We start from the raw sequence: 72,089 nt of genomic DNA on the forward strand, positions 1-72,089 counted from the left end.
CCAATGGAAAATAAAAATAAATGCTACTTCACATAATCTTTCTTTACACTTTACAATTCTTAAATCTGGGTCATGTATTCTTAGCAATATTTTTTTCCTTAACTTTTTTTAATTACTTTATCTGCTTTAAACATCAGACATTGTACTTAGCTTACTCCTTTCTTTCAAAAGTGGGGGTGTATTTCTTTCATTACAGCAGATATTTGCAAAATTTTGATGTGATATATCATAGCATTTTCAGCTCTGGATCACTTTGAGTACATTTACTGAAATAATTTCAACTTATGTTTGGTCCCAGTCTATTCTGGAACTGCCCCAATACACACGTCTAAGTTTTCCCTATGCAAATTATCTTGTGATTCTAGTAGGTATGAATAACTCAGAATATCTATTGTATATGTTTCTTTTTTGGCTTACACTTCCTAAATAAGTTATACTTTGTGCAGTCTCATCAACATTATTTGCAAAGTTAGTTCAGTGATATACTAAAACTTCTTAAGTAAACTCTGCCACATTTTACAATATGCCTTCATCACTACAGATATCATGGAAATGTACTCATAGAACAGGCTGCATTCTTCCTGGTGAAAGACAGCTTGTCAAATGGGAAAAAAAGTTGGTACAGCTGATCAAAAATCAGCTGATTGAAAGTACCAGCTTTTTTTTCTGTTCGAGATTGCATTACATTGGGGATCAGGGATTTTGCCCTTTCCCTCGTAATGTGATTTTGGAGATGGCATATATAATTAGCAGATGGTGTGGGTTTATATTAGATCATCGAAGTATTAATACTTCGAATGGTCTAATATCGACCTGAAAACAATGAACCCTGAAAATAGCGAAGCTGCAGATAACCAAATTTTTTCTGTGGCTTCGCTATTTTCAGCACTGTGGTGGAAAGTTACTGGTTGGGATCAGGTAAGTGTGCGATTGTGTGGACGTTAAGTTTTGGGGCAGGGTATGTGAGTTAGGGTTAGGGTAGGGGTGAGGTGAGTGTGCAATAGTGGCAAACTTTATGGTTAGGGCAGGGTATGTGAGTTAGGGTTAGGGCGTGGGTGAGGTGAGTGTGCGATAGTGTTAGACTTTAAGGTTAGGGCAGGGTATGTGAGTTAGGGTTAGGGCACAGGTGAGGTGAGTGTGCGATAGTGATGGACCTTAGGATTAGGGTTTGGGTTAAGGATAATGGATAGATTGGAAGGGTGGCCTAATGGTTAAGGTGTCTGCCTTACAAACACAAGGTGCAGGGTTTGAGCCTCACAAGGGATAATTGGCTAAGCTTAAAATGGCTCATAAGGGCAGTTAGCTTAGTAAGAATCTATGAATGAATGAATAGATAGTACTGTATGCACAGTTAGATGTAGGATTTTAAGTGTATGTGTGTGGATTGCTGTTTTTTTTGGTGTGCTTGTGTTGTGTGTGTGTTTCTCGGAACAGTGAATTTTTTCCCAGGGAAAAAAATTTGCTGTTCTGAGCTTTCGATGTTTTTAGATTTCATGGTTAGAAGTTCAAGGTTGTTGTATTCGATGATGTGCTCTTTCATTGAACTGATATAGACCCGATGGTGTGGGGGTACAGAGAAGGCTTACTCCTCTGCAAAAACAATGTTTTTTGTTTTCTTTATTTTTTTCAGCCACTATAGACCAATTGTGGTTGATCAGTTGCTATTTGATGTTTTACATTTTCAGTTTACTGACTTATATCCCATGGAACTTTTCATATCCATACACTAGGGGAAGCAACTGTTTTTTCCATTTGTGCATATCTTCTCTGGCATTCCATAAAGGTATTTGACCCTACAGTCAGTTGGTTTACCTTTCTTTGCAGAATGCTTGACATCTGTTTGTAGTGTAGTTGACTTGTTCATGTCAAGATATTTCAGTGCCTGTACTAAATACCACACATCACTTATTAATTTTTAAATCTTTTTTTAGATTTAAATCTCATTTTCTGGCAAATACAGGTGTTTATCACATTGATCACTGCTGCATTAGACTTAGTTGTATGGATTATATCCTGCTAAGGATATAACAGCCAGCCAGCTTCCAAGGTTTCAGGGTACCTTTCATGCACCCAGACTGTCAGGCAGCTTATGCTGAACTGACTAAAATAGATGTCTGGGAACCAAGTCTTTCAGAACTTTACTGACCCCATTGAATATGCTTCTCTAAGGCTTTTGAGGATTGACAGTCGGGTCTTTATCACATCGTCGAATCTCACATCAGCTAATTTTGAACAACTATTAAATGAAGCCACTAATCCTCAAACTAACTTTTAAGCGAAATGTTTCCATGGGCACATCGATGGTAGGCCACCATCTCAAATTTGCCCTTTTCCATACTTTATTGCAATCTCAGCATTGGTATATTTAGTTAGGGAGTGTGTGGTGGGTGTAGACCCCCACCTACCTTGGTGTTACATTTTATGGTTTTGTTCACAGTTGCTAGGGTGGACTACCATCGGTTTGCTTTAGGAAACATTTTGCTTAAAAGTTAGTTCAATGATTAGTGGCTTCACTGAATAGCTGTGCGATGAAGAGCCATTCACTAATGTGAGATTCGGCAGTGTGATAAAGTCCCTTGACAGTTCGCTTGGTGCAGTTCTTTTGCTGGACAGATAAGTTTCCTTTGGTGAAAAACTTTCCATTTTCTGAATATTGTTTGTGCTTTATCACTTTCCTCTTCAGGAACTTTATTTTACAGCTCTGAGTTTTGTGTTTTAATGGACTATTTATTTATTTATTTTATCTTATTTACTTACATTTGATAACTGGGTAAGTGTCTGGCTGGGCTGGTAGCCCATTTTCAGGGGAGACCCAGGGAGAAAAGCTCCAAAACAAGAAGTATACAGTTTACATTTACATATAATAATATTACAATAAACTCAAGCTTCCAAGCAATTAGCAAAATTTAGACAGTGGTAACACAATCAACTAGTAGTAAATTGGTAATGGAAGAGTTCTGTAATTGTATGCATGTTGGATGGAGTTATACACAAGTTACTTTACAGTAGAATTAATTTAGAGTAAACATAAGTCTGATGGACTGAAATAGCAGGCATTTTTTAGTGGTGGACCCTGTTTCTGAGGCATGCAGAATTAAGTAGGAAGTTAGTTAGGGTTGAAGCAGGGACAGAGCCAGTGCTTGGACAGATGTTCCCTGAGGCTTTGTTGAAATTTGTAGGTTATATCTTGACTGAGACTGTGCTGAGATGACAGGCTCCAGGACATGGATATTTTGTTGGAGTACAGTGAGTCTCTGAAACTGTTTAGGGATTTGATAACTTTTAGCAGGGGGTTGTCAGACGATTGAAGGTCTCTGGTGTTATTGTTAGCTTGAACCAGGTCTTTTAGGTCAGGACAATTATCTGGTTTGGTTAGTATGGTACGGGTGATAGTGAGTTGGTTAAACTGAAGAAGATTGGGTAGCTCCAGCCAGCTGAGTTTTTGTAGAGCTAGGCAGTGATGGTCCCTATAGGGAATGTCTGCTGCAAATTTGGCTATTTTATTATAGCATGACTCAAGGAGATTTAGATCACTCTTGCGTAAATTAGTGAAGATCTGTGAGGAGTAAAGGAGGGTGGAGAGTGTTGTGAGATTGTGTTGTACTTATGATACTGCACACTGAACTGACATTACACAATAATACTACACATCAATCTGACAGGGCATAATGGTATTGCACAATAATACTGCCCATCGGCAGCACACAGTGGCATTACATGCTAACAGTGAACAACAGCAGATCACAATGATACCACCTACTGAAACTGTACACTGACAGTCAGCATTAATATTGCAGAATAATACTGCACACTCTCTCTGCACACTAACAGTCTACTCTGTTACTGCACAATTGCAACAAATACAAACTGACACTGCACAATAATATTGCTCATGAAAAATGTACAATGATATTGCACATTGTTGTACGCTGTCATATGCAATACTGAGTGATGAACAATGCATAATAAAACTGAACATTAACACTGCACAATGGTTCATGAATCTGCCCTTTAAAGCTGTTGAGTGGTCATAGCAGTAAATAATATCAGTGTGAACACCAAAGGAATCTTAGATTACTAATGGAAAGTGGCATATTTAAAATGGTCTAAATATTATGTTTTTCTCACTATATGAAACACAAGCTCATAACATTAATAGTATTGGTCTGGATTCAACTTTTTTGATACAAATCTTAGGACTTCAAATCTAGAACTGCCTAGTATCTTTGCAGAAGGCATTCTGAATGGGTGATCTTACAATCAGAGGGACTGAAAATTACTGCTGCCTGCACAAGAAACCTGATAGCAACATTAATCAGCTAGAAGAAGACATTTCCATTCGGAGTATTAGAAGATAACATATTAAAATCTTGCAAAAAACACTTGTGTTGCTTCAGTTTACCACAAACTTGCAACACTGGCAAGTACAAATAGTTTGGGGTCCAGTGAAACTCCTGCTTATGAACTGTGCCAACCTCATTATGCAGTGTCAGGATACATCATCAGTGGGCATAGACAGTAAGCACTATTAGTGCACTGAGTCAGTCTGCAGTATAAATGTCCACTGTCCTTGTGCATTACCACTGTGCAGTGTTAATGTTCAGTTTTATTATGCATTGTTCATCACTCAATATTGCATTACTAACATGGGCGACCGTTGCTCTACACCAATGCTCAACTCCTCCCTGGTTAGATCCAATCACAAACTAAATCACCTTGGAAATCCACATCCCTCCCTCCTCCCTCGCAAAGGTAACCACCATGAAAAATTTCTCCAACGCTAACTTTGGGATCCTAAAAACAGAGGTGGCCAACTTCATGGCACCCATGCAAATGGACAATAGTTGCATGACTGCCGAATCATACACCAGTGCAGTGTACAAACACTTACACAAATGCATGGATCTCGCCACACCCAATATAACTAAGATGATCTCCTCCAAAAAAAGGAAGCCAATCTGATGGTCCTCTGCCATAAACAAACTCTACAACAGAAGGAGGAAACTGATATGGAATAAGGTGAAGTCCCAAGACTGGAAAAACTCCCTTAGCCCCAACAAAAAGTTGAGATCCCTCATCAAATCCTCTAAAGCTAGCTATGAAAACAGAATTGCAGCATATAGTAAAGACAACCACAAGGCCTTCTATAGTTATGTAAAGAATCTCCACGGAATACCCAGATTTGCTCTGAGCTACAGCACAATTGTACCTCCTATACCGAGTCAACAGATATTGCCAATATACTGGCCAACAGATTCAGTGCCAACTTTACCCCTCTCTCCCCCCTCCTCAGAAGGACCAATCACAATACCAGTAGATTGCCAGGCACCCAGTATTACTGCTGCACAGGTTAAAACAGCACTGTCCAAGGCCAAGAATACAGCTTTTATGGGACATGACAATATCTCTGGCTGTGTTCTACATGAACTACAGAGTGAATCACAGCCTCACCTCAGGCTTTGTCCCTACCGAATAGCGCACTGCTACAGTCATCCCTCTCCACAAAGGAGGAGCAACTACAGACCCTGGAAACTATTGCCCCATTAGCCTGATGAGTCTGATATCCAAAGCTATGGAACACATCATCATGGACCTAATAAACAAGGATATAGGGAATCTCCAAACTCTGGATCCCACACAGTTTGGTTTTGGAAAGGTAGATCATGCCTGCTCAACTTGGTCAACTTCTTTGAGTTAGTCACCAGAGCTGTGGATGAATGCAAGGTTATTCATACAGCCTACCTTGATCTGGCCAAGGCCTTTGATACCATTCCCCACTCAGGAATCATAGAAAACTCACTAAGCTAGGCATCAACCCCATATCACTAGGTGGGTTGCAAACTGGCTCACAGATAGAACCCACAGTGTGAAAGTAACTGACTCCAAGTCAGACTGCCAACCAGTCATGAGTAGTGTCCCACAGGGTTCAGTCCTGGGTCATCCCTTGCTTGGTATCTACATCACCAAAGTCCAGGCCAACACAAAGGGACTCTGGCTGAAAAAGTTCACAGATGATTGCATGTTGGGAGCTATTTTTAACTCCCCAAGTGATGTTAACATCCTACAGAAAGGCCTCACTGAGATGAACGACTGGTGTCAGAACCATGGCCTTAAGCTCAATGCCAAAAAATGTGTCATCATCCCCCTTGGGAAAACCCAGTTCCCATGAATTACCACATGGATGGTAGTCCACTGAACACAGAAGGCATTATAAGAGATCTGGGAACACAGGTTGACAGCAACCTCTCTTTTGTCCACCACATTGCCACTGTGGTCAGAAAGTCCTTCTATGAGGCACATTTCATTACTAAAGGTTTTGCATCCAGGAAGAAAGAGGTCATTGTCTCCCTCTACTCTTCCCTCATTAGGCCAATCATCGAGTATGATGCCCCATTTGGCATGCACCTCACTAGACACCTGCAACAACTGGAGACGCCACAAAAGTACCTCACAAAGAAGATCCTAGGCCTTAAACACTTGTCCTATATAGACAGACTAAAAAAACTCCAACTATTCTCTGTCTCATATCGCCTACTTAGAAGCAATCTCTGCTTGACTTACAAAGCCATGTCTGACCCAGCTCTGTTAGAAATGCTACATCTAAAGAAATCCCAATCCCTCTACACAACACACTCCAGAGACCTCAACCTCAACCTCATTACCACAATCAAGAGATTGCCCATGCTATGGAATAGACTTCCCATGCATGTCAAGCAGAGCACCTCACTGACCCTCTTCAAGACAAATCTTGATGAGTGGATGGGGAAATAGAAAATTCACCCCAGGGATCACTCCAGTGGCTCTACTTGATAGAAGCACTGGGAACTAAGGTCAGGTGGCACAATGCCAAGGTAATCCTATGGGCTAGGCTTGTAAAAGCTCCAGGGCCATTAGCCTAGTACACACCTATGAACCTATGAACCTATGAATCTATGAACTCCTACACTTCACACTAATTGCCTGTGAGTGCTGTGCAATGGCAAGCTTGCGGTTTGCTATCTATTAAACAGGTCTACATACTGCGCCCACCTTCAAAACAAAGATAAGTGGCAAAAACCATTAATGAAGGCATACATAGGTGAAATACCTGCTAATGAAGAAATTCATCATGTTGGAGTGAATGTATAAAATGCATGTCTACACACCATGCTCTATCGTGGACTTAATTCCAATACTCTTTGGAATGAATCCATGAACACACACTTAGGCTTTAATATGAGGTGCTACTGCTGCTGCCAGATCTCAGCCTATAAGGGGAAGGGTCTTTAGACCTCATTTGACTTATTATGGACTTCATGATATAGATGTTGTACAGCACTATAGGGTGGACAGGGATACATTGGAGGAAATATGCGACCTCTACCACCCATACCCGAGGCCCTGGGAAAATTGTGGAGATCCCATCTCAGTGGAAACCATGGTATGTATAGTATTATGGTTACTAGCTACCGACACTTTTCAAAGACCCACATGTGATATATTATGGATATCACTGGCCTCAGCCTCTATAATATTATGCCAGTTTCTAAATGCAATGCTACAACATGTAAGGGATTATATCTGGTTTCCATGAACCGCAGAGGAGAAAGCTACAACCATCCAAAGTCTCTATGCTATAACATACTTCCCTGAGGTTCTAGAGGCATAGACTGCAAATACTTCAAAATAAAAGACTCACTCAGTGAACAGGAAAAGAGGTACCATCAACAGGAAAGGATACCACTGTATCAACTACGAGGTGGTCTGTAATGCCCAAGTGATTATATACAATTTGTGTTCAGGTAACAATGGTAGTTTGCACATACAGCATACCTTTGACCAGTATGTATTGTTTCCTAGGAGTGACTTTCCACAAGATCATCTAACAGAGGATGTGGGTTATGCACTGGAACCTTGGTTCATGACACCTATGAGAAATACACACAACCGCAATAAGCAAGGATACAGAGATGATGATGTTCAAACCAGGAATATTGTTTAGTGTATATTTGACTTGCTGAAATCAAGATGATATATTGCTTCTGGTAGTGCCTTGCAGTACAACATAGCCACCTCAGACAAAGTCCTCACAGTCTGTGCCAGATTGCACAATATGTCAAGAAACAGCTGCAACAAGGTCAAGGACAACAGTTCCCAGCACCACAAGCATGGCCTGCAGACACAGGTGAGGAGTCTGAGGAAGAACCAGCTGCTGCAAATGATCCTGCCAGGCTGAGACATGCACAATATGTCATTTCCCTGGTTGAGAGGCAGGGGATAGTGTACCCCACTCAATGTGTAAGTGAAAACCTAAGTAGCTAAGCACATACAAACAGTAACTGTGAAGGATTTCACAAATAGCAACCTTTACTTATTCATGTAATAATTATATTCTGTGAGCATCAGACAGAGTAAATCCCAGAAGATACAACTTGTAGCAGATACATTAACAAAGGTAAGTAATGAGCCTGTAACGAAGAGATAAAAATGATTACCATTATCTGACAGCATTGTATATCAGTAAGAGAAAACATGGCTAAAATGTACGACAATATCAGCAGTAACGTGAGTGATATATGCCAAAAGTATCGATCTGCCCTCTGCCAGGAGTTGCAGTATATTTATATATACATGTAATATATAAGTATAACCCTACTCCTAAAAATAAATAAATAAATAAACAATGACAAACCTGGTAAGGATAAAGAAAACGTGTCACCTCTTAACAGGTGGCAGCATTAGCAAGGGATCAGGTGTAGGAAATGAAACTGTTAACATTTGGGATAAGCTTCATTGATGTCAGGTATATTCAACAGGGTGAACACAGTTGGTCTAAAATGTAGCATTCACATTGTTAATAATTATATAAAGACATTGTCACATGCTCACATCTTCAAAGAAATGTTGCTTTAAAGACATGTAACTGATGACACTTCACCTAAAATCTCTTGTAATTTCTTTGCCAACACGAATGGACAAACTTCAGACATCACACGGTGTTATCTGAAATATAAGCCATCAAAAGTGTTTAAAAAATTATTTGTAAAGAAACATAATATAACTTGACAAGATTTGTATGTTAAGTCCAAAAAATAATGCAATTGTAGCTGTCAAATAACAGTATCTCAGATGATTCGTAATTCAAAGCATTCTTCCCACTATGATACAAGTGCATTAGCACCAAGTTTGGCTTATGTAGTGCTGATTAACATATCTGGACACTGTGAATGTGCAAATCAAATGTCAACTTATTATCGTTAATGAATCACACAATCTGCCCAAAGTGCTGGACAGATAAACATGGTGCAATCACCTAAATGATGAGGGGCACACATCCTAGTAGTACAAGAATGAGTATTGAGAAGTAGGGCTTCCTAAGGGCTTGCAAGTGTGACTGTGTATCAGTAGTGCATGAATAATTGATTAACACTAATACTACTTTGATGCACACTTACAGAGGGTATGTTGGTGAGAATAAACTTACTAAAGAAATGTGAAATTACCTTGACTTACATAGAAGGAGGAGTCAGATTATAAGCAGTAGCCCAGGTCATGAGAATGGCCCCTCCAGTGATGGGGGAACAAACTAGCTAATCCAGGTCAATATTAAGACTACATTCTTTGTTGCTGGTATAAAATTACTCCCTTAACTACACAGAGATCATCAAAGTTATTAAGGACAACTGGTCAATCATCTGTCAACAGATCCTTTGGACACATGTTTCCGAATATGCCCAGGATCACTCTCATTAGAGGGAAAAGTGTCAGGGACATTTTGGAAAACACAGCACCACCCGCTGCCACTACTGGAGGGATGTTTGCATGCAGCACACTCCCCTGCCACTATTGTAAATACATGAGTGGAAAGGACATCTTCTACTGCCCCAACAACTGGAAGAGCTACAGGTCTAGTGATTGAGGAAATTGCAACTCAGAGGGGTTGTGTACAGAGCTGAGTGCACTCAATGCAGAGTCTTCTATGTCGAGAAAATGATCAACCAACTCAAGACTAGGATTGCCAAACACCTGCATGACATTTTGTACCTCCAATACACCAACCCCCTAACAGTCCAAGGCAAAAGTCACAATGGCCACAACCACTTTGTGTTCCAGATCCTTGACCAAGTACTGAAGATACCTCTAAATGGGAGCCACAATGACATTTTGGAAAAAAATGGAACTGATCTGGCAACTAAGGCTCCAAGCCATAGATGGACCAGGGTTTAACATCACCAAATTCATAATCCCTGTTCTAAATTTGAGGACTCTGGAAATTTGGTTAGATGCCGACTATTTTGGCACAAGCGGACAGGCTAATTGGTTATAGTCACTTTTACAATTTATTGGAGTCTGGGGAGCCCACAAGACTGCCAGGAATGAAGACAGAACCACATTCAGTCTGTGACTTTTTGATATCAGGACTCCAGATTCCATTTTTGGGTCACAGGTGATGCTGTTGTTCATGACAAAGCTTTCCTCTTTTGTCTTTTCCCAGTTAGGGGTCACCATAGCAGATCACCTTATCTGCTCATGATTAGCAGTAGAGTTTTTACGGTATTGAGTTGCCAGCCTGGTGCCCAGCCTTCCACAGAAGGCACACACACACACACACACGCACTCATGCCTAGGGTCAATTTAGAGTGTCAAATCCACCTACAGCATGTCTTTGGGTGTAAATGGAGTGAGTTTGGAAAAAGAGCAAAAGTAATGCAGGGTGTGAATCCAGTTGACAGATAATTTTAATGAGGGGGGTCAGAATAAGTATTGTCACATGATGTTTTTAGGAATTAAACATAAAGTATAACTGTCAAGTACAAATATTGAATTTGCTATACAATTATGAGCAATGATTGCTACATCAATCAAATATAATCTGTGCAACTTATGTTAATCATAGCAATGATGGCTGTTAATTTAAAGTACACTTGCATAAGTATAATCTCCATATTATTTATTTAAAATTAGCATAAGTCGTCAGATATAATAAAGCGTGTTGGAAGTATGTTATGTAAAGTATGTATAGCACCTTCCCCAACATGTATTACTCAGGTCATGCAGCTCCATGCATATGAGATATATTTACAGACAAATATATGTCCTTTTACATAGCACTCCAGTATCATGACAAGTGAAAGTCACAGACATATAGGCATGTCTTAATTAGATCTCCACTCGCGTTAAAGTTTTGTATAACTCAACTTACAATTTAAAAAAAGCAAGTTCCTGTGGCATTGAGAATTAATTTGCAAAATTTAGCATTATAGCTTTCTTTTTTTCTCATTGGTTTGATTCCCAGGTGGTATAAGTCAAAGTTTGTATTGTGTATGTCCCACCAATCCATTATGTCCTAATGCATAACATTTTACCTCCAAACAATGATTATAACCAATATCATAAAACATTTCATTATTTACAGTGGAACATGTGTACATAGGGTGAGAATTACATGTGGACAAGTCTCACTGCCATATTTCACGCCTTGATTGTTTTTTGAGGGAGTCAGTGCCAATGTCTCTGCTAAGCCATTTTGTGCTTTCATTCGTGCAAATACAGTAGGCAAGGCTGTGCATCATTGTGCACAAGATGGTACATACAAGGACTGAATTGGCAAGGACTGAATTGGGTGCCAGTTTATACACATAGTTCTAGATGTTCTTCAAAGGACATGGCAGGCCAAGGAGAGCATGGTGCTCAATTCAGAGCAAAAAAGTGGTGTGAAGAGGAGCCCAGCATCTTTCTGCTACTCCCCATCAAGCTCTACAGCTGTAGACTTCTGCAGGGGAGCAATGCCAGGTCTTAGTACAAGGCTGAGGCTTGGAATGGCTTGACCAATGCAAATGGCATTCTTCACACTGGGGAATGATGTCATCACCACTACAATGACATGAAGAGGTGGAGACCGGACCTCCTAAGCTGGTGGGTGGATAAATTTAAGACTGCAAATACCCCTGAGTTGTGTAAATATAGTTATCCATCACCAATCGATAATATGGCATGGATTTGTCAGACAACTCATGTTATTCATCATCCTTCTCTTTTTTTGTCTTTCTGTTCTATACAGCTGCTGAAGTGATTTTCCAGAACAGTGAAGCACATCAGGGTAGATTATCTCACCTCAGAGAGGCACGCGGTATGTATGCACTAGGTATAAATGTTTTCAGGACATCAGTCCGTATGAGCTTGAATATGCACACCTATCCTTTATACCAAGCATACATACCTGCAGCCATTGCTAGTGATGATTGCATTAGGCAATGAGTAAATCAGTAGAGCTGTATGTAGGTTCTATTCCCAGCAGCAGAAATTAGCTTTTATTACATGATAGCATATATAAATTATTTACTGCAGTATTAAATCACACTCCACAGAAGGGCTAGCTACCCAGTGGTGTAAACATTGGCGCTAGATGATTATTAATGGTGAAGTGACACCCAGATCCCGTGTGCAAAAATGGGAAAAAGGGGTTGTGTTTGGATGGATTAAATGACACTAAACATTCTATTTTTGTAGATGGATTTATTAACTTGGAAAGCATATCCAATATGCCACAGTTAAATAACTCTTTCCATATTATTTACAATAACACTGAGAGTGATTTATCTTATTACACATTAATGCTTGCATTATATTTGCTTATACATTGAAATAACAATGTGACATGACATTGATGCTATGTGTATTCACCACCAAACCTCTGTTTCTCTCTCTCTCTCTCTCTCTCTCTTTTTTTTTTTTTGTGGAGCATTGCTGCTACAACACTAGTGACCATTATCACAGGGAGCTAGACCAACCACCATACCTCCACAGGTTGCCCAGCTTATATGGGTCACAACCTGTCAAAATTGCCTCCACAGGTCCTGCACTACCTGCTCCAACTGAATAAGGTAGTTCTTCCCCGGATGCTAGTGTGGGGGGTACCCACCAGGAGTAGTGCTGGAGGAACGAATTGTGTCACACATCAAGAAATGACAGGGTCGGGGAGGACATCATGGAGAGTGGGACCTTGGTACGAGAATCAGCAGTGTACAAGAGATCCTGCACTGAACTGCAAAATCAATGCACATCCAGCACTGATCCAGGGATCTGTGACAGGAGACAGTGATGATAGTTCTGAGGGTTTGAACTAGATTCTCATTGTGCTCATGCTGGACATGGATGCACCTCTGATGTCCCCTACCTATTCTGGATCATGATGCTCCCCAACCATTTGTGTCTATCACCCTCCATGTCTGCCTTGTATGAGATGTATGTCTGCATCTGCTACCTGGCATACCTTAGCTACCTAACATTCTTATTCCTAAGCACCTTCCACAACAGTACTTGTCTATGCCTCAGATCTACAGTACCTCTCCACTTTGCCTTACAACTGACAATTGGGAAATTCAGGATAAATATGGCTAGGCTTGTGAGGACTCCAGGACCATTATTCTGGTAACCTCCAATGGACCAATGAACCTATTTGCCTGCTTGATACACTTGACTTGGTCCAACTGGCCATACACAATTATTCTATTGTTGTGACTCACCCTGATGTGGTGACTATCCAAATTCATCAAATTCTGTTTATAAGTCTACATTTATGTTACAAAACAGAGGATAGCTGTGGTGCTCTCCCACCACCATCCTGCATATACCTCTATTTTTCCCTCTATCTTACCATCTGCTTGCCCCCCCTCCATTTTAACCGCTCTCCTATTAATTCTTTTTTCACACATTCAAAGAGAATTACACACAATACACATAGGCAGAAATGTCCCCCCAAAAGCCTTCAAGTATTGCCTTCATCATTAGCATGGCCCTTGGCATCATGCACCAGTGCTGACTGACAGTAAATTACGTTTCACATTCTATGGAAAAAACTGTTGATTTTTTTTTTGCCTTTGACCAAGACTAGTCTGTTTAACTTCAGGCAGTTGTGTTCAGTCTTGCTGTGCTATAGAACTACATACCAAAGACACTATTATGAAATATTTACGGAAACATTTATTAGGCTGCTGGTTGTAATGTGCACGTTATGGAATGTTACAGTTGTCATTACTGCGATGAAGCCAGATGCCTGCATTCTCCATTGCTTCAGTCTTTTTTCTTTTCCTATCTGGTATATATTCATATTTATAGACTGTTTTTGCATAGTATCAATGGCCTGAATCAAGAAAGATGTCAAAGTATTATTTATTTTTTATATTACTATTGTGTGTATAAATGTTGGCTACATGTGTTATTAACCCAACATTATCCTGTTTATGTCTTAATCATCAATCAATAATTTCATCCCCCTGTTTGCTCCTTATTAGAAAAACTTTATTATACATTGAAGGACATATTATTTATGATGACAAACCTTAGAGTAACACACCATAAAGATGGCCAGTAATGGCAGAAAAACATAACTTTTTCTATGTATCTGTGTCTGTCTCCCAATCTCACTCACTTACTTCCCCCTCTTCTGTCATCTCACTGTTTGTCCTCACATAATACCTGGTACCGAGCAGCAATCATAAGTCAAGGTAAATTAAAATCCATTGTGTTATGGCAAAAATTGGTGAGGTTTTGCCTTCAGCTGTATTGGTATGCTGCCCCTAGCAGTATGGTGAATGGCCTCGCTGCACTATGAAAAGACAGGCTGACAGTACTCTGGGGAGACACTTATTATCATATGTTAAACAGGCCGCAGAGCTGAATGTACATCATATGGCATGTTTCACTTGTAACTACTGTTAAGAAGTATGTTGCATACAAACTTTATTGCCTCATAGTGTTTACATAGTCCATGATTCTACCAGCATTAACAGGCTTGGTTCTTGTATGTTTCATAATCTCTCCCCAAATGCTCATACCTCCCCAGAAATGAGTGCAAGGCATCTGGTGCAATCAAAGCTTTATGTGTTAACAAACATAGTACACATCTGCAAAATGTTACTGCTAGGTGCGCATCGGGTGATAGGATGAATTTAGTGGCATTTCCATGCATTTTCTAAAGTCTATTAATTATGATACCTACATTTCTGTTCTCTGGTAGTGACTATATTACTCAGTGATGTCAAACAAATGCGTACAATTGCATAAAAAGAACTACAACATTCCTCAAATACATGAACAGTCACCAGATATGAGGGCTGTCTAAGAATACACCTGTATCATCCATATAATGAATGCTTTTACTACAATTATCATGACAAAAGTGCAAATCATGACACATAAAACATTACCATAACATATGCCCATTCTGAATTTGATCAGAATCAAAACTGTTTCTGTGTCTGTACTGTTTATTTGTGTGAAGGTTGGAATGGAGCAACGCAGACTACTGTTAATTCCCATTCTTAGTTCAAAACCTCAAAAATGTCATTATGCATTACATCAGTTACACAAATGAGCTTGTCAGTGGTGCATTCCATGAAGCAATTTTGAAAAAAAAATAAGAATGTAATGTGATTGCTTGTATTTCTTCTATATGTTGCAATGGACTGTTGTACTCAAGATATGTGGAATTAACTATGATGTTGGCTAAACACTTTTATTAAGTAAAGTTATATCTGCACCCTAAAATATTTAGAGTTGCAAATAATGTACAATGGTGTGAGACCTTTTGCACAGACGTCCTCAGTGCTATTACTTGTGTGGTGGTACTAAGCAGTGCATTTTCATATTTTTTACCTGTTTGTATTTCCACTACACACTGTCCAAGAATGACAAAATATTGAAAATATTGAAAATGACACAACAAATGGCTACTGCTTGCATGCAATCATCCTGACCTGAACACCCGGGATACTTTGTTGGCAATCCACTGTTTCACAGCTGTAATTGTCACCAATACACCATACTGTGAAACAGCTACGTATCACTCTTACTAGTGCAGTGCACATGAATGACAGGAGTGATAAGTCATCTGAGCCGTCTGTAATTACTTGTGAGTAACACATTAAAGTTACTTTTGCTTGTCAAAACACATGCTTTTTCACCCAAACCTGCAATGCACGTTAACTTCTCTGCAACATACTGATGTGGCGATCTTTACAAATATGCATTATTACACATTTAAAGTGCGACTACTCCTGTGGTGCTTGCAGTTGATACAGTATACTTTAGATTGGGTAATTAGATAATTAAGTATTTGAATGTAGCAGTGACTATCATGAGTGTGAGTATGTGTGTGTGTGTGTGTGTGTGTGTGTGTGTGCGTGTGCGTGTGCATGTGTGTGTGTGTGTGTGTGTGTGTGTGTGTGTGTGTGTGTGTGTGTGTGTGTGTGCGTGTATGTGTGTCTATGTGTCTGTAGTTCTAGGTAAGACTGGAATCACCCATGCATCTGATATGTACACTTCCACTCAGGAGAAACACTTAAACTGGGAGATATCCCCACCATCACTTTCTTCAACTTTTATCACAAACAGTCTTCTCTGCAACACACTGATGAGGTCATACTTTCAAATGTGCACTCTCTCACACATACATTAAGACGTCTCCTGTGGCACTTGCCATGGACTGTGTACTCTACACTGTGTACTTGGATAGGTGAGTTGTTCAAATCCAGCATTGGTTAAATGCTGTGAATGTGTTTCTGTAATTTCATATATAACTGACTCCATCCTATTGACATATTTACTCTGGAAGAGGGTTCCCAAGCAATTATTTTTCTTTTTTAGGCAAAACACATTTTGTGCAACACACTGATAAGGTAATGCCTTCAAAACTGCACTTTCTCAGTGTTGTAATCAGGCTTCACTTGTGGCACTTGCTGTTTATACTAGATTGTGGAACTAGATAGGTAAGAGGTTTGAATCCAGCAGCGAGTGACTGCTGTGACTGTGTGTGTCTTCCTTGTGCTAGGTAGAAGTTGCTTCACCTACAAATATGATGTGTATCTTTACAATGGTAGTAGGTTCTTCCACCACTTTCATTTTCTTTTAGCATACATCTCACCCTATGAATGCAATGGTGATGTCATCCATTTAAATATGCACTGTCAAACTTGTAAACAAATATATCATGTGGTGCTCGTGATTCACGCAATGTGCTCTAGCATGTGATCTTACTCAGGTAGTCAGTTTGAACTCAGACATTACTCTCTAGACTCAGTTGTATCACTGTGTGTGTGTGTGTGTGTGTGTGTGTGTGTGTGTGTGTGTGTGTGTGTGTGTGTGTGTGTGTGTGTGTGTGTGTGTGTGTGTGTGTGTGTGTGTGTGTGTGTGTGTATGTACATTCAGGTAATAATGGTGACATCCACATATCTGATGTGTACATGTACAGTATAGCTGTACATTTTAGCACAGACAACTGCTTTGTTAAACACTGCTGAGGTCATTTGTTGAAATGTGCTTTATCTCAGCCTAGTAGTAAGCCTTCTTCTGTGTGGTGAGGAAATAATACAATGTTCTGTATCTTTTTGCCTTATTAAGCCATGAGTTAAATTCACGCTTATCTACTCATTGTGGGTGATGTACTTCTACAGAAACGGGGATGACTGCATTATGGAACATGTGCATTTGGGTACACTTACCATCATGCAATATTCTGTGACAAAGAGACAGATCACACCACTCTTCCAACCAGTTTAAAGGCACACATATGTCTTGTAGCAATAACATGATGTAATGCTTTTAAATGTACGCTATCTCACTAATATAGTGTGACTTCTCTGTAACATTTTCAGTCTGCACAATATCACTAGCTGTATCTCTAATTATAGTTGATGTTTGTAACAGTTTTTAGTTGATTTTCTAAATATTCAGAGATCAATTCAGTAACTCACCATCTTGCTGAGACTATGATATGTAATATGTATATGAATGAGAAGATTAATATCTACATGTGTCATCTTCTAAGATATCAATTATATATGGTGCCACCAAAATACATAAATCTTTGGTTAACCCACCCATGTGACCCACAGTATCAGCAAGAGGGTGGGTTACTAAATCTATCTCTAAATATTTAGAAAATCAATTAAAAGAGGTGTTACAAATGTCAACAACTATAATTAAGCATACAGGTGATTTTTTTTTCAACAATTGTACATATGGTCGAATGAACACAATATTATCAACTGTTATTTTGTTACTCTTGAAGCAGATTCATTGTTTGCTTGGATCCCAGATGAAATAGGTATCATAGACATGATGAATTATTTACTACAAAAAACATCTTTTAATAATTTACAAATTAATATATGTACATTGCTGGACATAATATTAATAAATATCTGTCCTATTTCAGAATAATTATTATAAAAAACAAAACAAAAGGCATGGCTATGGGTACTCCGGTAGCCAATACTTGCACTAATATTGTTATGAATGCATGGGAGGATGACTTTGTGCTATCAGAACATCACAATATATATAGTCATCATATATTGTTCTACAAAAGATTTGTGGATGACTTGTTTCTAATATGGGAAGGCTCATTAGCCACCCTAGATGCGTTTATTACATATATACATACTACAGCTAATTTTTTGTCATTTAAGAAAACTATACATTTTTCTGAAATAAATATTTTAGATATAAGAATAATTAAAAATACAACAGGACAAATAGAGAAAAGTCTGTATAAAAAGATGTCAAAAGAAACACTTATTTGCATTGTACTAGTTTGCACCTCCTTTCATGTTTAATAATATAGTGAGAATCAAATGACACATAGCAAAATTAAATACAGTAGATTTTAATATGAATTTGCAGATGGATGATATGATTAATGATTTTACTAAAAAAGGTTATGATAGACAACTGAGAGAATGAAGTAAAGAGTAATAAATAAATATGAATCTGAAGCAAAACCAATTTTTTTTCAGAGATAAAACATGTTCAGCAAACAAAGGGTGCCACTAAGAGAGATTGTAGATATATATTGATATATGGTAGAATACTTCACAGGTCAAATATCTAATTAAAAAAATATTGACCCATAGTACAACAATTAGATATAATAAGAAATGAGCAGTTATGTTTTGGATATAAAAAATGTGAAACACTAAGGAATAAATACACTATAAAGAACAAGAACAATTAAAAATATGAAAGTAATAAGCATGGGGCTTACATGTGCACTAAATGTATAAAGTTATAACACATCCTATTAATGAAAAAGAAATCTTTATATTACATGCATATGGAATGCGTGATGCTAAGAACATTGTTTATATAGCAAAATGCCAGGAATGTGAATGTTTTTATATGAAAAGACAAATTGTAAATTAAAAGAATGCATAGGGGATCATTTAGCAGATATAAAAAGATGTATAGAAACAAATGCATTATATAAACATATTAAGGATACTAAAACTGCACATTCCTTTAGATGTTTTATACTACAAGTAATATATGAAAACGTAAAAGAAAGTGATATAAAGAACTTAACTGAGGAAGAAGAAAATACATGGATTATAAGATTCAGGATATAAATATCTCCAGGCTTAAATAAAATGTTTACCATTAAGCCTATACTAAAGGAATTGCATAATCAAGTTTAATAGGCAATTATTTCATTTTAATTAATATTAATTGAATTAGATATGTTAATTCTTATATCTTGATTCTATAGCATTTAATGATGGATGTATTTGAATGAAGTTATTTGTCTGATAAAGCTTTAAAGTGAAAGTGTTTAACTTGTGGTCTTTTGTATTAAAACTGAAGTTTTTAATATTTATCTGTTGTTCTTGGTTCTGGATTACCCCCTTTGTTCACTCTTGCTATATGCTACATTGGTATTACATAGGCCTTACTAATGTTTTAACAAGGCTCACTTCAGGGCAAAGTATCAGTTACAACATGATGGTATACTGCATTCAGATATTTACTTTGATGCACTTATTTATGTCAACATGCATGTTGTGGCTCTTGCACCATCAAGGACACACACCATATCACTGATTGCAGTACCACAAATTCATCATACTCAAATAATTGTACTGTGTGTGCCTGACATTTGCTACATTTCCCCAGTAGCTGAAGTATTAACACCATAGTGCTGGCGTGTAATTTTATTTTGCCAAATCTTGCCTGGCCTACCTATCCATTTGTGTTATATACATAAATACATCCAATGCATATTGATATACATAATAGATAATGACATTTAGACATTTGGCAGGAGACTGACTAGACTTGAGTTGTACCTTGATTTATGGGCATGCTTGCATGTCACATGACCACAAGCCTAATTTTGCATATATGTATGTCACATCTGACATAGTTAGACCACTGTTAGTATATATATATCAGATCATTATTCTGTTTATATCCTGGTCGGTGTGAGACATCTGTGCATGTGTTCTGTCCTTCTGTATTTTGCTACTTAGAGCACATGCATGAATATTCACAAACTTTCTACCATTCACAACATGCATGTTGCGCCAAAAAAAATTTTTTATCACTTATTACTATTAATGGGATGATTGCATAGGTGTCTGTGATTATTCTCAATTATTTCCACATTGTCCCAGGTGTGTACACTGCCATAGTAACATCAGTATTGTTTCCTTCATACATATAAGGCAATGAAAGCCTTACAATTCTTTAACCTTAAACCTGCATGCATGCTATAACATCAATCATGTAGATATAATGTATTACCTTTGATTAACCCCACAGTATACATTACAATGGTAGAATGCTTCCATGTACCTGCCACACTAGTGTAGTTAGGCATTATTAATATAATCATATGAGTACCACAATTTACTGAGCATGCCTCAGGAAATATATACTCGAAACTCTGCAGTTGGGTTTTATAATAGTATAAAATAATTTCTATTTTACATTGTTATACAACTCATGCTTGGCTAATACGATTTTAACTTTACAATAACCTTTCTATGTTAGAAGTGATAACAAAGTGACAATAAAATATCCCTTTCTGAAATGTATAGGGCAACAGTTGTAGAGTTCATTTATCATTGTACATGATAGGTGGGGACTACAGCAAGCCATTGGTTACAACATATACGTTTCTGGATACACATTTGAGATGCAATAACTGCAATGTTTGCAATATCACCTAATGTATCTATTTCCATGCTATTTATTAATCTTAAGTCTGCACTTTAAATAAAAAATAAATAAAATTTACCACATTTACTCCCGTTTGTTACTCTGTAGCTGTGCCCCTCTCACATCCTTTGTTAACATTTTCTATTTCTTTATGTGTCCCTAAGTGAACAGGATTACTTGAATAAACACAATTATATTTAATTATTGTTGTTTGTACACTAGTCTAATTATATCTATCTATACTTTCCTCTTTACTCTCCCCTGCTTTTTAATTATGTTAGTCAAGGTACCCTTGCCTTGTATTGTACTGTCTGCACATGCTTGCTTACTGGAGTTGCACACAGATACAACCTGTTGTTTATATTGTTTGCTCGAGCATCAGTGCACCTGTTTGTGGTTGCTAACAGGTATTCTGACCATGAACATGTGCTGCTGAACGTGTTGGCTTACTTAGCAGCTTGAGTATTCAGTGAGCACCACTGCTCAACATGCTAACATGAACAGAGCATGTAGGCTTAGAGCAATGTGCTCATGCATGTTAATGAATCCCCAGGTAAGACTTTACTCTTACAATATAGTGTCATTTGTATACCCATTTCAGTCAGGCTATCTTGTGAATACTGTTTTATTCATTTGATTGCACAACCTGAGAAATTTATGTTAACCTTTTTAACTTGTTATATTTGTTGATTACAGATTACATTGGAGTCTTCGCTAAGAGGTAAGGGAGATGAAGACTCAATTAGGAGAGTGTCCTTAGGCAAATAGTGCAATAAGTGAAAGAAATAAAACACAAGTTCCTCAAATTTGTTAATGAGAGTAGAGCACCGATCCCATTGGACATACTTCAGTCTCAGGCCAGGGTAAACACAACAGATATATAACATTAAACACAGAGTGAATGACAATGTATAATATATACATATATTATATACAGCATAAATATCAAAATTGGCATGCTGAAAGAGACATAATGAAAGTACAGCCAGATCAAGGTATGCAAGGGAAGAAAGGTAGGAAGAAATCAATTAAGTTATATTTTCCTAAAATCTTGAAATGTGCTTTTATTTTGGATCAGAAATAGGGCAAGAGGAGATTGCCAGAGTTTGGGACCAAAGACTGAGAAAGCCTCGTCTGTGCAGGGGTTTTATTGGAGAGGACCTGAGTAGTTATGATTTCTAAGGCTGAATGTTGGTACATCTTTGAATAGTCTGTAGGCTAGTTGGTGGGTCTCTTTCTTGATGAGTTTAAATAGTTGTGAGACAAGTAGAAGGTCAGCACATTGTTTCACAGGTAACTAGTAACCGGTTAGTTTTTTGAATTATTTTGCAGCGGTGTTAATTTCCTGGCGAGAGAGCAATGAATCTGCATGTTACATTTAAGAAAAATTGTATGGTGGATGCATTTATTTTAGAGACTACAGCAATTAGAGGGAGACCATATTCTAGCTGAGCCAGAAAGATATATTTAGCTACAGCATTTTTATAGGGTCTGGATAGAAAAGTGAAGATCCTATTAACCCAGAATTGGACATAGTTGATTTTTTGTCTGTGAAGTCTAGGTGGAGTTTGAAATTTACAAAGGGGTCCAACCAACCAGCCAGCTATTTGAATGGAGTGACATTCTCAATAGCATTACATAGATAAGGATTTTTAGTGGTCTGTAGATAAAAGTGAGCTTTTGTCTAGCACCAAAAAAAAATGGTTTTGCTTTAGAGGAATTAAGCAGTAATCACTGATCCATTGAATAAGGGCATGAAAATCAGCCTGAAGTTTGAGTTCAGAAGGAACAGAGTGGTTAGGGTGGAACAGGACAATGTCATCAGCATAAAGCAGGACAGGAAGATGGGATTACTTAAAAGGAACTTTGTTAATATAGATAGAAGGAAGGAGGAGTGCCACAATATATCCTGGGGGGCACCTTTCTGTAGAGGGACTGAAGAAGAGGTTGATGAGCTAAAATTCACTGAGAATAGCAGTGAGTCATCACTAATGTCTATTTCAGTGAGATGGTCTAGGAGAAGTGAGTGATCAACAAGATCAAAGGCTCTGGTGAAGGCAATAAAAATGGTTCTAGTAATGAGGCTTTTGTTTATTCCAAGAAGAATGATGTCACTGAATGTCCAGATGGCTGTGAATGTACTGCAGTCAGACAAAAAAATTCACTCTGCTTTACAGAGAAGGTGGTATTGGTTCATGTACTGAGTAAGTTGCTAGTAAAGAATTTTTTCCAGAATCTTTCTTGGTGTAGGGAGTATAGAAATAGGCCTAAAGTCTGATAGATTATAGGGATTGCATTTTTTAGGGAAAGGTTTTGCAATGGCAATCTTCCAGAAATTAGAATATTAAGTGTAATACATAAGTTACAGATGTGTTTCATTGTTACATTGGGAATATGATGTCTCTACAGAGATACATAAACCATGGCTGAAGGTTGTCTGTACTAGGGTGCTATGCAGTTTAATCTGCTTGAGTGGTGGCCGGGTCTTGGATGTGATAGCTTTGAAGCAGAATGCAGGAATGTATGGAGGGAAGGTGGGGGTGGTAGTAGCAGTTTGGAAACAGCTAGAGAAAGGGATGGGGAGGTTGCTGAAATGAGAAATGGAATCAGAGACAAAAAGATGAAAGGATGTGGAGGTCATGGAGGGAAGTCTATTCTGTCCTGTAGGTTCATTTCTTTCCAGATATTTTTAGATGCATTTATTAGTGATGTTTGCTTTGATTTAATCGGGTGATATTTATGAGAGTGTATTTCTTGCTTGGCAAGGTTGTGTAGTTGGGTGTAGCATTGTCTGTTTATGGTAGTAGGACGTGTTTTCCAAGAATTCCTTACCTTGTCTCTGAGAAGAGCTTTAACCAGTTACTAGTTTTTGGTTTGTACAGTTTTTGGATTACTGTGAAGAAGGAATTTTGCAAACTAGTCAGTACAGAGGTGAGTAGTTTTGCAGCAGTGTTATGGTCAGATGTATTCAGAACTGGTGACCAGTCCATTAAGTCCAAGGTGGATTTACATTTGTTAAAGTTAGTCTGTGATCTGTTGCAGAAAGATATGAACTTTGCAGGCATATTTACATATGGGTGATGGCTATGAAAACCAATAGGACAGTAGTGACTGAAAAATAGTGGGTGAATCGTGATGTTTGAGATAAGAGAAGGTTTGTTAGTTAATATAAGATCTACCAGAGAGTGGCAAGATGTGTTTAGGGTGGGTCTAGTATTTTAAGATATGAGCTGGGTGAGGACTGATTGTATCTGAGGTGTATTCAGATCACTAGAAAAAGGACTGTAGAGGTTGAGACTGAAGTATCCAACTGTTATGAGATTTTTTTACATTATTTGTGGTGGAAATTATTTCTTTTAGTAGGTTACTTAGTTTAGGGGTGAAGAGAGAGGCGGTAAGTATGCTACAGAGAGATGTAGTACTGTATTCCTGGGGGAAAGAATGGATACAAGTAGTCATTTAGAAGAATTATTTGAATTAGTGTTTCTTTGAGCAAGTAATTGGATTTTTAATTGCGCTTTGAACAGAAGGAAAATTCCATCTCCTTGTCTTGTGCCTGATCTGGGGACATAAAATAGATGTAACCAGGAACAAATGGTGTTAGAAAGGATAGTTAGCCTTAACCCATGATTCAGTGACAGCAACTAAATCAGGCTTATATAATGAAATGAATGCATTAATCTGGTCAGTTGTGTTTCTCGGAGCTGGATCCAGGTTAGCTGCTCTGTGACCTTGAAGAAGTAGTACAAGTAAGACAGGTGAAAGTGTTTAGAGATGTATGTGCAGGTGTAGCAGCAGATATACATGTGTGTGTGCAGGTGTAGCAGCAGATATACATGTGTGTGCATGTGTAGCAGCTGATGTATGTGTGTGTGCAGGTATAGCAGCAGATTTAAATGTGTGTGCAGGTGTAGCAGCAGATATACATGTATGTGCAAGTGCAGCATCAGACATACATGGGTGTGCAGGTGTAACAGCAGATATACATGTGTGTGCAGGTGTAGCAGCAGATATACATGTGTGTGCAGGTGTAGAAACAGATATACATGTGTGCAGGTGTAGCAGCAGATATACATTTGTGTGCAGGTGTAGCTGCAGATATACATGTGTGTGCAGGTGCAGCAGCAGATATACATGTGTGCAGGGGTAGCAGCAGATATACATGTGTGTGCAGGTGTAGCAGCAGATATACATGTGTGTGCAGGTGTAGAAACAGATATACATGTGTGCAGGTGTAGCAGCAGATATACATTTTTGTGCATGTGTAGCAGCAGATATACATGTGTGTGCAGATGTAGCAGCAGATATACATGTGTGCAGGGGTAGCAGCAGATATACATGTGTGTGCAGGTGTAGCAGCAGATATACATGTGTGTGCAGGTGTAGCAGCAGATATACGTGTGCAGGGGTAGCAGCAGATATACATGGGCATGCCGGTGTAGCAGCAGATATACATTTGTGTGCAGGTGTAGCAGCAGATATACATGTGTGGCAGGTGTAGCAGCAGATATACATGTGTGCAGGTGTAGCAGCAGATATACATGTGTGTGCAGGTGTAGCAGCAGATATACATGTGCGTGCAGGTATAGCAGCAGATATACATGTGTGCAGGTGTAACAGCAGATATGCATGTGTGGAGGTGTAGCAGCAGATATACATGTGTGTGTGCAAGTGTAGCAGCAGATATACATGTATGTGTAGGTATAGCAGCAGATATATATTTACATTAATACTGATCTTAATCCACTCACTTCTGAACTGGATTCCCAAAAGTCATTTAGCAGCTCATGGACATACTGTTTTAGAGTCTTAATATCTAGCTGCTTAAACATATATGAGGGTATTTTAATGGCAAAGACAATTGTGCAGCCTGATTTATTGTTTCTCGTGTAAGTGAGCACAAGTGACAAAGTTTACCAGCTTTCAATTCTGTTTTTGATTTTTCACAATTCACCCATCACAGACTGAACACAGGAACCGTAGTATAGCATACCAACTTCTTCACATGGGAAATACTAGAAGTATATGTGGCATTTTAAATAAATAAAATTGCCTTACTTGAAAATGAAGTATTTTGTCACTTGATCCTTACATTTAGTTATCATTCGTTCCTTTGAAGCTTTTGCTGGTGCGGTTTTCTCAGCAGGACCTTTAGATGGGCCCTAGTTTACAGAAGTCTCACACCAGGTGCCACCTACATTAGTCTCGTGCTTGTTTATTCAAATCTGTCATTGACCCAAACCATCCTCATATAATCCTAATATTCCTAGTTTTCTGTGGGACTGCCTTGAAGTTCTGATTATTTCCCCAAAGTGTAGTATTTCAGAGCAAATTTGTACTTTACTTTTCCAGCAGTTTTTAAATTGAATTTACTCAGATTTATTTATACAGTAAATTAATTGCTCTGTATATCAAATATTCTTGGTTAATTTGTTTTTGCTCTTTTACAGGTGCCATCTGCATGTGAGTATATGCTGTTCAAATATTTGAATAATTGCATCTGTGAAAAGTGGAAATGATGGAATTCCATCTGAATTACTTAAACTTATGCAAAATGATACTGTTACAGTGCTCCTTGGAGTCTAGATACCGCATTTGGAAAATGCAACAATGGCTATTAGATTAGAAAAAGTCAAATTATATTCCAGTCCCAAGAAAAGACAAGCAATTGGACTTGTTTAGCATTCTGGCAAGGGATAGCTCAAGATTCTGTAAACTAGAATCCAGCAGAATATGGACCGAGAACTGGTGGATGTACAAGTTGATCTAAGATGGGTAGAGGCAGCAGAGATTACATTGCCAATACTCACTGTATAATGGAGAAAGCTAAGGAGTTCTGGAAGAATAATTACTACTTCTGACTTACTGGCTGTTGCAAAGCTGTTGATTTTTTAAAGTGTAAAAAATTTTGACAACTGCTTAGAGAAATGAGGATACTGGGATACCACGTTTGCCACCTGAGGAGTGTGTGTGCAGAACATGAAGCAAGTTAGAAATGAACACGGAATAACTAACTTATTCAAGACTAGGAATGGAGTTCAACAAAGCTGTATATTTTAACCCTTCTTATTCAGTTTATATACTGAGTGGATTATCTGAAATGCTGGGTTAAAGGAATCATACGCAGGAAATAAAACTTGGGGATATGATTCTAGAGAGCGAAGGTGTCAATTGCCAACAAAGGTCCATGTAGTTAAAGTTAGGGTTCTCTCAGTAGTAACATATGGCTGTGAGAGCTGGACTATAAGTGAGGCTATGCACTAGAAAACTGATGCTTTCAAACTCTGGTGTAGGAGAAAACTTTTGATCTTTCCATGTACTGTAAGCAGATTAAATTCATCAGTACCTATTGAAATAAATACAGACTGTTCCCTGAGAAACTCAGATACTTTGATGTTACATAGTACAATGATAGGATTCTTTAGAGAAGACACTGATGCTGGTAAAGATCAAAATAATAAAGGGAGGTAGCAGCGGGTAGTGTAGATAGGCAACATTACTAAGGAAATAAATGTGAATTTACTAGAACTTAAAGAAACAGTTCCTGGAGTACTAAAGTCCTTGAGGGCACAAGGAGCTGATTTTGACTAAAGAACTAAACAACAAGATCATTGCATGGAAGGTGACTGCCATCCCAATATAGTGCAAGTACAGTAAATTTCAGCAGCCACATATGATTTCTAAATATATGCTGCCATAGTGGAGCTGTACTCAGCATTGTTATATCTCAATGTTTGGCCTTCTAGTTCAGCATCCAGCTGAGTTGCCTGTTTTGTGGAATATGTGCCCTCTCAGTGCCCATGTAGGTTTCTGCTAGTGCTTTATTTTGTTCCCTATCCCAAAACCATGTTCTCATTTTATATGTGACCTGGCTACCCTCAAAACTGTGTGCTGGCACATGTAAGAGTGTGTGTGTGTGTGTGTGTGTGTGTGTGTGTGTGTGTGTGTGTGTGTGTGTGTGTGTGCGTGTGTGTGTGTGTGTGTGTGTGTGTGTGTGTGTGTGTGTGTGTGTGTGTGTGTGTGTGTGTGTGTGTGTGTGTGTGTGTGTGTGTGTGTGTGTGTGTGTGTGTGTGTTGGGGTGGTGAATGTGTATCTTTCCATCCAGCATGAAACGGACATGTTAGTTATCTAAGCATAGATCTCCTTACAAGGAGATCATTCAAAAGATCTGATCCTAAGCATGCGTTTCCTATCCTGCTAGTTGCTATAACCCCAGCAATGTAATGGACATAAGTTCAAGGAAAAAGGCCTGTTCCCGTTATTTCTCAAGTGACAGGCTTATTACAGCTGTGAAGTTGCAACTTCTACTACTGGGGTCTGCTTGACTACTGTTTACGAAGGCGTTTCCACAGTACTGAAAATTTTCCTGCTCATTTAAAACTCGTCAAACTGGAGGAGTTCTAACTTTTACTACATAAACAAAAATTAAAACATATAGAAAAACAGTTATAATTTTCAATCTAAAAATGTATTTCTATGGTTTCCCACAGTCTGTGTAATGTTTACTTGTGATGTGGGTGTAGCAATATGTTTTAAACTGTTTTCTCCTCTCATAACTCATATGAATTATACTAACACAAGGCAGCTTGAAATACATGGTGTGTAGTAATGACATACCTTGAGTTGGTTATTTATGAATGAGATGACCAATGCTAAATATGAAATGTAAATATCTCCTTACTGTCATTGCCCTTAACAAAATGCATAAACAAGCCACAGTTTTGGCAGTATGAAATGTGGAAGTACAGCTCACAGCAGGGTGCCAGAGCATATGCAAACTACTATACAGTGCTAGTACATTTGAGAAAGGTTATGCTAAATACTCCTAGAGAACATGATGGAATGGGTTCACTGTGATAATAGCATAATATATAGGTCACTAGTAGCCTGTTTGTTAGTATATTACCTCTAAAGGTGAGGTCCTGTGTCCCTGTGCCTCTGTGTGTCAGAAGAACTGAAGAATAGAGAGAGAGAGAGAGAGAGAGAGTGTGAGAGAGAGAGACTGATAAATATGTCATAATATAGTGCTAGCCATAGCAGATATGCAGAATACCATTTGCATGTGATTTGATTCATTGCAGTCACTTCATTACCATTTAAATGCACAAACAGGCTTGTAGTTACCCCTCCTTTCTCTTCACCCCATCTTATCATAATAAAATTCACTCATATCAGTGCACAGAGGATGTACACCTTCCAGTCTACCTACTTTGGACTTGCTATACATGCCCAATATATCATAAAACAAACTAATTATGTTGTGTGTTTGGTAAGAGTTCGCCAAGTGTACTTTTTTTAAGATACGATTACTGACAACAGAGAAAAGCCAGTCAGAGAACAGCCGATACAATCTTTAACCTTGCACAGCATGACTTGTGGAAAACAGAGGCTCTGGGAGGTAGGGAAGAACAGTAAAATATAATAGATATGCACGTCTAAGGGTAGCCGATTATGTACTCTGGACCTGTGGAACCAGGACATATAGACAGAGGGATGTTCCCCTACTTCTCTCTCATTATGGCTGAAAACAATTGTATTCTTCCATATTTTTTTATGTCTAATTTTTCCCTTTGCTGTCTCCCAGCTTCAGATGAATATTTCCCTACTCTGCATTTAGGCTCATAGGTTCATAGCTAAATACTAGGTTAATGACCACCAGGGCCTTTATAAGCTGAGTCATGCAATCCAACCCAATTGTGTCTCTATCATGAGCATTTATTAGGAGATGGGATGTTAGGAAGTTTCTAGAGGTTATTGGGGCGGTATGCTAGTTTAGGCATTGCTGTCTGCTTCTGTCCATCAGAAACTTGGGGGCCAGACCCAGGGTGAATTTCACATTTTCCAAACATTGGTTATTTTACAGTATATTTCTGTCTTCAAAGTGAACTAGTCTCTTCAGGATGCTCTCTCATTTCTATTGATTTCTAACTCTAAAATGCATAAATATCTTTAGACACAACATTTTTGATTCTTTGTAAATTACAGTGTGTGGTCTTAACTAAACAATTCCATATATACATACTGTGAAGATCAGACAAGAAGGTGGCATTGCTATGGTACTAAGAGATGCACTTTGCTTTCACAATAAATCATATCATACTGTGCAGTTGTTAACAGTCTAACACAAAGTGGGGTAATCACACATTGTTGCTGCATGCATTTATTAACTGCATGATATGAAAAGGGCAGGTGAGTCACTATTATGCACATTTGTTAATTGTGTGGTGTAAAAGTGGAGTAGTTATACACAACTGTGATCATTATTTAACTTATGATACAAAGTGTGATAGGTGACAATTCACACACCACTTAATGCATTCTGTAACTGTGCAATATAAAGTAGGACATGTCACATGCCACTGTGAGAATTAGTTAACTGCATGATATGAAATGGGGCAGGTTGCACATGGCTGCATACACACGTTAAATGTGTAATATGAAAGGGCAGGTTTCACATTAATGCATGCATTAGTTATAAACACACACAATTGGTTGCATTACTAATGGTGTGATATGAGGTGGAGTAGATTACACATCACTGGATGAATTACTTAACGGTGTGATATGAAGCTTGGGGGGGTCTAATGTGTGCATTTGTTAACTGATATGAAGTGGGGCAGGTCACACACCACAGTGCACATTATGTAACATTGCACTATTAAGTGGGGCATGTGTGAATTAGCAAACTGTGTGATATGAAACAGGGAGGTCACACAGGAATGCATGCATATATTAATGTAATATGAAGGGGAAGGTTTCAGACTACTATGTACATTAACTGTAAACAAACATTACTATTTTCATTATACAGCAGTGTGATATGAAGTGGATCACGTCACACACCATTAAGTGAATTCCTTAATGGTGGAATATGCAGTGAGAAAGGTCACATTTGTTAGTTGTGTAATACAAAGTGGGACAGGTCACACTGAATGCATTATGTACCTGTGTGATATGAAGTAGGACACATCACATACTACTGAGTGAATTTGCTTACTGTGTGATATGAAATTGGACAGGTCACACACACCACTGTGTACATTAGTTAGTGTAATAAGTGGAGTGGATCTCATGGCACTGCACATTTTTTTAACAATGGGTTATGAAGTGGGGCAGGCCCCAACTCACTGAGTACATTATGTGACTGTGTGATATTAAGTAGGGCAGATGACGCAGCACTGAATGCATTTATTAACTGTGTGCTATACAGTAGAGCAGGGTGCTCAGCACTGAGCACTTAACTGTGTGATATGAGCTGAGGCAGGTCACATACTATTAGGTGCATTATTTAAATGTTTGATATAAAGTAAGGCAAGTCACACATTATTCAATGCATTATTTATTTGTGTGATATGAAATGGGGCAGGTCACATACTACTAACTATATTAATTAACTGTGTGATATGAAGTAGGTCAGATCATATACTACTAAGTGTATTATTTAATTGTGTGATATGAAATGGGGTAGGTCATATACTACTAATTATATTAATTAACTGTGTGATATGAAGTGGGTCAGATCATATAATACTAAGTGTATTATTTAACTGAGTGATATGAAGTAGGGCAGGTCATATCCTACTCAGTATATTATTTAACTTTGTGATATGAAGTGAGGCAGGTAACATACTACTCAATGGATTAATTAACTGCTTGATATGAAGTAGGGCTGGTCACACATTACATTGCTCTATGTATTTTTAACTGCGTGATATGAGGCAGGGCAGGTCACATCCTACTCAGTACATTATTTAACTATGCGATATGCTGGGGTTTTTTGCGCTCTGCAACTATTTGGAATATTATCTAGCAGTGGCATCAAGGTGAGAAAGTGTTTTATACTTCTATACATTGTAGCATTATCAATTTTAAGATTGTAGGGTTTATTTTTTATATTTATTTGTATAGTCAAACATCATGTGCATTATTTAGCTTTGTAATATAAAGTGGTCACACAGATCACTGAGAATGTTATATAACTGTGCGATATGAAGTGGGGTAGGTCACACACTGGTCAGTGCTTTATTTTACTGTGTGATATGAAAGGGAGCAGGAAACACACATGACTGAGTATGTTACATAACTGTGTGATGCGAAGTGGGAAAGGTCATACTTCACCATGAAGATTAGTAAACACTGTAATATGATAGGATAGGTCATGCACCACTGTGGGTTTGAAAGATGGGTTGTTCTGTGAATTATAACATCCAGAATTTCTGACTGCATTGATAAACTTTTCTAGAAAATGAAAACAATGAACATTTTAGGTGGCTTATTCAGGAATGCAGGTGCAGAACCTGACCTCATTATCAAAACATTTGCTTAGTACTGGCCACATTCAGGACTGTACATTTTTTCTGTGTGGTTACATTGTTTGCATACTCATAAGGAACATTATTTTGGAAAGAAATCATGAATTTTTTGCGATGCCAGAACTATATGCACAGCTGCATCTATATACAGGAAGCTACTACTAGGAGAAGGTACATAGCAAATTCATTCCTTGTTGTTTTCATACAGATTTGTGCTACTGTATGGATACTTCCTGAATGATGCTGAGACTTGCTTGAGCCTTCCACAGGGAGTTCTGCTAGCATTACAATCTATGCAGCACAGTGGTCCTCCTGGTCTGCAAGTATGTCAGAGATGGCAGAAGTTCAAGAAAAACAGAACTACCAGTGTTTAATGACACAGCGGAGACATTCCCTTTCTATGCCTGTCCCAAAGCTTCAAATAGTATTCTAGGGAGGCAGGCATTTTGGAATTATACGGTTAAATGTAAACAAATATGTTATTGTATTACATACCACACACCCCTCTTGTCCTAATATCCTGCTTTTCACACTATAGGATCACCAACCAAAATCATGTTAGGCAGCTTTATGAAAAATATTTCTGCTTGAGTTCCTGTCTTAAATGGTATGGTCATTATAAACTATCAGAAATTTGTGCAATATAATCTTCTTTATGCTGTTACATTTGATCTGATTGTCATATTTAAATGTCTGGAAAAATGAGACGAAGAGCTTTCCTTTAGGTGTGTGGTATTTATTCTAAGAGGCTGATTTAGAAAGACTCCTCTCATTAATAGGAACAGCAAGTGTCTTCAAGGGGAATACTGGAGCACATAGTGCTGTACACATCTGTAGGCTAGTGGCTATCTGCACCCTAGAATACCCAACTGTTGTTTTGTGAGAGTTTGTACTTAGCTGAGGACAATAAATAGATGATTTTCCACAGAAAACGGCATGCATATGTATGTGTGGTGTATATGTATATTAAATAGATTTATATATATATATATATATATATATATATATATATATATATATATATATTTATATATATATGTGTATATATATATATATATATATATATATATATATATATATATATATATATATATATATATATATATATATATATTTGTGTGTGTGTCTGCTGCCCCAGAAGTTTACTAGGCTATAACAAGAGCAACAGTTTAGCACTGTTTCACATTTATGGCCTTATCAGTGCAAAGATAAAAACATAATTAGGGCAGATTTTATAACAGGAAAAAAAATTGTGAACAAACATTTGAGTCACAAAAGCTCTATAAATAAGAACTGATGGAATACATGAATAAAGAACAAGAAATACTAATATGAAAAATATATGTACCTAGAGAAAACACAAATCAATCAATCATTCAATAAATAAATAAATGACATGGGGCACTACATATTAATGTGTCATTAAGAGTTGGGGGTAAAGATCACCCAAGTTAATTTATCCACATCTTTTCTTTTTATCTAAATCAACATCATCATCATCAACCTTACTTTTTCCATTTTTCCATGGGATTGGGGTGTTGTGTCAACTGTCGCCATCTCTCTCTCGATTCAATGCCACTCCCCTACCTTCTTCGATAAAAATGCCTGACCTGTCTAAGTCTTCTCTCACATAGTCCATCTCTTTGCTGGACACTTTCATTTCCTTTTACCTTCTTTCTGTCTGTCCCAATACTTGTTCTTAGGTTCATAGGTTCATATGTGTGTACTAGCTAATGACCCTGGAGCCTTTACAAGCCTAGCCCATAGGATTAATCTGGCATCCTACCACCCGACCTTAGTTCCCAGTGCCTCTGTCAAGTAAAGCCACTGGAGTGATCCCCAGGGTGAATTTTCTATTTCCCATCCACTTATCAAGATTGCTCTTGAAGAGGGCCAGTGAGGTTCTTGGTTTGACATGTATGGGAAGTCTATTCCATAGCATGGCCAGTCTTTGGGTTATGAATCTGTCTCTCCAGCACATTCTGTTGATTTTGGTAATGAGGTTGAGGTCTCTGGAGTGTGTGGTGCGGTGGGATTGGGATTCCTTTAGATGTAGCATTTCTAAAAGAGCTGGGTCAGACATGACTTTGTAAGTCAAGCAGAGATCGCCTCTAAGTAGGGGACATGAGACACAGAATAGTTGGAGTTTTTTGAGTCTGTCCATATAGGACAAATGTTTAAGGCCTAGGATGCTCTTTGTGAGGTACTTTTGCAACCTCTCTAGTTGTTGCAAGTGTCTAGTGGGGTACATGCTAAATGTAGAGCAAACCAAACCAAATCCTATGCAAGGGGGAATGCACGGTCCAAACCAAATATCAGATCCACCAAATAGACCAGCAAGGCAGAACGGAGTTCAATTCCATTTATTTATTTGTACCATAACAGACTAGTTTCGGCAAAAATGCCTTCTTCAGTGTAGGACAAGAAATTCTTGCAAAACTCTTAGTAATGAGATGTGCCACATAGAAGGATTTTCTGACCACAGTGGCAATGTGGTGGTCAAAAGAGAGGTTGCTGTCAACCTGTGTTCTCAGGTCTCTTATAATGCCTTCTGTGTTCAGTGGACTACCATCGATGTGGTAATTCATGGGAACTGATTCTTTTCCCAAAGGGGATGACAACGCATTTTTTGGCATTGAGCTTAAGGCCATGGTTGTGACACCAGTTGTTGGTCTCAGTGAGGCCTTTCTGTAGGATGTTAACATCACTTGGGGAGTTAATAATGGCTCCCAGCTTACAATCGTCTGAGAACTTTGCAGTCAGAGTCCCTTTGTGTTGGCCTGGGCTTCTGAGAAGTAGATACCATACAGGAGAGGACACAGGACTGATCCCTGTGGGATTCCACTCATGACTCATTGGCAGTCTGACTTGGATCCATGCATTTGTGTACGTGTTCGTACAGTGTATTGGTGTATGATTCAGTGTATGATTCGGCAGTCATGCAACTATTCTCTATTCTCTATTTGCATGGGTGCTGTGAAGTTAGCCACCTCTGTTTTTAGGAGCCCAAAGTTAGCTTTGGAGAAGTTTTTCATGCTGGTTACCTTTGCAGGGGGGATGGGGGTGGGGGTGGGTGGGAGACATGTAGATTTCCAAGGTGATTAGCTTGTGGTTGGATCTAGCAAGGGAGGAGTTGACTATTTGTGTAGAGCAACGGTCGCCCATGTTAGTAATGACCAGGTCTAGGATGTTGCAACCTCTAGTTGGGGGTAAGAACGAGCTGGTCTAGGGCATTGGAATTAATGAATTCCAGGAAACGTTGGGCAAGTGTATTGGTACATGAGTAGGTTTCCCAGTTAATGGAGGGGTAGTTGAAGGCACCCAGTATAAGAGTGTTAGGATGGACCCTAATATTCTCCAGGGTGCTTAGGAATGTAGAGTGTGAGTCTTCGGACATGGTTGGGGACCTATAACAGGCTATGTCTTATCCAATGTTAGCCCACCTGAAGTATCTCTGATGCACTATGTTGGGCTACCAGACTGGAGGTGTGTGCATCCTTTTTGAATATGGAAACACCACCACCTTTGGAGCTTCAGTCCATGTTCTGGGGCCAAAAGGTGTGGAATGAGTTATAGCCTGATAGTGCAGGGGTGCTTTCTGCTGCCTTGAACCAGGTCTCTGTTACAGAAAAAATGTCGATGTTCTCCATTTTAAGGAGTGCTTTGAGTGAGTGCATTTTGAGATTTAGACTTCTGGAATTGTCTTCTTTCCTGTACATGTGCCTGAACCACCTTAACTCATTATATCCGAGTGATGTCTCCAGGTGCATCTGCAGTTAACTCCTACTGACTCCTCTAGGTGTCAAATATTGCTTGTTCATATTTGTATCAATAATTCCAAATCCATGCTATGTACAAGGTTTTAAATGATTTCATCTTAATACTTACACAATAGCAAACTCATCTGCCTTAATATTTGACCTCTGTCTATTGCAGGTAAATAGATATTAACTGTTGTTTTTATGATATTAATTTATATAGATATAATTTCACATTTTTCTAAGTATCTCAGCAACCAAGTAACTCAGACAGAACTCCGTAGCCTCATATGTAAGCTTTCAACTAGATGAATAAACTGTTGCTGACAGTATGTGTGTAACTTGAGTGGTTGATGAGATATTGTAAGTTGTTTACAAAATAATACAAATTTAATAGTTACTGTGTTTCTGTGACCTATAAAATTTGGTTTAAGATCTAGAACCTAAAGAATGCTACCACTATTTTTATAGTTTGTGCTGAAGGGTTTGCCATGTATACTTCTTTCATAACCCCTATGGTACCAGAGATATGAACATTTGTTTGAATTGTGAGGACAACATTTGATTCTGTCAAAAGGCTTAGTCTTCACCCATTGGAAGTTACAGAACAAACTTCCTGAGCTCCATTGGAGTAAATGCGTTAATCTGTTGTCTTTCACCTTTGCTGCAATTGGAGCTACTTGGACTTCTACACTGATGTCCTTATTTCTTCATCTGTCCCACAGTGTGAAACCTACCACCCATCTCAGGCACTTTATCTCCACCACCTCTAGCTTCCTCAACTGCTCTACCTTTACTGATAAGGTTTCTGTCCTTATTTTTCAGATTCTTTAGTGTTCTTCTGTCACACATTATCCCTGACACTCTGTGCAAGTTGGCTGCAGCCCCTTTGACTTTAGCGTTGACATCCTCATTCAAACGTCCCTTTTCCTCAACTACCCTCTCTTAGATGTTTGAGAGATCAGATCATCAGTCTGTCACCCAACCCCTCCCCAGCCGTAAGTAGGCTGAAAAACTTATCAAAAGCTGACTACACCCTCCTAAGGGAGGGTATCAGCAGCTTTACACCACCGCTCCCCTCAGAGGATGCAGGCAACTATGACGAGCAGTATGCCAGTGCAGCATACAAGAACCTGTACAGCTGCATGGACTCAGCCATACCCAACAGAACTAAAACCTGCACTTCAAGGAAATATAAACCTGTCTGGTGGACATCCTCTATCAACAGCCTTTACAACAAAAGGAAGAAACTGTTGTCCAAGGCCAAAAAGGAACAAATTCCATATCGGAAAATCTCACTCCTGTGCCTCAACAAGCAAATTAGATCACTAGTGAAAAACTCCAAAACCAATTATGAGTTGAAACTAGCCTCCGAAACAAAGGGAAATCACAAGTCCTTCTTCAGTTACGTTAGGAACCTCCATGGCAAAGCCCAAGTTTGTTCCGAATCAGTACTTAATGGTACCACTTACACTGATCCAGCTGACTTAGCCAACCTGCTAGCTGATAGGTTCAGAGCAAACTTCACCCCCAAAGGCCCAGTCAACATCCCCGATACTTGTCCCACACCTCACATCTCCATAGATTAAGTGTTAAAGGCCCTATCCAAGGCAAAGAACATAGCTTCCATGGGACCTGATAATATTCCAGGCTGTATTCTGCACCATCTCCAGCAAGAACTAGCTTCGCCATTGAGCACCTTATTCAACCACAGCCTAATTACAGGCTTCATTCCAGCAGCATCGAGAACCATCCCCTTGCACAAAGGTGGTGACACTAGTGACCTGGTAAACTATTGCTCCATTAACTTGACAAGCCTGATCTGTAAAGCCATGGAGCATATTATTATGGATCTCATAAACAAGGACATAGGCATTCTTCCAACACTCGACCCCACCCAATTCAAATTCTTCAGGGGCAGATCTTGCCTATTGAACTTAGTTGACTTCTTTGAGACTGTCACCAAGCCCCTATGTGAGGGAAAGTCAGGACATACAGCTTACCTTGACCTGGCCAAGGCCTTTGACACAATCCCTCACTCGGGCATCATTGAAAAGCTAACACAACTTGGTGTTAATCCCTATCTCATCAGATGGGTGGCCAACTGGCTCACAGATAGGACTCAGAAGGTCAAAATAGGTGCCACCGCCTCTGACAGCAGACCTGTCACTAGTGGTGTTCGCCAGGGATATGTCCTGGGACCCCTACTGTTTGGCATCTACTTCTCAGAGGTTCAGGCAAAGACAAAGAGCCTGTGGCTGATCAAGTTTTTGGATGACTGTAAGTTGGATGTTGTCATTGACTCCCTAAATCACATTAATATACTGCAAGAGAGTCTCACAGCTACAAATAACTAATGCCAAAGTCATGGCCTTACGTTAAACACAAAAAAATATATTATCATACTATTTGGCAAAAACATGGACTCTACTGATTACCACATCAATAGCAACCCCTAAGCACACAACCTGTGGTGAGAGACCTGGGTAGTCAGGTTGACAATAATCTCACATTCGACCATCATGTGGCGGCAGTGGTCAGAAAAGCCTTTTACTTGATTCATCTCATAAGTAAAGGGATTGCATCCAGAAAAAAGGAGGTTATTACCTCTCTGTACTCCTCCCTCATTAGACCTATAACTGAGTATAATGCCCTGTTTGGTATGTACCTCTCCAAACACTTGCACCAACTTGAAAGGCACAGAAATACCTCACAAAGAGAATCCATGGCCTCCAACACCTGTCCTATGTGGACAGGCTCAAATCACTATCATTTACTCAGTATCATACAGATTGCTTAAAGATTATCTGTGTCTCACCTACAAGGCAGTATTGGGTGATGTTCTCCCAGAGGTTGCCCCATTTCTGGAATAGACTTCCCATACATGTCAAACAGAGTACCTTGCTGACCCTCTTCAAGTGCAACCTTGATGAGTGGATGGGAAACCAGAAATTTGTCCTCGGGGTTCCACCTTTCTCCCTCAATGACAGGTGTGACAGGTGCTGACTAAGGTTTTTTTTTGGGGGGGGGGGTAAACTCTCTGCTAGGCTTGTAAGGGCCCCAAGGCCATTGGCCTAGTATCCTCCTATGATCCTATGAAACCATTAACCTGTTCTAGTATTTTCCTCTTTGATTTCAATTTTCATCTTCTTCTGATTTCCCATATTTTCTGCCATTACAACTGTTTTATCTGCACTCATTTACATTACATGTACATTTAGTTTTGTATTCTGTTTCCCCAGTAATTGCTAAAGTTCTTGTTCAGAGTCTGCCAATAACACCATATTGTCTTTTTACGGAAGCTTTGTTGATCTGTCCCCTCCTACCAGTTTGCTAATTTACAAATGTAAACCACCTATTGTGGAGTATACTGCTGTTTGCTAATGGATTCCATCACCAGTATGAGTAGTAGTGGACTCACTTCTGAACCCTGTTAAATACCTACTTTCACTGGGAACGCCTCTGTGAGTCAAAACCTTGTCCACACTTGTGTCATTGGGTTGATGTACATAGACTTCACTAATTCTATCAATGTTTCTGGGAATTCAAACCACCGCAGGACTACCCAAATCATCTTCCTTTGGACCTTGTCATATGCTTTCTACAATCCTAGTAATGCCAGTTGAATTCTTTCCTCATCTCTAATTTCTGCTATAGCCTTTCTATCTAAAATTGAAGTAAATCAATTTAGTAGCATTTCTAGGTGCTTGAGCAATGGCTATAAATAAAAATTGTGCACTGAGCTGTATTGGGGATGTTTATGCAGGGCGCTCCTATTCCTACAACAGTGGTGTATATCTGGCCATTGAAGAATGCACTGCAGGTACATACTGCAATATAAATTACCCCAATGGAGGTGTGAGTCAATAAATTAGATACATATTATATATATATTTACTAACTGAAGTGAAAATCTATGTTTTGAAATGAAGGTGCGGATACTATAATTACCACATGGAGAATAACATGTAAGTTTGGTGGTGGAAGACACAGCAGTACAATATTTATAAGGTGCTAAATGTTCAGCTAATCTTCTTACACAGCAAAAAGCACAAGTTTGTGGTAGAATGTCTGAAAAAATCTGTAACTTTTCAGGATGTGCCAGTATTTTGTACAATAGTGTAAACCATCCACGTATTTGAATCACCTGCTGTGTTGGTACTCAATCATTCCGCACTGAATCGTAGTTGGGATGTGACAATAAGTTCCCTCTAGAACATGAATTAACTCAACTACAAGCCTCTGTAATAGTGGAATCATTATAACTCCTGCATATAAACTTACCAGGGAGAGCTTGTTCTGCCCACTCATGATCATTACTGTCAATATAGGTATGAAACTGATGGACTGGGAGGTCCTATATAACGTTTGTAACCTTAGTGCTCTTTACTCCCTGTGATCTATTGACATATTATAATAATTTTGTATTTTTAAATGGTGTGTCATCATGTTTATTTATTTGCAGAGTATGGAGCACCATGATTTCACTTAAAAATTATGGCTAAATTACATCCTTGTTCAGTGTTACTCTAGTACAAGACCTGATATTAACAATACTTAGAGAGGTGCTTAACAACTGTTAAGCACCCCCCTATGCACTGTTAACATGGGAGTCTGCACTAAAAGCAGACAATGCTGACCTGTAAGCAGCACCAGCAGCACATGAAATGACTTTGTTTCAACTCCTGTTTCTGTCTGCTGTCTGCTAAACTATACAGAGCATTTTGAATTAAACTGCTTCCCTTAGACAGGGAATGCATAAGGACATCAACCATTCCCCCTACTGCTTTTCTGGCTTTCAAAACTGTTGTAACACATAGCATTATTTTTAATCTTAGTTTGCACTAATTAGTACTAGGTGCAGCAGATAAATCTCCTTGCACTACAAAGAATTATGATTGGTTCTCTGATCTTAACAAACTATTTATGTGATCTCGACATGAATGACAAGATTCACATTTGGGCTTCGCTCTTGAGGTGAATTTCTTGGCACCCATGTCTTAAACAAATATATATAGTATGTTACTATCAGTGACACAATTATAATCATCTATATTTATTTTCTAGGGGGTTATATATTGTTTAAATGCTTATTTTTGTACTTATTGATGTATTCCATCATTTTTGATTTATTCATTTTTTTGGTTTAACTTTATTATGCAGTCTGAGTCATATATTTGGTCACATGATTTCTTTCTTGTTAAATAATCAGTTAATTAGTCCTAACTGTTATGGCTTTAGATTTACATTTATGAGGCTGTAAAGGAGACCATGGTCTGCTACTGCTTTTGACATTGTAGCCTAAGGAGCTAATAAATGTGTGGAAGAGTTATTCATTCATGCTGGTTCTTTTCCTGTTCTATGCATGATTGTTGGGGTACAGGCAACTTGTTGTATTGAAGTATCTCTCTCTCTCTCTCTCTCTTTATATATATATATATATATATATATATATATAGTGTGTATGTTAATTTATTCAGTCCAGCTGCCTGGCAGAACATTAGATTACCAACCATCTGCACCACCTCACTGTTCACTTCCACAACAAAGTAAGAAAAAATTTATAAGACAGTACTGCAACTTAATTCATATTAGGTTGTAGTTACAGAACTGCAACGTCATTCATATTTAACTGTAGTTACAATACCGCAGCTTCATTCATATTTATTTTTTCCCTCCAGACAGATGATAGAAGAGTTGTTCCCTAACAATACGGCAGTTACTGGCTGGCAGGCATGTTATCAGTTAGGCATGTAATTTGCTGGCAGTTTGGCATGATACTTTAAGTTAGCATGTCTGTTTAACACAAAATTTCTAAAGAATAGCAGGTAAAAATGTAGCAAAATAGAAAGATAGAGAAAAAATGAATGAGTTTAGGAATTAGCAGATGGCTAAGCTGGAAATATCATCACACAGACATTTCATATCACTGCACAGGTGAGGAACCTTTCTTTTTATGTCAGAAAGATTTTGTACAAAATGTATACCAGGAGGTCGTTTTAACACACATAGTATGAGACACATCAGCAAATAAGGTTAGCTTGTATAACACTGAAATCCCAGTTAGTCACACAGCTTAACTGTAATATAGTTTGGAATTAGGGAAAAATAAATGTTAGTAGAACAGTTTGCATTATGCTGTCCAGATCTGCGAAGGACCTGATCACACAATGTAATTTTTATAAGGCGCAAAGTTAAGTAATCATCCCCAGAGTCACACAGATGCTACTGCTATATTTTCTGCTCTCTCTAGCATGTGGTACGCAGAGTGAGTATCATGTTATGTTGCTGCACAAGAAGTACATTCATACTCCTCATTGCAGTGTAAACCCCTGTTCTCCTTTCACAGCTTTCAGCAAAATATCTTGCTGAAGTCTAATGTAGACTCCCTCATACTTCCACTTGGTAGACAACTAACTGCTCATGTCTTGGACAGTTCATCTTTTTTGCTTCTCCGGCCGATTCCGTCCATATATAAATTTGGATTTTACCCACCTCTATGACGTTCAGCATAAATATCAAACAGGGTGATGTCAAGGGTACTCCAATTTTACTGACCATCTGTTTGCACAATGTATGTGCTTATGTGTAAGATAGGCCCCCCTCAAATGTCCATTTCCTTATTTACAATGAATGTGTTCATGTTTAAGGTTGTCCAAACATGTCAAATCTTTGACTTCTCTCAAGATTTTTACAAGGCACTGGACTTGTCCTTATACTTTTCAAAGGGTCTTCTTCAACCAGGCATGGGATGGAGTAAATCTGCAGAGACTTCAGGCTAGCTTGTTCTACCACAAATGTGTGGAATGCTGGGCTTTTCCTAATTTCTGAGTTGCATTTTGGACCTGGCAGTCTAGACTTATGTACCACTGAGTGACCATCACTTTCAAAATGCACTGGAATATACTTAGCTGGCCAGATGATATGGGGGGGGTGATGATTTCTTAAGGGTTATTGCATATAGACTTGGCTCAGATTTTGGCAAGCAGGATGTTTTCTTCCGTCTGCAATAGTAAGAATTAAAAATATACAGTGTTGATAGATTCTTGGATACCAGTGACTGAGAAAAACAACTGACATCGACAGCAGTTGTACTGATCTGACAATTTGTGATCAATAAGGGCAGGATGAGAGAAGAGAGGTTTTTAAATGCTGTGAGCAGTACTGAGGTCATAATGGGCCATTAACCTTTGAAAAATGTCAAAGGTGGGCCACACCAAGGTTAAATTTGGAGCACTATCAGATGGGTAGTATATTAAAATGTTAAAATGGATGGCAGTGCTGGTGAAATCTTGATCAAGATTTGTAGTATTTATATAGGAGGCTAGCTTGGAAGTTTTAAGTCTGCAAAGACTGAACCCATAACGCAATGAAATTAGAACAGACTAATCTACTAGACTGAACTGGCTGCATTATTTGATACACAGAAACTGGAGGTCCTATGTTTCTTGACTATGTTGTCCACTTAATCCATTATATTTAGGATTTTGGGTTAGAAGCGCCATAATGAACTTTATGCCCTAAATGGTCAGGAAGACTGTATCTCACAGTCCTCATGATATATTACAGGTGCAGGAATATATAACTAGGTTCTTGCAACAATGTTTTCTGGATTTATGAAGTGACACTGGATTTTATGGAGACAGTCCAAAGTTTGTTTAAGGTATGGCCTAATAGCATTATACTAATATTAAACTTTCATTTCATTGGTGATTCGTGAAGATAATCATGAGGCTATGAAATGAGAGGACGTTCCTTGTCATTATAATGATACAAAAATAAAGTTGTTATCCATCACTGGCGGTATATTAGAGATGAAATAATGTAATGGTGAAATATGTAAAATGGAAGAGGTTATGGCTAGGTGGGTCAAGCTCTCAGATATACTCAGCAATTGGTTTCCATAATATCTGGTTGTATAGACTGACAGAAGCTGTTATAGAGAAGTGTAAATGGTTGGGAAGGAGGAATAGTGCTTTGGCAGCCCAGTAAGATAAGTTTGCATACTAATTAAAGTAATGTTTTGTGATTACATTAATTAATTGATGTTTTGTAATTACATTAACTGATGTTTAAGTATTGCATCTAAGATTCAATCAAAAGTTACCAGTATTTGCTTTATGCACAATATAATTAAAAAAAATCAGTGGGATAGCAGAGAGTAGGAGTAAAGTAAGGAAAGAGGGAGGAACTAGGAATGCCACAGAGGTTAGGTGACATGGCATTTGGGCAAGCAGGTACACTGGGCTTGTTTTTGCATGTGCATTTTAAGTTTCCCTCTGAATTTGGACTTGTGAGCATTTTATTTTAGGTGTGCTGGGAGAGATTGTCAAAGTGAGACAGCAGAGGTAGAGAGGCATGTTTAGTAGAGTGGAGGTTAACTTTAGGAGTTGTGACATTAGCAGCATTTGTGACTAGTGCCTTAGGATACTTAAGTTACAAGAATTTGTTTTTTATGCTGAGTTTGATTGACAGTGGTGAAAAAGTTCTGAAATTTAGTAAAGTGCAGAAATCTGCAACAGAATGAATTAACATGCTTACCCACTGTTATATCATTAGAAGGCATGGCCAGATGACATAGATACAGGAGGTAACTGTGCAGCTGTTCAGCAGACAGAAAATACAAGAAACTTTATTAAACATAATAAATATAGCTCCATCGAAATAACTAAAATAAAAACTGCATATTTTAGTATCAGAAAACCCACTTTACACAATCAGAGCATACACACACACACACACACACACACACACACACACACACACACACACACACACACAAACACACACACACACACACACAAACACGCACAGCATATTAAAACCTTTGCTCTTCATTTTTAAGATTCTCAAAGATCAATATCCTAGTAAGTACATGTGAACCAATATTGCTCTGCTTTTTGCCCATTTAGTTTACAAGCGGATGGACTGAAAAGAATCCTTTTACAGTCAAGACCTATTTCCAATGACCCAATAAAATACTTTGTGTTCCCCAGCCTACTTCTATCCACAGTTCTTGTTTGCTATAGCAGTCCTTCATCATAGTCTTAGAATATGCATGAAGTAGGATGGTGGCATAGGAGGGCAATGTCAGAGCGGAGATGGAGAGCAGAATATACTCATTTTTGAATCCATCTGAAATGAAAAAAATATTGTTTGTCAGGCAGCAAGCCTTCCTGCACACCTATACTCACAAACTGCACACACACACACACACACACACACACACACACACACACACACACACACACACACACACACACACACACACACACACACACATATATATATATATATATATATTTATGTGTGTGTGGGGCTACTTTAAAACATTGAAATTTTATAACATTGAAATTCAAAACATTGAGATCATAATATCGAAAATGCAAAACACTGAAAACCCCAAACCCAGAGCTGTTGGACATGTTACATCTAAAGAAATCCCAATCCCACCGAGCTACATGCTCTAGGGACCTAAACCTTGTCACCACAATAAACAGGACATGATGGAGGGATAGATTTCTGTCCCAGAGACTTCCTATACTCTGGAACAAGCTACTCATCTATGTCAAGCAAAGTTCCTCATTAGCACTCTTCAAGAAAAATCTTGATGAGTGAATGGGAAATAGGAAATACACCCCAGGGATCACTTCTGTATCTCTGCTAGACAGTGGCACTGGAAAATAACTTTCTTGGGTGGTGTAAGCTATGGTACCTTGCTGGCTAGGCTTACGTAGGCCCTTGGGCCGATAGCCTAGTACCTACCTATGAACCTATGAACAATGAAACCTCAGGACACTGAAACTTTGCTTCATAACATTTTAAACTACAACACACATCTAAATAACATCACCACACCTACAACGACACCAAACTAACAAACACACTTTTTTCTATGTTTCTGCAGGGGGGCAATACCCTCTGCATCCCCCACAACCCCAGTAAATTAAATATACCAACTCCAAGATCACACTACAGTAGACCAATATAATAAAACATAAGCAATGCTAAGCATTGCACAGCTATGTTGAACGGGTGTAAGCATTGTGTACATATGACTACTAAGCAATGGATAGCCCAGCTAAGTGGATTTGCCCATTGGTAAACAATGCTGAACTTGCCCCTTTAAGCACTGCCAACTTTAGGTAAGCAGGTTTGCCTGTAGCTTAGCTTAGCTCAGCATTTTCAAAACTGTCCAATCATGGCAAAGGGTGGGAAATTGGCTGTATTTAAACCCCGCAGGCTGGAATACAACTCATAACTGGTTGTAGCTCTTCGCTGTAGGCAGTATGGCAGGAGTTGGAGAGGGCATGCACTTCTGGGCACAATGCTGGGGCATACAGGAGTCCAAGGTCATGGCAAGACTCCTGGTAAAAACCATGACATGAGACTGCTGCAGGGCCAGTACCAGGGCTCCCAATATAAAGTGGAATCATGGGAAAGTCTTGCCCATGATCTCACCAGTGCCACTGGTATCCTTTGAACTGTGGAGCAGGTCTGGCACCACTATGCTGACTTGAAATGGAAGAAGAGGGAGCTCTTGGAACAGTGGGTCCAAGAAGCAAGAGACAGGGGAGATGTGCCAGCAGTGTGTAAGTATTCATAGTAATAATTGTTTACCAATGTCCAGCCTGTGTATGTGATGGATAGGTATGCATAAATGTTTCTATATTTGCATTACAGCTGCAGCTGAGTGGGCTGTGAACCAGGAAGCCCATGCCAGCAGGTTGCAAAGGCTGCATCGGGAGGATGGTGAGTAACAGTCCTGCTTGTAGTAGTCATACTAAATAAATATAAAGGAGTAAAATGCCATCTGGCACTATAATAAATGTGCATGGTTTCCACTGAATAAACCAGACAATATAACAGTAATAGTCCCATATAGGTCATATTTAAATAAAAGTGTAACTGCCTGGCAGTAAAGTTCTAAATCCTGGACTGGTTATGTTTACTCTGGTATTGTATGGCCTCGCATGTTGCATTCATCAAGATCTGGTATGTGAATAGCACTGTTGTGTCAATTGTTTCTCACACTGTGCTACATAAAAAAATGTCTAGGAATGTCTGTATAAGAATGTTGTAATTACAAGTTCAGATTGTACAACTAGGAGAGACTTAGACAGAAAACACTAAAGGAAAAGACAACACTTTCAAAATAGCTCGCTCTGATGAAACACAAATTGTGGTATTTTTAGCACACACAGCCATGGTTCGAATCCCAGGAGTGGTAGTAAGCTGTATGCATAATCATACCTCTCAGCTGTACAGATTTCTGCAGAATGTCCAGATATTTGCCTCATATCTTTGGCCTGTTCCTCTATTTTCCTGGCAAATCACTGGGGTAATCTCAGGACTGTAGTCACTAAATAATGACATGCATTTGAGTTTCAGACTTCAGATTCTTCAGAAAATGTATATTAAAACAAATCCTGCTACTCTAGGAACTTTCTAAATGTTTATAAGAGGAGTATTTAAAATATGTCCCTATTTGTACCCCCAGTTTGTCAAGCTTTGTACAGACTGTGTGCATTAAGAGGTTGAGAGGTATGTGCAGAATTATAACTAGGAATCTGGGAATATGTGTAGAAACAGTCAGGTAGTGTTAACAAACATTCCCTCCACAGGTCTACCAGGTAAGAGATGTAGAATTTAGCTATAAGACAGTTGAAGTATACACTGTGTAGAAACATACCACTACCCAAACCAAGGCCATAGGGTATTGTAATAATACCTATACAGTAATAATTGGAGCAATGATCATTAAAGTTGTGAGTACTGCAAGGATATACAAGTTGTTAATTGACATCTCCCCCCCACCATATCTGCAACAATAATCTAAATACACAAATCATTGGGTATGTTTTACACCAAACCTACTGTTGGGACATATGTCCTATTGTTCAACAAATATTGAAATGTGTTTCTATTAATGTTCCATGTTGAAATACTATCATTGGTGGCCTGTTGCTATCAATGTAACTTGCATGCTGTTGTAATGGCCACTGTGGTTCCATATATGCATGTGTTCTGTTTGCTATACAACCGTTCCAAATCTGTTGTTTTGGGTTAATGGGAATATCTAAGCATGCTGTTATAACTAATCCTGGATTGTGTTGACTATTACTAACCCATATATGTTCTTAAACTGTAACATCATAGCACGTTTGGGAAGGCCGGTCCCAGCAGACCCACCTCTCCAACCTCATCTGGCTGTGGCACTGGGCCCCAGCACATCTGGGACCCACCCTGGGACATTCTCGTCCACTGGTCCTGCACCACCTTTGGGTGGAACCACCTCAGGGGATGGGGCTCATCCCCCCTGGCAGTGGGCGAGGACAGAATCCTGTCACATGAAGCCAAGTCCGGGGTTTAGTGCGTAGCGAACTCCGAAAGGAGTTTGGAGATCTGCTACACCAGCTTGAGAGTTACATGACACAATTAGAGGGTCAGCCTGCCTCTCCTGCTCAGCCCCCAGTACAGCCACCTTCTGGGCCGTGAAGGTGCAGTGGTGACTGCCCATGGGTGGGGACCTCAGTCCCACTGTTTCCATTTGGGGGCTCATTGGCTTCCAACTTTCAAACACACCTCCCCATCCTAGGTGTTTACCCCCACATGTGTCATATACTGCCCCTGTATGCTATCTTATCTATCTTCCTACCCAACCTACCTCCCCAAATACACCTACTATCCTTCCCCAACATCCCACTCTCACCTTAAAAAAAAGGGCAATCTGTTCCTCCCCAAAAATTTGCCCCATACATAGGTGTCCATTTCGCACGTGTCCACTGGACACATGTAATCTAGTCTAATTTGCTTCACAACACATTATTGTTGTCCTCACCCCTCTCTCAGGGGTGTGAGTGTCCAAATATACCTCCAAATTCAGTATATATATGCACAGCTTTTGCTGTAGAAGAAATGGACAGCTATGGACCTTTCCTACACCCGTCCTGCACATCCCTAGCTACTTTCCCTATTGTCTTTCCCTCTGCGTGCCCCGTTTTTCACCACTTTCCTATCACCCCTTTTTTTCTTTTCTTTTAAAGAAATTAGCACTGAGGTAAGTGAGAGTAAGCACTTTTAAGCAGTAGTAAGCAGGATTAAGCCTGTTTGCATGGTACTAAGCAATGCTTACACAGATTAAGCTCTTTTCAGGCTACCTGTCTGTAAGCATATTTAACCAGAAGTTAGCATTGCTTACTACCATGCAAACCTGCTTACAACTGCTTAAAAGTGCATTAATCACTCTGTATCTAACAGCCCTTGTTCTGCCCAGCAGAAAAAAAAATCTGCCCTTGCTAGTCTCGAACCCAGGACCCTTCACAACATAGTCACAGCAAGTTATCACTAAGCCATCTACGCTGTAGATATGCGTGATGTTTTCTCAAACATATCATGCAGCACAGTCATTCAACAGTAGGGAAAATGTATTTATATATGTATATGTATATATATATATATATATATATATATATATATATATATATGTATATATATATATGTATGTATATATATATATATATATATATATATATATATATATATATATATATATATATATATATATATATATATGTGTGTATGTAGTGCATTCGGACATCGGATACACACTCTGAACCTCTCACTGCAAAACATCTGACGAAAGGCACTGTAAATGGGGGTGAAGGGGCCCAAACTAGGGACCTCTTTTAATTATTGCCATTATCCCTTCCTCCACAGCTGAACTGTTCTGACTTGCAACAAAAATAACCAGCACTTGCAAGTCTTGAACCCAGGACCCTGCACAACATAGCCACAAAAAGTTACCACTAAGCCATCTCAGCTGTAATCTGTTGGGATGAACATATCATGCAGAACAGTCAGTCTACCATAGGGAATGTACAATGTGGAAGCACTAAACATTCTAATGATACACACACACACACACACACACACACACACACACACACACACACACACACACACACACACACACACACACACATATATATATATATATATATATATATATATATATATATATTAAAATACATACATACATAAATATATAAATACTTGTGTGTGTGTATATATATATATATATATATATATATATATATATATATATATATATATATATATAGAGGGTGCACAGAATATCATACAGCCATTATTCCTACAGGTGCCACCTTTTCAAGTGGCCAGTGTCTGATTCTTTCCTACAAATGAGAATTATGGCAAGAAACCTATACCCACACACAATGCAAAGGACATGACACCACATACAGTTTGCATACATATAAATGTTTATCTGTGTACTATTTCAGTTGTTTATGCCATTTCTTATAGCATTTAGGTGTTTGAAATACATAACTGATTAATGCAACTCTTAAAGAAAACATATGATACAGTTATCTGCAAACCATAACATACTTTGCTGTCTGTTAAAGCTTTCAAGTAGTACAAGAGTAAAAAACACACTTGCCTTGAAGATAAGAATCAGTCATCACATAATTACAGATGTAGTTCAACAGTCTCCAATTACACTCTGTACTCAACCCCCAGGGGGAAAAGTATCAGTTGTCACAATGTAAATGTATCCGTTACATAACAATGCTTAACTTAAAACATCACTATCACACTGACAAACAGAACTGTGTGCAAGACAGTAAGCTGTAGGCTACTACTGTTCCCATGGTGAAATGTATGAAAATGTACAGCCATATACCTTAATGTTTCATAACATTGATATCCCTCACATGTTGTAACAGCCTAGGTTAAAAACATTTAATACCCCTCCCCCATAAAATGTCTTACAAGGGCATATAACAGTGTTCTCTATACACTGACCTCCAGGCTGTACAGGGTCACACATGTTTTGTCCAGCTGTAGCCCACATATATATGGACCCTACCCCACAACTTGTGTGGGAGTCCACGGCATCACTGGAATGATAGCAGGAATGTCAGCACTAAATAATGATAGACTATACCTATCAACCTCTTACTGCATGACATCTGGACAACGCCTGGTATATAGGTGGAGGACAGAGGCTGAAACACAGGCCCATATTTGAAATATTGCTGTTATACACTGTGAAAGTTGCTGCTGTTACAGGATTGGTTGCAACATATCCTTACTCAGGAATATGAAGTCAGAAACACAAATGGATGTTGCCATGTACTGATAGCAATCAACGGACAGAATGCCACTGATATATCAGGGACAAAACCTGTGTGGGGAACAGACAAAACATAATAGGCAATCCTCTGGCCATCATGTGGATAGGCCCACAGTTGAGAACTATGCAGACAGACTGCATTCCATGAAAAACTTGCATGTACACACAAACCCTCTAAAACTATCAGTATTCAATGCATATAACAGCAATACTCACACACTGTCCCTAGGTATGGAACCTTATACAAACATGTAGTTGGCTTGTTTCCACAAGTCCTGTTGTAAGAGGTATTCCTATCTGCTGTCTATAACACTGCTGCCCCCACACATGAAGGATGTCTTCCATACAGGAAAGGTAAAGGGACAACGCCCACATGATGTAGTTGCTTATAGTAGTGGGTTGCTATGACATTGGCTATTGGAAGAACTACACAGCTGCCTGCATGCAATTAGCAAGTGGGTAACAGCAACTGGTGCAGAGGCCATCACCTGAACATAAGCATCGCCTATAAAAGCCATGCGTCAACCTATTCAAACAAGCTCGATCCCAGTAGTGGAGAGAGAGAAAGAGAGAGAGACACACACCAAATAAAAAAAACAAAACAAAAAAAAAACACATTAAAAAAAAACTTGAAATAAGAAACAAAAAGACATCCTGTATACAGAAGGAACCTGAAGATAAGCCAGGTATGTGAAACATGTAAGCATGTCATTGAATGTAGTACTTGGTCTGTAATAATGGGATAGATGATTATGAAAGATGTATATGTGCTATCAATACTTGCTGTAATAATGTCATGCTGAACAAATGCTATGGACATAGCATCTCGCTCTGTCTGTAGTGGGCCATACGTGTCAACTGTGCAGATCTTCAAAGAATGCCAAAATTTAGCCATCATAGTGTTTGTTCTGTTCCTCCAAACATATATATTAGTCTGTCAAATAGCCGAAGGTGGAAGTAATGAAGTCATGATAGACACATGAGTTTCAGACCCCACCACCTTCAGAACAGTCATGGTAATGCAAAATGTATCATGCTACAAACTTCATATGTTTGCAATAGGCATATCTATGATCTGCCCCTATATATCCCCCCTAATGTTAGACTTTGTCCAGATGTGATGCTCTAAGAGGTGGATAGGTTGGGTCACAGTTGAGGAGCCTGACACACCCTGGGAAAAGACAGTTCACATATGGCAACCACTAGAGTGTCTGTCAAACAGTTGTGTCTGTGCCACTGCTAGGCCATTTAATGGGATGTTGCCTATATCCATATGTTACCTGTGAATATGAGTATTATACATGTTTGTATTGTAAATCTAGGATACCTATATAGGGCATGAGCATAGTAAAACACTGTTGCAGATGTGTGTGTTAAACTGCATGTGATATATTAAATTAATAACGTTCAACTGTACAGTGTTCTAATGGACAAAGTTTACAGTTGTGACAGATATCTGTAGTCACTTACACATATACTTGTGTTATGGCAGCTATATTGATACTTTATTAAAATTGACTTCCCTGTTTTGTCACCCAGTGAGGTGGACCAATGACCAGAAGTCCTGGTATAACAGGTTGAGACGTATAATTGAGCTGCAAGACTGCAAATACAGTGTGCCATAATGACATAGAACACAAATGTATACCAGGTATCCCCTGAGCATGTGTATGTATGCGTATGTTCAGCTGAAAGGCGCAGAAGTAATAACATGGTTCACAAGCAGTCCAGAAAATAAGATGTGCATGTTGCACATGTATGTAATATCACTGTCACTGCATACACCAAAATAAAATGTGTACTGCTACTGATTGTTGCATTGCCATGACACTGATATGGGTACTACAGTAGGTATGCTTATCACGTAGTAATCAGAGAAGTATACAGCTGTCTTAGGACACACTGTCCATGCCTACCACTAACAGCTATATCAATGCCCATATACACTGGATATCAAAGTGTACACACCCCTGTTGGAATGTCAGGTCTGTGTGCTGTATGCCAGTGAGACCACAGAAAGTCATGTCAAATTGTTTCTCACCTCAAATGTGACCCATAACCTGTACAATTCTATTGAAAAAGAAACAAAGCTGTTTCATGGAAGGTGAGCAACCATTGCCAAGTGAAGATGTGATATGATGTTATAGTACAAACCAAGACAAATGGATGCAGTAATCATCTCAGCAGGTGTTTACACAACATATCAGTGTAAGAGTGTGCACACACATTCAACTGGCTTACTGTACTGAGTATTAATTCCCATATGTTTCCAGTGGACAGGTTATGTTCTCTATTGAACTGAGCAGGCTATAGGACACATCACAGGTGGGGATTGTGCTGACATGTGCTTTTGTGGGGTCATGTTCCAATTGCACAAGTACCATGCATTCTAACAGGGGTGTGTACACTTCATATCCACTGTAGCTATATGGAATCAGCAGTACCTTACCTGTACAACCATCCTCCACCAACGGCAGGGTAATCCTCCTTGGTGGACAGCACCAAGACACAGAACACATGATAGGTCGCTATAGTGGCTGTACAGGGACGCATAGGTGCAGACCACAACTTGGAAGCAAGTGCACCTCTATCTAAGCAAGCATGTAGCTTCACAGGTGATTTCCTGTAAGGCTGACTATGACTAGAAATCATATATATATATATCCAAACCACCAAGGCTAATTGCAGCCATATCTACACATATGTATGCAGTCTCAGAGCCGGTAACACAAGTGAACCTGTACTGGTGTTAAAGCACACCTCATACACACATGCCATGTATACAGGTAATCTACATCAGACAGGATAGGTGGGAACTGTGGCACCCTGTCCACAACATTAGTACAGGGGAATATGCACATCATCCACACTCCTGCCTGCATCAATGGTGAGCATGGACATAATGCCAACTGATGGCACCAACAGCAAGTCTCGATGGGCCATGAGAACATCACAGTTTGCTTCCTACATGAACACAGGCATGTTCCCACAGTCCCAACACACACTACAGTCAAACACACACATGCCACCATCCACACACCATCCACATGGAAGATGGCCACTGTCAACCCTCTATGCAGAAATGAATGGTGAATAGTGGATTATGCCATTAAGAGTCCAACACTGGACAGGTCAGGGCAAGGAGTGTAATGCAAGATGTCAAAGCCATGATAGCTTACAGTGTTATGCTACAGTCTGGGTTATTTGCAAGTAATATCCACTGCTGATGTGCACATGGACAACTGTATGAGGTCCTGTGACCTTTTTTCCTGTTTATGTCTTCCAGGTACAATGTCCCGGGAACATCTGCCCACATTCACAAACTTGGAAAACGATGCAATCATCCAGTACATCATCATGCATCATGCCATCCTCTTTGGCCTCAGGGCCCATGATCTGCAGGAGAGGACTGCCTTGTGAAATGAGCTCATCCACAGAGTAAACAATGTCAGGCTGCGCAACCAAAATTATGAGCAGTTGCGACATTGATGCACTGATCTGATCCGCCATACCCATCAGCATGCTGCTGCAGTTAGGAGGGACCAGCTAGCCACAGGGGGGGGTCAAGCCATCCAGCCCCCACTGACACATGCTGAGGAGCTCCTCACCAGTCTTGGGGCACCCACCCACCAGCCAAGCCAGCAGGCTGAAGACAGCATTGTGGAGGTGGGTGCCACCCACACAATGGACAAGGAGTATGCAGGTAAGGCCCCAGGGGAACATTACTAGACCACTGTTGATTATCCATTTTCATCTGTAAAGTATCTACATGTATATGTCAGATAAGATAGTCTGTTGCTGCAGTGTAGTAATGAACAGATGTGCATAATCTCTAGTACTGTGGGTTTGTATTGTCAATGTGCTGAGATGCTGCTCCCACCCTGTACCAATGCCACAGGTATGGCTAATGACATTACTTCTGTCTCCCAACTATTTAGGCCCCTCTGGTATTCAACTGGGGCAGCAGCCTATAGCTGGTAAGTATGGAGTTGCTTTGTTCAGGTTTGCCAATACACCGTCCATTTTATGGTCTTGCTATTTGCCATGCACATATTTAGCACACTTACCCATAATGCATGTTGTACATGTTCACTTATTGTTGTTGTTCACCATGGTGGCATATCTGAAGGGTATGTAAGAGTCTAGCAGTATACCTAACAACCTGTCAGTGCAAGATGTGTGGACAGAGATGAACATAATGGTGGGACAAATGGCCTACAGTAGGGACATGTCTGAAACATTATCCTTATACAGTGGCGATAACAGTGTACACACAACTATTACAATGGCAACTGTTCTTGATATAAACAATGACAAATCACAATACCACATTCCACACCTTTTACAACCTGCAATGTGATCATAATGAATGTGTAATATGGTATCCTATGTTAAGACAACAAATATGGGGAATACATACCTTAAACACTGGAAGCATATATGTGCACACACTTCAAATAACATATTGTGGAAGCAGCTTGTGATGTACTGACAGCATTCACTCTTCTTGAGTACACACCTTCCATCAAGTACAGGGCCTCAATGTCACACCAAGTCATGGTCTGCTGTCCAAGAAGCATGTCCATGACATTTGCCCACACGCATGCAACTGAGGCAGCTGTGGCTTGCACACATCTTACAAACCATAAAATGGATCCCATATCTGAAAGGTAGCACTCAAGAGTGGGAAAAGTAGCCTTACCTTACCACTGCATATACCATGGCAAACAGTGCAGACAGTCATGTATGTGTGTATGAAGTATGGGACAACATTTATGTAGAAAATAAACAGATGTCTATCCAAAACAGATGATAAAACATGTTGCAAACTGGTCATGGAGGCTGCCCAGAAACATGCAGCAACACTGAGGGACTTGCAGGAATGTCTAGAAAGTACTGCCTGTGCAGCACCTGTGTCAACAATTGCCTGGATTCTGCATAAGTGCGGCCTATGGGTTAGGCTAATCAGATGGAAGAGTTGTCCCACATCATACATCATCTAGGTCTCTCTACAGGTAGCATAAGAATAACATCAAGTCTCCCAAAGGCATGCGTTGCAATGTGTAATGGTGTCATGAAACCAAGGCTCAATCATACAGACAGTATTCATAAAGATACATGTGGTGCACAAGCAACACCTCACCCCACCTCAGGGGCACCATCTTCAATATTTGGCTTGCTGGTGCCAGTGTACACCTTTAGGTTTGCTGTTCATTAGCTGGAACTAGGCTGGTACACATGGTGTTTGGAATTTTAAACACTGCAAAATAACACTCATGTGTGGCCCATAGTTGTGAAGCATCTGCAATAAGGCTGAGTATGGAGAGGGGTGTCAGCTTGAAACACAACAGTGAACTGAACCATACATCCAACGCTTGCTAAGAATGGCTGTATCTGAACATAGTGAAGGTTATGAATTGTGCCAGACATAACCCCAATTCTGCAGCAATAGTGAAGCCAGTGTGTGACATCTAAGGCCTGTGCACATGAGCTAACCTTGCAATCTGGCAGAGTTGGGGGACATTTGTAGGCAGAGTGACCAAATAATAGCAAGTGAAGATGGACCATGTTAGTATACCCCTTCCAGGAATAGTGACTGCTGTAGTTCACTTAACAGGTGATTCAACAAACCATTGTGTTAAGGGTGTGCACACTTATCCACATATTGTATGCATCTCATTCAGCATCTGTACGACTAACACATTTGTTTGATACTGCATTGGATTGCACAGGTCATATGTCACATATCAGGTGTGTGTATGTTAACAAATGCAGTATTGTGGCCCAACTGCATATCATAGAAGGGGCTGGCATGTCAACAAGGGTGTGTACACTCCTCATATCCACATTAAGCTTTGAAGGTTGTCAGTGTAACCAGATTTTATTGCACATACATGCACTGCTGATGATGAGATCTGCAAATCAAAGGACAGGAATTAATTACTGACATCAGTCCTCATATCATCCCAGGTATGTGTCAGACAAACACATAGGGGCTGTGAGCAACAGAGCTAACATAACTGCCACACATATACACATTCAGCAATGGTGTGTACACTTGTGAGGTATGGTGCACAGTACATTCAAGTGTGCTGTACAGGTGCACAGCAATACTGTGTACATGGGTGCAGTGTGTTCCAGGAGAAGAGGCATCACCTACTAACACAAATCATGGATCACAGAGCTGTATAATGCTGGTAACAAGGATTGAGTATGGCTGTAGTGCATGCTGTTGAGTGCCATATGTCATGCAAGTTGACTGTTGGGTAATGAGAGGTCTGTGTAATATCTTTGCGCCACCTGTAAGTGTGTGTGTGTGTGTGCGTGTGTGTGTGTGTGTGTGTGTGTGTGTGTGTGTGTGTGTGTGTGTGTGTGTGTGTGTGTGTGTGTGTGTAGAAGTAAACCATAATGTACAGGTCTTAATTTACATTTCTTGTCTGCCCCTCACAGGTGGCAAGGTGGGTCAGGGTCCCTCCTGCAGGCAAACTGATGTTAGTGTCCATACAGACTGTGACAATGATGATAGGCATAGTGAGGTACAGACAGGGTTGTCAAGGGCTGAATCTGTGCTATTGGTTGGCATCCTACTTTTATCCATCCCATCCCTGCACACAGTCACAATGCCCATACATACCCCATCACCAATGGCCATAGATGAGGGACAGTTGGTGGGTGGTGGCATGGGACAGGAACATGTGGTGATTATGGCAAGTGTGTATGTACACAGCAGCCATAGCCAGATGACCGGTGATGTACAGGGGTGCTCGTAGGATGGCTGCTGGCTATCATGCCCCTGGCAGAAGTGCCACAGCAGGTGTCACCAGATGCATGTTTTGGGCCATCATGGAGGCACAGGCATGTATGGAGCATTACACCAGAGATAGTCTGAGGCTCCAGAGGGCTACTCTTCCTGCTGTATGTGACAACATCCGTGATCTTGCAGATTACCACTGTTATTTTGCAGAGGTCATTAATAGACAGTTGGGTGAGATGATGGGAATCCTTGACTGTGTGGTGTCTGTGGTAGAGTATGTGGTAGGAGTAGGGCATCGGCCATGTGGACGTAGGTCAGCAACACCAACAGGTGGAGGTTTATGTGGATGAGCAACAACTCACAGCTGCTCCCATAGTGGCAGTACCAGCACCAGCACTGCAGGGGGGGGTGCTGTCCAAACCACAACACAGCAGGCCGTGTACACATGGCCCTGGCCAGTCCCAAGAGGGAGGTGGATCCAGCAGACAAGTGTCATCATCAGGGGAGAGTAGCATATCTGGGCTTCTACCTGGTAGTGCCAGTGGAACCCCTGCCAGGCACAGTTCTCATGTCCATGGCCAGACATGGTGAATTGTACACCCTGCCATGTATGGTCAGCAGCTGTCCAACACACTCCTGTATGTGTGCATACACACACACACACACACACACACACACACACACACACACACACACACACACACACACACACACACACACACATCACCAATACAGCTAGGGCAACTCCATACCTACAGAAACCACGTCTGCACAGCCCATTTAATAAATAACCCCCTAACCCACACACATGATGTCAACCAAATGGCTCAGCCCAGGCCTCTGGCAAACCCACAACACACCCTCTGCATGTGATGATACCTGTGCCACATCCCTGTCGTCCATACCATCGATGCAGGGACATGCTAATATGGTTCTCATGCACAGGGCGAATGTACTAAGGTTTAGCAATGTAATGCTGTTTAATGTGTTTTCAGCTGGACTAATTAATGCTTACATGTCAGGGTGTGTAGCTGTCCAGCCATGATGCATTACAGCTGTTATTAACACTGACTGATTCTGGTCTCCATAATGCATTCTGTTTGTGTTCTAGGTGTCTATGTGTAAGCAGGATGGTAGTCTGCTGTCCTTTCCTACAAGGGGTGTGGCACTGTGGTGACACATTGACTGTGTCATATCCTGGGTACAGCTGAACACAGGTAACCGGTCTGTATAACAGTTACTGCATGTGTCACATAGCTGATAGGTCTGAGGGGTGTAAACAGGTAAGTGCATGGTGGCTGATGTAAGCAGCTCTTCTACAGTGGACAATGGTAAGTGTATTGGGTGGCACACACCAAATGTTTGTGAATAACACACACACACACACACACACACACACACACACACACACACACACACACACACACACACACACACACACACACACTCACACACACACACACACACACACACACACACACACACACACACACACACACACACAGAGGCTTTGGTGTTGATGCAAAACACAGAGAATACTGTTCACATGGATGTACTTCATTTTGCAGTGAACTCATTTTGGCCTATTTAATTTCACCAAGACCAAATTGCCAAAACATCACATCAGTAAATAATCAGTCCACCAGTTTAATGTCACTGATAATGGTACTGGCTGGGTATATGTCATCTTCCCCAATGTAGTGCAATTCTGGAGTTGGTAAACATAGGTGTGCTGGTGTGGGTGGCACAGACTGCCACTTTGGAGGGTGTGGGGTGGCATAGAAACACACATAGTGTGATTAACAATTACTTAACCTAACATAAACTGTACAGTATAACGGCACACTAAGCAGGGGGATGCACAACAATAACCCCAATGCAGATGGCTGTGCCCACAACAACCATACCCATGTATATATACCAACTCCAGTATCGCTGTACAGCTGTACAGTGGGGAAGAGGGCATTTAGACATCTACTACTAGTTTTCATTGAATGAATTTCCACAAGATGATTGCTTTGAAATGTTACCTTTTGCCAGTTAGTTCTCGGACAAAAGATCTCCTGAGACAAATATTTTCTGCAAACTGAAGTAGAGCCCTTCACACACACACACACACACACACACACACACACACACACACACACACACACACACACACACACACACACACACACACACACACACACACACACTTACCTGGTAACACTGAAAGTAGAACCTCTAACTAGGTACTTATTGCTACTAATGTGTTTGGCCTTAATTGCACACACCACAGAGCTTTTAGGGTGAGGTATGTCCCAAGTTTCCTGTTAAGTGAAGACCATCACCAGGCCTTGTCCGGTATGGTAATGGGGGATGTACTGGGTGTTAACGTACAATACATAGTATGACATACTGTCATATACACATTGACAAACACATTCAGTCATAGATACATTTGACAGACCTGGGTGTAGCAGTGCTAACTATCTTATCAGTGAGTCCATTCTGTTACAGTGTTTTTGCACACAGCACATGCATCATTGGGCTGGATAGTGTAATCGATCACCTGTATGGTTGATGGTGACAGCAGTCCTCATACAGTGGACCTTGGGACATGTACTGGGGATACCATGGTGTAAAGACAGTATACCCAGCTCCCACACCCCACATTGGAGTTTGTAGTCACTGAAACCCATGATAATGCTCTGACATACCCACAATCATCACACATTGACCAGGACTGCAATACAAACCCTTGTCTATCTAATAAGTGCTACTACAGGGATATGCATTTATTGTATGTGCCACAGGGATAGTAGGATGAGGGTTTGCCATGGCTCTCCTAATGTCAGCAACATCACTATCCCTTATAATGTATGGTAAGGTTTATTGTATTTGGAGAATGTGGCCTCAGAATGCTGTCTCCTACAAATATGCACACTCAGACACAATTGCATACACATGCACACATGTGCCAGGACTCAGAGGGTAACCCATGCCTACCTCCCCATTTTTAGAACAGTGTTATACTGGCACCACAAGCTCCAGGTAGCCCATAGGGTGAAGAGCGTAACAAGGTACATTTAATGTCAATTACAACAGCAGATGTTTCTAAGTATAGCAATAGGGGTGTAGTGGGTGAGAAGGCCATCAGAGTATTTTCAACTACAAGTTTACAAACACACAGACACTGTTATTCTCAGTAATGCACACTGACACATTTTTCAGTACTGAGGTCCATAGGTGCAGGTGGTCCTAGGTGTGTACCAGGCTAATGTCCATGGAGAGATGAGAAGAGTAGGGCATGTGTGTAGACTGGTATCATACCACTTGACATTTGTCAGCAGGCCATCTATCAACCAATGCCACTTAAGTAATCCCCAGGGTGACAGTTAAATTCAACATCCAATCATCTGGTTTTCTCTTGCAGAGGGCCAGTGAGGTGCTCCAATTGACATGTCTGCAACATATATTACATAACATGGCCAGTGTCTGGGTTAGAGACCTGTACTCAAGCATGTTCTGTTGACTGTGGTAGTCTGGTTGAGGTATCCATGGCATATGGTGCATACAGGGTGGGGTTTCCTAGCTGTGGCACTCATAACACAGCTGGACAGACATGTCAGTGTCAGTCAATCAGAGATTGCCTGTAAGCAGCCAAGATGGATACCTGACCTCTGCACATCTGTACAGAGGACAGACAGAAATTAGATAGCCAAGAGGTTATGCATTAGGATGAATGTTTTGACAGACATCTGACACTGATAGCTATGCCATTACTACATGACAGCAGCCCTCAATGACATGTCCTAAACACATAGTAGTCTACAGTTAATATCCACATATCAGATCAATATCCAATAGAAGATATTTAACATGCAGCTCACACACCAAGAACATGATAGTCAGTATTCAGAGTCCAGCTTTGCATGTAGGGGTGTAAGGTTCCACTACTACAATCTGCAATCTACTCTTACTTGGAAAAGCACTGCTAAAAGTAGTAATGTAATGATACAATACATGCAAGTGTGACTGCATATAACCAGGGATACCACCCATGTATGAAACACATACAAAGAGAGTGATTGTTGTACTAGCCATATATACTCATGTGTCCCACACAGTATACTCACACCCCTTGCTACTGTAATGACAGCACATAGAAGCATGGTATGTACATGGAATTAAATATACTTATTAAAGATGTCATTACCCTGCTATTTTATCAGACTAGAATGTGATCACTGGTTACTAGGGCTGAGCTATGCTTAGCAGGTGTAAGCATTGCTTAAATGTAAATGCTAAGCAGAATTGCACACTGATAACTGCTTACCATTGCGCAAAGCCACGGAAACCTGCTTAAAGCTGCTCAGAACTGCCTTAACCATTCTATATCCAACAGTCCTTGTTCTGCCTATCAACAAAATAAACAGCCCTTACATGTCTTGAACCCAAGACCCTGTATAGTCACAACACTTAATCACTAAGCCATCTAAGCTGTACAAACATCTGTTGCTTGTTCAAATATATCATTCAGTATGCATACTGAATAGTAGTGAACAACTGCTTTGACTACTACAATTGTTTACTACTTGTTTGTGGAAATAGCGCTGAATCAGTCATGTTTTTATATCTAAATATACACATATCAGATAAATATTGTGGGATACATCTGAGAAGGTATATACAACACTCACTTTGCACATAACAAGGTTATGGATGTATATATATATATATATATATATATATATATATATATATATATATATATATATATATATAACATATGCCCATAACGTAGTGGAGTCATACCTCAGCACCATAACTCCCAACCTCTTAGTGCAAGAGAATATAATGTAAGTATTGCAGTTATAAATGTAGAATGTTGCTACAGTAACAAGAGTTGTGTCAACAGACATGTTGTGTAGGAAGGCTTTTCTGAAACTGACATGTACACCATCAGTTACTGACAAACATCATAAAATCATCATAGTGAAGTCCATCTGATCACCTCCTCTTTTAACAGTTAAAAAATACCACCAAGAATGATATTCTTAGAGACAAAAAAGACTTCTACCTTCACCTCCAACAAACCAGTCAACAAACTCCACAAACATTTTGGTCAGGGATAAACAAACTTCTTTAGCCAGGACACTCTACTACTCCTGTCCCAGCAGGTTTCAACCATAATAACTCCAACCAGATCCCTGATGCCTTTAATAACTACTTTACAGAAGCCATTCAAACCCTAACCAATTCTTTACCTCCTTCTACTGCTTCCCCATTAAATACCTCCAAGACTTCATCTCCTACCTTTCATATACATCCTGTACCTACATCTCTCATCTTTAAGCTACTTAAAAAACTGAAACCTTGCACCCCATCTGCTGACAGTCTCCCATCTGAATACCTACAAATTGCCGCAAAAGTTATAGACTACCCCATCTCTATCCTTATTAACAGAACTATCTCTGAAGGCAAAATCCCTACCATATGTAAAGTATCCCCCATCATCCCATTACATAAAGGTGGATTTTCTATTGAGCTTTCTAACTTTCGCCCTATTGCCTTACTCTCCCCATTTGCTAAGATAATGGAAAAATGTATTCATAAACAACTACTCAACCACCTTCTACAAAATAACCAACTAGCCAACTGCCAACATGGCTTTAGACCATTCCACAGCACAACAACTGCCCTTCTATCCTTCACTGACTCTATAAATAAAAATCGTAACAATAACTCCTTTTCCTCTGCACTATTTATTGACCTGTCAAAAGCCTTTGATATAGTTAACCATAACTTACTTCTAGACAAACTAAAGTCCCATTATCTTGATCCACAAGCATTACAATGGTTTAGGTCTTATCTTAAAAACAGACAGCAAGCAGTACTTTGGGATAACAATCTGTCTTCATTACTTTCAGTAAATATTGGAGTCCCACAAGGCTCTATCTTAGGTACCCTTCTTTTTTCCTTATTTATTAACGACCTACACATGAACATACCTCAAGCCACCTGCATTCAATATGCAGATTACTCAACCTTATTCTGTACTCTTAAGAATATAGCCTCCCTCCTGTCCCTCACCCAAACTATTTTCCATAATGTTGAAAACTGGTTTATGCAACACTGCCTCCTCCTAAATCCCCCCCCAAAACAAAACTACTGCTTTTTACTCCGACTCATAAGTCACCCAATCCATTCTTCTCTATAACCTCTAACAATGCTACCAACATAACCCCAGATACTACAACCTGCCTACTAGGTGTAACAATTGATAATCGTCTTCACTATGATGACCATATTAACTCCACCATAAAGTCTGTTAACAAAAAACTTGGTACTCTCTATAGAATTAAACCCTTCCTTACCCCTTCAGCCAGGAAAACTATTCCCCAGACCCACCTCATTTCTACCCTTTTCTATGCCTCTGCTATATATACTAACCTATCTAAAAACAACCTCTCCAAACTTTCTACCTGTTATAATAGCATAGCTAGATTCATCACATGCTCTCCCTTTAAAACTCACCACTGCCTTAACCTCAAACAACTAGGATGGCTAGAACTGCAGAACCATATACTCTGTCAACAGTTACTTATCACTCAAAAGATCCTATACCACCCAAATAATACCCCTATCCTCACTAATCTGATTTCACCATATAAAAATCTAGCTACACTACATTCTGCTAATAAACTCCTGGTCTCCTCGATTAAATCTAACAACAAAGATGGTGACTCACTTTTCTCAAACACTACAGGTAAAAACTGGAATCAGCTTCCTCCTGAACTATCTACCCTAGCTTCTACTTCTCTATCTAAAAAACATATTAAAGAACATCTTAAAACTCAGTGGCTTTCTCCTTGTGCTAACCAAGACTGAAATCTTTTTCCCCTCCTGCTCATACCCCTTTCCCCACTCCCCTAACCTATGCCTCCAAATCTAGTTACTCCCCTTTTTTTCATAGTAAGAGGATAAAATATAAGGGCTTTACTCTGTCTTGTTCATACCCACTTTTGTGTTTAGTATAATTGTTTTTTATTCAGTTTAACTTTTAGTATAATGACTATAGTTTATAATTATAATACTATATTTTTCTTTTAACCAATGCTACCTCTGTACTGTTATTATATATGTCTTTGTTATATATTGTTAACTTTGTCACTGTTCATGCTTGGAGCTTTTCTCCCTGGGCCTCTACTGAAAATTGACATATATCCAGTTAGACTAGCCTGGTCAGCAAATGTAAAATAAAAATAAAAATAAATAAATAAAATCACAGTAATGATCCTGTGGAATACAGCAGATATATGACCAATAAACGTGGACAGTCTGAAACAATCTGGTCAGTCCAGAGGTATACACAGAACTGCTTAGTGCACAACGTGTGGACCAAGCCTGACAAAGGGGATGTTTAAAGACATGAAAATGGGGATATAACACAAATACTGGAGTAGATAAGCTCACACAGTTGATGCATTCACACCCTCCTGTCTGTCCTAACACATATTAACTGGTGGAGCAGAGGTCCCAAGCCTGCATACTTCCCACTAGTTAGTGACATACATATTCACAGCATCCCACTTGTTTTTCAGAAATACACAACACATATGGTGGCCAGGGAACAGTACAGCTGACAAATATCTGGACATAACATCACACTAGGTAAATACACTGAGCTGCTAGGCATGTCACCAAGCACTTTGTAAACTACAGACTGATTGCCACAACACTGACCCAAGTTTCCTATGGGGGAATACACATTTACTTGCAAATATAGCAGGCACTACAGGCATGTAACAGCACAGAGTAACAGACACCAGTGTGAAAGTGCATACCCACAACCAATCTCAACACAGTCACAGTCACAATATGGTAAGCCTAATTAATAGTACAGTATATAGACTGTGTAAACAAAACCATCCTCATATTTGCCACTCACACATAGGCCTACATATATTGGCTCAATTCACAGTGTAGTCGGATGCCTGACTGTGGTATGGGACATGTCTCAGTCTGGCCCTACAAACATATATGCTGATAGGGTACCAGAAACCGGAGCAGCATGCAATGTCAGATAGAACAGGACGAAGAACACTGACATCTACCACAGTCTGTACATAGGCCAAGTAACATATCCACAATACACTGCTACACATTACTGACATTCTGTCAACAATCACCATAAGTACACAAACCTCACTACTGAACAGACTACAACAGAATGTCCAGGTTTTCTCTTCAAATATAAGGCCTACTATACATAACATGTCTAACAGTCTGATATATCACTGGCTTGTTATCAGGAATGATTTCAGTAAATATGGATATACTGTACATATGCACCTCTTACTGCATGACATATGGAGAAAGGGTGACAGACTTGGGGGACAGAGGCACAAACACAGGGCCAATATTGACATATTGATGTGATAAACTGAGAAAATTGCTAGTGTAACAGGGTTTGTTGTGATATATCTCTTCTGAGGGATATGAAGTCAGTAACTCACATGGATGTCACCATGTACTGACTGCAATCATCAGAGCATGCTACTGCATTTCTAAAGACAGGAAATGTGTGAGTAACACACCACATGTAAGACTCCAAACTCTGGCCAGTCTACAGATAGCCCTACAGGTGAGAGTTTCCTCAACCACATAACACTGTCATGCCAGACTTTAAATCATGCAAAACAGCCATATCCACACAAACCCTGTTAAACTAACATTGCTTCAAATGTAGAACAGCAATACTTACATTCTGTCCCTCATGTCTGGAACATCCCCCTGTTTGTTGGCCTGTCTCCACAGTGTTTGCTGTAAGAGGTATTTCTAACTACCCTCTGTGATGCTGATTGTCAGACACCCACATGAAGTCCTGCTCATTGTGAAGGAAAAGGGCCAACACCCACATTAAGTGCTTAGTTATAGGATTGTATTTCCATGCAATTGGCTATAGGAATGATACCACAGCTGTTCCACATGCAATTAGCAAGTGGGGGACTCCAATTTGTGCACAGGCCATCAGCTGATCATGAACATTATCTACAAAAGTCAAACTGCTGCCTATGCAAAAAGTGATGTATTTTCCACATCTACCAGAGAAGGAGAGAGAGACAGAGAGAAAGTAAGAAAGGAAGGGAGAAAGAGCCAATCGTGTTTGTGTATGATCTGTTGGTGGAGAGTGGTATCTGGGTATTGTAATGGTTGCCTATATTGTTTACTAATCCATACTGTCACATAGTAATTGCACATGGCAGTACATATTTATGGCTGTGGATTGTCTACAACAACCCCTACATTGTTTGAAAACTGTTGGACTTGTAATATGGACATTGGGACATATAGGTAACAAAATCCACACTGCAATCGATCCTGTCATTACACAATCACCCCAATACCCACACAGGATACTGATGACACACACATAAACTTACCAATACTGAGTTTCAAACCCCTGGCTATGTATTGCTATTACAGTGTTATGCAGTTATTGCATGTGCCACAGAGCTTACTTGTTGGAGAGCTGTCCTAAGGTATCTTTGAAGGTGAGTGACATCAGCAGCAGTGCAAAAGGAAGGATAAGGGAAGTGTAGTAAGTGTGAATATCCACAAAATCAGGTGTCAACAAAGACACACAAACACCCACATTACCACAGTTGCCAGGACCAGGATTAGAACTCCTACCTAACTAGTTTGCTACACTACAGTATTATGCAGTTATCACAAGTGCCACAGAGCTTATAAGGTTAAAATGTTGCCAAAGGGTTTTTTCAAGGTGACTAACATCAGCAGGTGTGCTAAAGTAGGACAATGGGAGGTGCATTGAGTGTGAATGGCCTCAAAATCATTCATCTCCACACACATACACACACACACACACACACACACACACACACACAGTTTTACAGTTGCCATGTCTGGGATTAGAACTTCTACCTAGCTAGTTTTTTTTACACTACAGTATTACACACATATCACAAGCGCCACACAGCTTATAGGGTTGAGATTTCGCCAGAGGGTTATTTCAAGGAGACTGACAGCAGGAGTGCTAACATGGGCAATGGGAAGTGCAGTGTTTGTGAATGGGCTATAAATCGTTCCTCTGGAAACACACACACTCAGTCACACACAACTTTACATTTGACAGAACTGGGTATACAAATGCTAGATGAATACAAATTTGTACTATCATGCTACACAGTTATCACAAGCACCACAGACACTATAGGGCTGAGGGCTACCAAAAGGAATGTCTACAGTGATTGACATCAGCACACCATATGATATTGGCCAATTGGATGTGTGGTGGGTGGGACAGGCCTCATAATGGAAATCTCTCTGTCACTGTCTGTCACTCTCTTCCACACATCTCTGTTTGTGTCTGTTTGACATATTATAGTGTGTTGGCCTTGGATATGTGTGAATATTCCAATCCAATGTCTGTGCAAAGCATGAATGGTGTACAATGTGGTGTGTGTGCACAGACATCTGCGACTAACAGATATGTGTAGTCCACTGTGTTGTCAGATATGGGCTTCATTTCTCTACGTGTAGGAGCATACCCAGTGTAACCTTCTGCACTGAGTGTGTGACTCCATTCCAGGTAGGTTGCACTCCGGTCCAGGGTTTGGTGTTCTACACCTACAGCTAGCACCTGTGAATGTATGGAGTCACAATGGGTGACAGATAGTGGGATACTGTAACTATTATTGTTTGTGCTTCTTGTGTTGCATGGTTGGTGTTAGCAGAGATATTCAGACATATGTACTGTTTTACACTGTGATGTTTTATGTTATCAACTACTGACAGGTATACATTTTGCTTGCAGTCATTTCCTGGGGAATACAAGATGAATGAAGCTGGGTTCAGTATTGTGGTCTACAGCCTACATATTCTTGCACACTCATGCCATTCTGGAGGAGTAGCTGCAGACACTTGCTGATGGATCTGTGTAAATGGTTCAGCACCATGGTACTGTGGTGGTTGAGGATCCCATGCTTGTACATCTATCAAAGTAACAGAATGACCATATCCTGCTGTGGCCATACCTCACAGCTGTACAGATTCACCCAGGTTACCCATAGGCAGGGCTCACATATCTGGTCAGTTCCCCTTCACATTGTCGTTTACAAGCAGGTTTGTAGTCACCCATTACTGGGTTTGCAGGCAGGGGTAGTATGGGCACATATCAGAGTTTCAGACTTTACACAATCCATGAAATCAATGCTTCTACACCCCCTACTCTATTGTTCTATCCTCTTCCTAACATTATCCGAGCAATATCTAAGAAGTATCCCTATAGTTGGCCCTTCATCCTAGCAGTATTTAGGGGTTGGTCCACAGTTCATGCAGTAGGACATGGTGGGCATGCTACTGGGATTTGTCAACATGACCTTGCATTTGTGTTCTGTTGACTGTGTTATGTTAGTTGGGACTAAATGAGATAACATACATTGGCACTACGGGTGAGGCACAGGCCTTTGACAGAGGACTGTAGGCCATTTGGTAGTGATGCAGGCCATCTGTAGCAGGCCAGTGTATTCTGCCACTCCTACATTCCCAGGCTGCGAGCCAGTGGATTCCCCAGGGGTGGCAGGGTAAGTTTGTGAGGTATTAATGGCAATAGTTCCTGTCCATATTAATCCATTGGTCTGGATGCTGGCAGGGTGCTGCTTATAGCTAGGGACACAACTGCATGGGACACCTCTTCAGCATGCTGCATTCTGTGGGTATTCCCATACAGAAGTGGGGGTCATACTGTAATCATTCCAAACAGGAAGGATATGACCTGTGATAAACTTGTGGCTGATGGTGGGGTGAGCTGAGTGCATGTGTGATATGGAAGCTTCTTGCAGCTGACTCATAGATATACAGGGGACATTCCCCTTATTCTGCCTTGTGCGGGGACATAGGCGGTCTCTCATTATTTCATAGCTATGCCTTTTGTGGTCTGCCAGTGACTGGTCTGATTACATCAGTATTCCATACTACACAGACAACTAATGTGCTGCTAACCTGTATGTACAATTCCAAAGGTGTGTGCAGTTGACAGTTACATTTTATGCACTCTGTCTAGGGTACTTCCACCTGTGACTGTGTGTATGTATGGGCCCACATTTATGGCATGTCCATCTTTCAGACAGTGACAGATATTGACATCTGGGCAGTGAGTATGGACGACTGCTGACATGGGTATTGCTGAGAAGCATTGTGGTTGGCACTGCAGTTGTCAGAACATGGCCCTGTCATCCACAGTACTGCCCATAGGCCACAGAGACACAACCCACCATGCCTACATGCTGTCCACTTCCACACAATATTGAACACACAACAACCTAACACACAGACCCCTGCATATTGTACACATACAACAATCTATTCTGTAGATTGGGCCAGCTTGGGTAATCTGTGCTCCACTGTTATTACACCTCACACTTACATGTTACTGAATTTCTACATAGGATTGTGGTGGGGGGGAGGGGGCACACCTGACGACTTTAAACATTTGCTATGACTGTACTAGTATTTCAGGTACTCTGTTGGCTTCCATTCATTTTGTATTCTGACCTATCATGCAGACTGGAGGCATATCAGTAGAGTACAGATCTTAGGTTTTATTGGCCTACATTTCAGTTTCAGAATTCTTATCCTTCAGAACTAACATACAACTGCCAGACCTGTTGTAGTCTGTCTGTGTAGGTCTGGAGGGGGCTATTAACCATTGCCATCAATTGGAGGCCTTAGCACAGCCTTTCTTTATGGTCATCTACACCTATCCTGCTGGCTAACGCTAGTGATGGGTATGTGTGCCTCATTGACATGCATGTGTGTGTCCTATGGACACACATTTGGGCCACCACATGTACTGCAGTGGGATATATCACCTTGTATAGTACTGCCTAGTATGCTGACACCAGTATTTGTTATGGATTTCATGCTGCCCATATAGGTGTCCACTCTCTGCTGCCATTCCATTCAGCCACCCGATTCCCTTGTATGCTCATGTCCATACCATAGATACAACTATCTGAACATACTACTCCATTCAGCAATTGATAGGAAGAGTGACTTACCTTGTGGCTGTGCCAGTATTGAGGACGGTGCTGGAGGGCTAACTATGTCATATGCACATAGTACACTCCCTATACATAGTAAAGCACAGGTAGTGTCATGTTTGGCATCCCTTTTACTGTATGTGTGAGTCAGAGAGAGGTGTCATTTCCTGGGTCCCTACCATGTCAGTGTATGTGGTATGCTTTGCCTCTTTGCCAAGGCCTGGTCATACTGGACATGCCTCCTTCTGCCTACATGGGAAGGCTCAGGTTGTTCCTCCTCCAAGTCCCTTTGTGCCTGTGATGGCCTTGGCAATGGTGGGGGGCTGTGTGGCCTTGCCCCGTACTGTTCCTGCTGCAGCTGTTTCCGCAGGATCATGTTATGTAGTATGGCACATACAATTAAAAGTTGGGTACATGTAGCTGTAGAGTACTGCAGGGCTCCACCGGATATGTCCAGGCAATGGAACCATGACGTGAGCATCCTAAACACATGCTCTATTATGATTCTGCTTTGTGCGTGTGCCTCATTATGGAGTTCTTGTTCAGGTGTGTGTGCATTTCTGATGGGTGCCATTAGCCACAGCTCCAGTGCATAACCACCATCCCCCACTAGGTGGCAGTATGGGATGTCCCCACTGGCAAGTGACTGGTACAGCTGTGTCATATGCCAGCTGTGGGAGTCGTGACAGCAGGAGCGGCCTTAGGTCAACTGGTGCCCTAGGCAAAAGGGCTTCACGGCGCCCCCTACCACAACACCTGGTGCCCCCATCCTGGTCTACCTACACCAAATAAACACTGCAAAAGTACCCCTGCTAGAGCAGCACCCTAGGCGGCCACCTAGTTGGCCTATGCCTAAGGCCGGCTATGAGTGATAGCTTCCAGGGCTGCCAGCACACACATTCAAGATAATGCCCTGGGCATCGCTCACGACCTGGCAGTTGATGGAGGGAAAGCCCTTGCGGTTTATGTAGACCCCACCCCGCTCACTGGGTGGTGCTTTGATATGTATGTGTGTGCAGTCTATAGCACCCACTACCTCAGGGTATTCTGCTATTTGGTGAAAGAGATGTATTTTGCTGG

The sequence above is a fragment of the Protopterus annectens genome, chromosome 14.part0, assembly GCF_019279795.1.
Source record: "Protopterus annectens isolate FY-2018-M chromosome 14.part0, PAN1.0, whole genome shotgun sequence".
Taxonomy (NCBI): Eukaryota; Metazoa; Chordata; order Ceratodontiformes; family Protopteridae; genus Protopterus; species Protopterus annectens.